The 59,996-nt window shown below is 48.7% G+C and overlaps 2 protein-coding genes across 3 annotated transcripts; both read right to left on the bottom strand.

Annotated features, from left to right (window-relative positions):
• Positions 1–3,898: 3,898 nt before the first annotated feature.
• PRR22 (proline rich 22) lies at positions 3,899–10,920 on the bottom strand. Its single transcript, XM_075903395.2, has 4 exons — positions 10,719–10,920; positions 9,810–9,872; positions 7,457–7,510; positions 3,899–5,067 (listed from the first exon to the last, which is right to left on the bottom strand). Exons 1-4 carry the CDS (start codon positions 10,843–10,845, stop codon positions 3,899–3,901), a joined length of 1,413 nt encoding a protein of 470 aa, XP_075759510.2. The 5' UTR covers positions 10,846–10,920.
• A 21,529-nt stretch (positions 10,921–32,449) lies between these two features.
• On the bottom strand, positions 32,450–49,340 carry DUS3L (dihydrouridine synthase 3 like). Of its 2 annotated transcripts, none has more exons than XM_075902997.2 (13): positions 49,265–49,340; positions 44,981–45,287; positions 43,390–44,001; positions 42,236–42,277; positions 41,963–42,115; positions 41,667–41,783; positions 40,580–40,645; positions 40,380–40,490; positions 39,759–39,855; positions 37,387–37,462; positions 35,369–35,557; positions 35,117–35,245; positions 32,450–32,644 (listed from the first exon to the last, which is right to left on the bottom strand). In XM_075902997.2, exons 2-13 carry the CDS (start codon positions 45,152–45,154, stop codon positions 32,572–32,574), a joined length of 1,839 nt encoding a protein of 612 aa, XP_075759112.2. In that variant the 5' UTR covers positions 45,155–45,287; positions 49,265–49,340; the 3' UTR covers positions 32,450–32,571. The 2 variants fall into 2 exon arrangements, with proteins under 2 accessions (XP_075759112.2, XP_075759111.2); XM_075902996.2 differs by having other exon boundaries at positions 49,164–49,295.
• Positions 49,341–59,996: the final 10,656 nt, after the last annotated feature.

Here is a 59,996-nt window from a genome sequence, read left to right as displayed (position 1 = left end):
ACAGAGGTGTGGAGGGCAGGCGCTTGGGGAAGCAACACCCTGCCCCTAGTTTGCCTACAGTAGGCATTTGGGGGGGGGGGGGGGAGTGTGAGCAGGGCCAGACTGGCGGTTTGGGAAGGCAAAGCCTTCTCCTGCCTATGCTACCTGCTACCCATGCCCCAGCCTACTCCACCCTGGGTCTGGCTGCAGAAGGAATACTGCTGTCAGTCTGACTGCTGCCACGCAGAGGTGGATTACCTGCATCAACAGAGAACCCCCTTCACTGCTTGTGCTACAGAGGCAGACCCTACCTAGCACGTGTTACTGGACAACAACAATGGGGTTTCCCTCTGGAGCCATATTGCTAGTGATTAATGTAATGACAGCTCTGGATGGGGTTGCCTGTGGGGGCTGAACCAGGCCAGCCTAGATGAGTTTCCATTACTTACACTAAGGCTACGTCTACACTGGCATGGTTTTCCGGAAATGCTTTTAAAGGAAAAGTTTTCTGTTAAAAGCATTTTTGGAAGAGAGCATCTAGACTGGCAGGATGCTTTTGCAGAAAAGTGTCCATGCCAATCTAGACACGCTTTTGTGCAAAAAAGCCCTGATTGCCATTTTGGCAATCGGGGCTTTTTTGCGCAAAACAGCACTGTGCTGTCTAAGCTGGCCCTCTTGTGCAAATAATTTGTGCAAGAGGGCTTTTGCCTGAACGGGAGCAGCACAGTATTTCTGCAGGAACACTGATGATCTTACATGAGATAGTCAGTGTTCTTGCGGAAATTCAAGCGGCCAGTGTAGACAGCTGGCAAGCCTTTCCGCAAAAGCAGATGATTTTGCAGAAAAACGTGCCAGTCTAGACACAGCCTAAAAGTACTAATTCAGTAGCTCTCAACCACTTCAGACATTTGGGAGTCTGGTTTGCCTTGTATACCCTTGAGTTTTACCTCATTTAAAAATAGTAGCTGTGAACATTCCCCCTTCCCTTTCCATCAAGGTGTGGAATATTTTTTCCTCTGTGCACTGAGGCATGTGAGACTGTGCACCACCAGTAGAAACAAAGCCCCAGTTAGGGGCACTCTAATTAGCTCCTGGCATTTGAATCCCTCTGGAGCAGCTGCACAAGCACTCCACTTACAGGAAACATTGATGGTGAGTGCTCAAGCAATTTGTCTAGAGGGGGTGCTGAAAGCTGTCAATCCCATATGTGAAGGAAACTACTTCAACACAGGGGTGCTGTTGTATCCCTAGTTCTAGCCACTGTGACTGTCTCCTGCTGACTCCAGTGGTGAGAGTGAGGCTCTGGGCTGCTTAGACAGGGCGCTCCTGGTCTGGAGCGCTAATAGTCCAAACAAGACCAATAAAGGAAGTATTAATAAAAGCCTCTTCTAGAGCACACACAATGCCATTGAATGAAGGCGTTTACATAGCCCCAGCCAGCGTGCATGGCACACGTGTGACTATGGAAACAACTGCTGATTTTTTTTTTATTTTTACCAAAAACCTAATACATTAGAGATGTGTTGGTGGGGGGAAAAATTCCTGCAATTGCAGGTTGCAAGCCCTGCCACTTGGAAATAACTTTCCAATCTCAAAATGCTTTTGCAAACTCTTTTTTGGGAGGAGCTCTATAGCAAAGCAGGCTAGTAATTGGACTTGATGTATTTGATACGCGTCATACAAAGGGACCGATTTAAGGGGCAGCTGGAGCAGAATGGTTAAGAAGCAGAGGCTATCCGAAAGGTAATGTTGGGAACAGGTTTAAAAAAGTGATTTTTATTGCATTACACAGTTTTATTTGGCATTGTTCAGGTGCTTGTAAAGCAAAGCTGGATAACGTACATTGGGCTATATAAATAACCTTTGTATAAATGCTTGCCGACTGATCCCATCTTTCAAAATACAACTCCCCCAGCTTAATTGATTCCTCCATTCAACCAATCTCTCTCTCTTAACTCTTGCCTTGGGGGAAAGCTGGGGCACTCGATGTTATATTTTGGGCTGGGTTGGGGCAAAGGAGTAGCAGTGATGAGTACAGGAATCTAGGCCCCCTGCCACTTAAGTCGGGTGGGGGGGGATGTTGGCTTGTGCAGATTGCAGCTGTGATGGCGTCGCATGGAGACGCCCGGAGGTGCAGGGTCTTAAATTGCTCAGGGTTTTGTGGCTCAAAGCGGATGCCCTCGGTTCCACCGAGATACCACGCGGGAGTCCACGTTGTCTTTTGAGCAGCAACGTAGCCAGGTCTCTGCACGCAGCCGCATTGTAGGAAGGAAGGAACCTCGTCTGCTCTGTGGGCCGGCTTGTCCTCTAGCCTGTCTGCAACCGGGGCTAGAGCCAGATGCTTTGGAGGAAAGTGCAAGCAACGTCCCTGGTTGTGGCCTGGTTCCTTCATGCTGAGGATGGCCCATTGACCCAGGCCCTGACCCCTCCCTTAGGGAAGGAGCAGTTGGCCCAGGGTGAGGCTGTGTCCCCCGCCTGCTCTACCTACAAAGGTGAGGGCCTGGGTGCGGCCTGTCCAAGTGACAGAGCCAGGGAACAGTTGGTTGCTGTGGTCCATGCCCTGGTTGCCATGGCAGCCCCAAGAGCCTGAACTAACCCCATTGTGTGCATGGGCAGCGAAGTCAGGAAGGACACGGAGCCTCGGTCACGCCAACACTGCTGCAGAGAGGCCTTTGTGCTTGTCCTTTGCACCGGGCCATCACCACACGCAGGCCCTCGGTGGACATTCTGTTGCATCCCAGCTAGCAAAGAAACGGGGCAAACTGAGGCAGAGGCACCTGCTGCCCCTTGGAGTCTTTCTGCCAGCTCCTTCCTTTTTCTTCTTTCCCTGGGCCCCCATCTTCTCAGCTAGCCCCGTGCAGGGCCGAGCGGGGAGGGAGGAATGTCCCTTCTCCTCTGCACACACCAGGCACCACTGCCTGGCCCAGCATCAAGGCGCTGGGGCTTGTGGTGTGCCCCGGGCCCATGAGTCACCTCGTTAGACCAGTTGCCTCCTCAATTATGGGGCATGTGGGTGCAAGGGAGCAGACCCTAGGGGTGGGCCCAGAGGAGCTGTTGGGAGCTAATTAACACTCTAAACAGAGAGGGATGTAGGGGTGGGCTATGCCATCTCTGCCTTGCTCCTTGAAACATCACTCAAAGGAAGCCTTATCCTAGTTACAGAGTCCAGTCATCATGCATTCTGGGACCTTGCTGGTACTCCATTCCCGTGGCCCCCCCCCCCCCCCCCCCCCCCCCGATCAGCTTCCTAGATCCACGCTCCCGCGCCTGGCCTACGGCTGGCAGTCTACTGCCATGCACTCCTGGCTGGGCAGGAGCACAGAGTTCTGCTGCTCATGTTCCCCCGGGAGGCCTCGTTTTCCACTGCCCTGCACCTTGGATGGTCAAAGAGGGGGGTGTCTAAAGTGTCTGAGCAGCACTTGACACCCCCACTTTGCAGGCACCCACAGCTGGAAGAGACCGCCCCTTTGTACTGCCAGTGTGTGTTGAAATTGGCTTCCTCTGAAGAAGGAAAAGGAATTAATTTCCCCGGGGGACTTTCTGTCCCTTCCGCCCCAAAAGGCAGTTGTGATAAGAGTCTGGATTAGTCAGGCACACCCACCCCTCTAGATTTGAAGAGACCCGCAACTCATCGCCTAACCGTAGCCTTTCCAAATAGCTGGGAATGAGGAATGACCGAGCCCGCGAGGTTGACTGAGCCCGCGAGGTTGACTGACCCTCCGCGTGCTCTTGCAGACCCATGTCCCTTTCTCCGCTCCTTGCAGGGTGTGGGACACTCTTAGAACCGCCTCTTAAATGCGGGCACAGATTGGCTTTCCGGACAGATCACTTTTAATAGAATAATAGGAGGACGGCCCTTTCTGCTCAGGCAACCACATAGCCCCGTTTTACTTCCCTACAGTCACTCTGAAAGCACCCGTCAGACGTCAGGCACGGGGCGTTCCTGCCTGTCCGAGGCGCTGCTGTCCCGGGTCGAGGCGGGTTTATTTTTGCTGTCTGTCTGCTTTCCTTTCTTCGCTGTGGCGGCGCTGGTCTTCTTTTTGCCGTGGGGCTCTTGCCTGGGGCCCTGGAGTGACACGTCGGTTTGGGGAGGCCCCAGATCCCACTTGGGCTCCTCGCTGAAGGTTTCGAGGTCATAGAAATAATCCAGGCTTGCCACTGTGGTGAGGATCTCTGGCACGCTGTAGTCGAAGGACAGCAGCTCATCGGGCAGATTGAGCGACCGTACGTCGCTGGGGGAGTCTTCGCCCGGGAAGCCGTCATCTTTGCTTTTGCTCTCGCTGGATGTTGGCGGGGTGCCGAGGGCGTCTCTGGCGACCTCTGTATCCGAGTTGGCTGGAGAGCAATCGAAGAGCTTCATTGCATCTTCCAGCAGAACCTTCTCCGGCAGCTCGAAGGGCTCCTCTGTGTCCGGCCCTTTGCTGCCTTCGGCTCGGACGTTGTCTTGCCAAGGGCGTGTCGCTGCCTCCGCCGTCGCCTGTGTGTTTGCAACACGGGGACTGGAGAGAGGGGTTTGGTCTGCAGTGCAAGTGTCTGGGAGCTGGGTATTGACTGGAAGGGGCTGGCTGACATGATTTTCTTTGAGGTCTCCCCCTTCCACCCGGAAGCCATCAAAGCCTTGGAATCCGGGGCCGTGAGGACTTAGCCTGCCCTTAAGATGGCTGTAGTTGCTCATCGGGAGGGCCTGCTCGCTCTGGCAGAGTGCAGGCAGCGTTATAAGGAGCTGGGGCAGTTTGTTGTCATTGTTCTCAACCAGCCTTTCTTCTTGGGGCTGAGGCATCTCAATAAAGGGAGAGTCGTGGAGTGGGTTGGGGACCAAATTCACTTGCTCTGTCCCACTGGCAGGGCTCTCCTGCTTGAAATAAGGCATGATGTATTGGAGGTTGCTGGGGATGTGGGGGTAAGGCGGGTAGGGAACTGTCTGGATAGGACTCTTGAGGTATCTTGGGGGGTCCAGAAGATACGTGTTTGGCGACGTCGATCCACCGGTGAGTTTATAAACCGACGGCTGCACAAAACTGGTGGTTGCCCATTCTATGCGGTAAATCCGGGGATCAAAGAAGCACCCGCAGGGCGCCATCTGGAAACCTGGGCAACAGAGAGGAAAATGGTCGTGAGTGGGGACCCCAGAGCCCACAAGCAAAGACGTCCTCTGGGAGCGTGTGACTCACCCCCAGCCAAGAGCCACTACAGGGCCAGATCCTCAGCGGGTGTAAATCGGTGCGTAGCTCTGATGACTTCGTGTGGGCTGTGTCAGTGTCAGCACTGAGGGTCTGGCACTAAGGAGCTGGTTCTAGGCGGGCGAGTTGCACGTGGAGTACACGTCTGGTCAGGAACTGGTGTATGTGGAAAAACTTGCACTGATCTGGGGCTTGGGGCAAACACAAGTCTGGAGTCCAGGCGCAATTCTCATGGAATCGCTGGGCCAAAGTCAGCAGGGAGCCTACTGTGGTGTAAGTTACATGTTCGCTGTGGGCGGAGCACAGTGCAGACATGGCTGGCCAGCACGGGGTGTGTCTGTGCTAGGAAGATGACATGGGCATAGCTAGATTGTCATATCTGTATCTCTATCTGTGTAGACACAACCTACAGTGGTGGAAGGGGTATTTTCATAGATGAAGGAACACTGCCACCCTGACACACAACCTAACTTACAAGTGTTAACCAATCCACAGTGTAACTTGCAATGATTTACCATTCACATGGTGAGTGTCAGCATGGCTGTGTATGTGTGCATGCATGAGTGTGTGCATAGATGAGTGAGCACTTGTGTGCCTGTGAGTGTATGCATGAGTGTGTGCATGTGCGTGTATGCATGAATGTGTATGTGTAAGCATGTGTGCATGCAAGAGTGCACGTGCATATGTACATGTGTGTGCATTTGTGCATGAGTGTGCGTGTGTGCACATGTGTGTATGCGTGAATAAGTGTGCACGTGTGCATGCATGAGTATGTGCATATGTGTGTGCATGAGTGTATATGTGCATGCAAAATGAGGCCAACAGGAGAGCGTAAGGGAAAGCAGACCTTCTCACAGGATGCTTTGCACCCTTTGTTGTCTGTAACAGATGAGATTTGCAAGGGAGTTAGGTGCCTGCGACAGGCTGCACACCACCAGCCCCTGAAGGGGATGAGGTGGCTAGAGGGGCCAGTTAAGTGCCTAGGCTGCACCTGCGGCAGGAGCCAGGGAGCAATGAGGCTGGGGTGTGTGCACGGCTGAAGGCAGAATGGGGCCGCAGGGAGGAGAGTTGCAGTCATTCTCCCTGAGGCGAGGGAGAGACGGGAGCTAGGCCTGGAGGGAAGGACGAGTCCGGAGGATGGGGGAGACAGAGTCTTATAGAAACACTCTAGGAAGCTGCCCAGGGAAACAGCAGCAAGGTGTGGGGCTGTGCAGCCCTGAGCTGGGGGGGGTACGGTCCCCGGGCTGCAGCCCAGAGAGGAGGGGGCAGGCTGGGGGGGAACGCTGGAGTGAGCATCTGCAGGAAGAGGCATCAGACTGGCAGAGCTCATCCTCGGTGGCCACAAGGAGGCGCCCCGCTGTGAGTAGAGTACCCGGACGGTGCCCAGCTCTTAGGAAAATTCCACCCTTAGGCCACGTCCATACGAGCATGAAGATCAATGCTGCGGCATTCGATTCAGTGGGCCTAGTAAATACCCGCTAAACTGAACGCGGCGGGCGCCCCCGTCAGCCCATGTAAGCCTCGATTGGCAAGGCCCGCTCGTTGCACACGATGGAATTAAGGTCTGTCCACTCCGGCTTCGCCATTAACGTCACTGGAGTGGCGTGTCTTAATTCAAACTTCCCAGTAAGTGCAGACGTGCCCTTAGGGTTCCCAACCTTTTCGAGCATATGGCCCCCTTTTCTGTCTGGTACAATTTTACGAACCCCCCGGCAAGGGGAACGGTGGGAAGCGGGGGCCAGCACGTCCCTTGGCCTGTGCTGCTTCCTCAGCTCCCACCCCCTCCATCCCCTGCCCATCCACGGAGGACACGCCAAGGGGGCTCTCGTGGCCAAAGGTGGCTCCTGACCCAGCACTGCGCTTGGCTGGGCACAGAGCCGTGGGGGAGGGGAAAAGAAAAGAAAAGATGAAGGAGGTAACGTAGTGACAGATGATGTGGGGAAAGCTGAAGTACTCAATGCTTTCTTTGCCTCTGTATTCACGGATAAGGTCGGATCCCGGACTAATGCTCACAGTGACGCAAGATGGGATGAAGATGGACAGCCCGTGGTGGGTACAGAACAGGTTAGGAACTATTTAGAAAAGCTAAACGTACACAAATCCATGGGTCTGGACTTAATGCATCTGAGGGTACTGAGGGATTTGGCAAATGTCATTGAGGAGCCTTTGGCCATTATCTTTGAAAAGTCGTGGAGGTCGGGAGAAATCCCGGATGACTGGAAAAAGGCAAATGTAGTGCCCATCTTCTAAAAAGGGAAGAAGGACAATCCAAGAAACTATAGGCCGGTCAGTCTTACCTCGGTTTCTGGAAAAATCATGGAAGGGATCCTTAAGGCATCCATTTTGAGGCACTTGGAAGAGAGGAAAGTGATTAGGAATAGTCAGCATGGATTCACAAAGGGCAAGTCGTGCCTGACCCATCTGATTAGCTTCTATGATGAGGATGGCTCCGTGGACGTGGGAAAGTCAGTGGATGTGATATACCTTGATTTTAGCAAGGCTTTTGATACGGTCTCCCACAATATTCTTGCCAGCAAGTTAAGGGAATGTGGATTGGATAAATGGACAGTAAGATGGCTAGAAGGCCGGGCCCAGCGGGTAGTGATCATCAGCTCAATGTCAGGATGGCGGTTGGTTTCTAGCGGAGTGCCCCAAGGTTCGGTTCTAGGACCGGTTTTGTTCAATATCTTTATTAATGACCTGGATGAGGGGATGGATTGCACCCCCAGCAAGTTTGCGGATGACACTAAGCTAGGGGAGAGGTAGATATGCTTGAGGGCAGAGGTAGGGTCCAGAGTGACTTAGACAAATTGCAGGATTGGGCCACAAGGAATCTGATGAGGTTCAACAAGGACAAGTACAGAGTCCTGCACTTGGGACGGAAGAATCCCAAGCATTGTTACATGCTGGGGACCAGCCAGCTAAGTAGCAGTTCTGCAGAAAAGGACCTGGGATTTACAGTGGATGAGAAGCTGGATATGAGTCAACAGGATGCCCTTGTAGCCAAGATTGCTAATGGCATACTAGGTTGCATTAAGAGGAGCATTGCCAGCAGATCCAGAGATGTCATTCTTCCCCTTTATTCGGCTCTGGTGAGGCCACATCTGGAGCATTGTGTCCAGTTCTGGGCCCCCCACTACAGAAAGGATGTGGATGCATTGGAGAGGGTCCAGCGGAGGGCAACCAAAATGATTAGGGGGCTGGAGCACATGACTTATGAGGAGAGGCTGAGGGACTTGGGTCTGTTTAGTCTGCAGAAGAGAAGAGTGAGGGGGGATTTGAGAGCAGCCTTCAACTTCCTGAAGGGAGGTTCCAAAGAGGATGGAGAGAGGCTGTTCTCAGTGGTGAGGGATGACAGAACAAGGAGCAATGGTCTCAAGTTGTGGTGGGAGAGGTCCAGGTTGGATATTAGGAAAAACTATTTCCCTAGGAGGGTGGTGAAGCACTGGGATGGGTTCCCTAGGGAAGTAGTGGAGTCTCCATCCCTAGAGGTGTTTAAGTCTCGGCTTGACAAAGCCCTGGCTGGGTTGATTTAGTTGGGATTGGTCCTGCCTAGAGCAGGGGGCTGGACTTGATGGCCTTCTGAGGTCTCTTCCAGCTCTGTTTCTATGAAAAGAGAAAAGCAAGGAGCGAGAGGGCTGGAGCGTAAATTGCGGCATAGCTGGCGGTGGGAGCATAGATGGTGCCTCCTGGGATATCAAGACCCCATCCCAAGGGCGGGAGGCATCGGCGTGCAGCTGGTCACAAACAGTGAGCCCCGGGTGAGAGTCACTTGATAGAAAAAGTCCTAGTCCCATAGTAGGCCTGATCCTTACTTTTCCTTTCCTTTCCTCAACTTTCCGTGGACCCGCTACAGTACCATCTAGGGATGTGAAGGAGTAGCACTATCGACTATTCAGTCATCCTCCCCACTCTTAAAGGGACAGAGAGGAGCTGGCGCGCAGAGACACCGGCTCATTCTCTGGTCCCCCGCTGGCTCTCAGACAACCCTCACGCTGCCACTCTGCATTTTTAAGCGGCAGCCGCTGGTCCTGCTTCTCTGCTTCAGTACAAGAGCCCTCCTACCCCCTCCACTGCTGCCACTCTGCATTGTAAAGGGACAAACTCGTCTTTGCACGACGACTCCTCTCTGTCCCTTTAAGAATGCAGAGCAGCAGCCGGGAGTTGTGCCCTGAGCTGAAAGGGAGTGCTCTAAGCGCCCTTCTTATCGACTAGTCGAATAGTTGATGGAAATTCCATCGACTATTCGACTAGTAAATTAATCGATACATAACATCCCTAGTACCATCACAGACCCCCAGGGGTCCACTGACCCCAGGTTGGGAACCACTGCCTGAGGGCTTATCTTCACTGCTGCAGAGATCTGTGCTGCAGTGGTTGATCTTCTGGCATTTGATTTAGCGGGTCTAGTAAAGACAGGGCACCCCTGCTGATCGCGATCCTCCTTGCAGTCATGAGGAATAAAGGAAGTCAACGGGAGGGAGCATTTCTCCTGTTGACCTCCTGCTGTGGGGACGGCGCCGAAACTCGGCTTAAGGATTCTGGTGGTATTTGCGTGGCTGGAATTGTGTCTTTTAAGCCAACGTTCATCTGTTGTGTAGACCTGCCCTTAATTCTTATTGGTCTCTACATCTTGTGTCCTAAGCATACCTGCAGGGGGTACTGTGAAAACATCTTTCTCTTGACTTGGGGGATGGTACAGGTTGGACGGTCCTGAAATACGAACACAGAAAAGTCTCAGCGTCTCCAGTATGAAATGATGCTTAATTTGATGGACATTTTGAAAGGGTCTGAATTATTAACTTCAGAGGATGAAGGAAACCTGGGAGAAAATGGAAAGGAGTAGGAGAGAACCCAGCGGTATATTTCCTGAAGAAAATACATAAGAACAGCAGTACTGGGTCAGACCAAAGGTCCATCTAGCCCAGTAGCCTGTCTGACAGTGGCCAGCACAGGTGCCCCGGAGGGGTGGACCGACAACAATGATCAAGCAATTTGTCTCGTGCCTTCTATCTCCAGCCTCTGACTAACAGAGGCCAGGGACACCATTCCTACCCCCTGGCTAATAGCCTTTTATGGACCTAACCTCCATGAATTTATCTAGCTTCTCTTTAGACTCTGTTATAGTTCTAACCTTCACAGCCTCCTCTGGCAAGGAGTTCCACAGGTTGACTATGCGCTGTGTGAAGAAGAACTTTCTCTTGTTAGTTTTAAACCTGCTACCCATTCATTTCATTTGGTGTCCTCTAGTCCTTATATTATGGGAACTAATGTATAACTTTTCTTTATTCACCCTCTCCACACCACTCACGATTTTATATACTCTATCCTATCCCCCCTAAGTATCCTTTTTTCTAAACTGAAAAGTCCAAGTCGCTTTAGCCTCTTTTCATATGGGACCCGTTCCAAACCCCTCATCATTTTAGTTGCCTTTTTCTGAACCCTTTCCAAGGCCAAAATATCTTTTTTGAGGTGAATACCCAGAACTGATAAATCAGGGGATGGGAGGGAGAGTTTAAAAGAGGAATAGACAGCAGAACAGAGAACTATTTATCTTACCGACTGATGCAGGGTTATCTGGAAGGACAAATGTTTGAAGTGGCCTGGCTGGCTGGCTCTCGGCTTGATCTAAGGGTCTGGGCCCATAGGCATCATGTTGCTGGTAGAACAGTTTTGGTTGCTGCATAGTTGCTGTGTCAGTTTAAAGGACAGTCAGGTACGGGACTGCTCGTGACATGTATCTAGGAGAATTAGCTCCAGTGTTGCCAAGGCTGAGAAGTTCTGTTTTGATGGTTACTCAGCAAAGAATTCCAGGTAACAAATGAGGTTCTAAGTCCCCTAAAAGTGCTGGGATAGGTGACGCCAAAGGTAAGGGCTGTCTGAGTTTTAGGGCAGGACGTTTAAAAAACAAAACAGACCGTAAAAGTTTGATCCTGGGGTGGCCTTGTCTGGGGAGAGGGGTGTTGTAGGGGAGTTGAGTGGTGTTGCAATGCGATGGTGCCTTATCTTTAATGGGGTGGGTGCAAAGCGCTCTCCGTTGCAGCTCAGCGTACAATAAACAACAATTGCTTCTTCATTGAATCGTTTAGCTAGTTTGTCAGGCACGGATCTGCTCCAGGTCCTCTTGCAGGCTCAGCGAATGGCACGTGCGACTCCCACACGCCTTCTCTCTAGCTCTCGCTCAGCTGGCTCCGGCACAAGCTCCGGTACAAGCCTGCATTTCCCCATGGAACGTTCCCGGGGGTGGGGGGATGCAGGGCACCAAAGAGGCTGATGGGTACTAATGATCCCTCAGGTGCTCCGAGAGTTCATCTCTAGGGGTGGGAGAGTAACCCTTGTAGATCTGTTTCTGCCCCACCACACATTGGGGGTGCAATTGTGGGGGCACAGGACTTCAAGGGGGAACATTTTTAAACACTTAGCAAAATTGATTTTTTTACTCCTAAAATAGGCACTTAACCCCCCTAAGCCTAAATGAACCATAAGACTGAACCATGCCAGGAACTCCCAAAAGGCTGTAAGAAGGAAGCCCCTGGGGTACAGTTTTTAAGGGTTTTTTTGTGTGTGTTCACATCCATAGGAGCCTGTTGCGGTGGGCGAGGTCCAGGTTGGATGTTAGGAAAAACTATTTCCCTAGGAGGGCGGTGAAGCACGGGCTGGGTTCCCTAGGGAAGTAGTGGAGTCTCCATCCCTAGAGGTGTTTAAGTCTCGGCTTGACAAAGCCCTGGCCGGGTTGATTTAGTTGGGATTGGTCCTGCCTAGAGCAGGGGGCTGGACTTGACAACCTTCTGAGGTCTCTTCCAGTCTCTTCCAGTTCTAGGGTTCTATGGTCAGATCAAGAGGGCTGACTTACGCTGTTAACGTGATCCCGTCTTTACTTCTGGCATTAGTCAGGATCTGAATTTGGTTCTGTTATCAGATCCTAAGAGGTGGAAATCTGCTGCTGCTGGCCCCACTCCCTGGGGGCCATGCTGAAAGATTTGGGGCTCAGGGAAGGAGCAGAGCCCAAAAGGGGCTTCCCAGGCCGCTTCTGAACAGATGCTCCGTAGCTGCCATCTCAGCTCCTTTGCGTTGCCCCAGGCATCAGGCAGGAACGTCCTTCCTGGTGGAGGCCCCTCTGCGAAGTGGGCAGTGGGAGCAAAACTGTCCCGGCTCTTCCCTCAGAGCATCAGCCGAGGGAAGAGGGCAGGGCGGGGACACCAAACTTCTGGGCTCTGCTACTGCCTGGTTCTCCGTTCGCTGACTCCAGTGCCCTCGCTGGGGTCTATGGAGTTGCACTGGTGCGAGTGGCCAGATAATCAGACCCCTCAAGTGCTGACTGGTTGCTCTGCTGTGTAGGGCTAGGAGCTTCCCCGCCTCCCAGGCCCTCCAGGAGACCCAGCTCACGCCAGCATCTTCTAGGCCATCACAAGGGCTCTGCTCATGCTGTGGACAGAACTGAACAGCCACTGATGGGAAGGGTCCTTGCTAGGGTTGCCAGGTGTCCGGTACCGGACAGTTCGGTATTTGCACTCTCTGTCCGGTAAAAAAAATCAGAAAATACTGGACACATTTGCTCAACAAATATTTAGCCTGCGTGTTCGGTATTTTTTGGGAGACCATCTGGCAACCCTAGTCCTTGCAAGGCTGGGAGATAGGGGCCTGCATGGCCAGGTAAGAGGAGACTTCAGCATAGAAGGAGAATTTGAAATTGTAGGTTGAACCTCTCTAGTCCGGCACTCTCTGGTCCGGCAACATCCGTGGTCCGGCGTAATTTTAGATGTCCACTTATTATGGGTGTGGCTAAGTTTTCCGTGGTCCCATAAAGTTTGTTTATAGCCACCAGCCCTAGCTCTTAGTGTTCTGTGCTGTGATTTAGTGCTCATTTACCCCTTGTGACGACGCCTTGGGGTTTTCCCGTCTCCTGCACCCCCAAAATGGCACGAACAGACTCCACCAGCCAGTAGAATAGAGGGAGTTTATTGCTTCTCCAGGATACAGCACAGATGTCATCTGGTTACAGGAACTGGGGCTAAGAGGCCTCAGTGCCCCCCCTTGAGATGGGGGGTGGCTGGGCCCTACAATCCCAGCCCCCCTCCCCAGCTCCTTCTCCCCTGCTCCCCAGACAGAAACTAACTAACTCTCTTCCAGCCCTGTCCCCCAGCCAGAGCGGCATTCCACCTTCCTTTGTTTCTCTCCCTGGGGGGGAGCTGGTCAGACAGGTTTGGAGCCCCCTTTGCATAATGACTCACCCCCTGCCCTGCTGGGTCGTGCTACAGACAGCAGAGGTTGCTCACAGCCCCAGCAAGGTACCCCCACTACGTCACACCCCTCAATGTGTTCTAAGAGAGCAGCAAGCAGTGGAAGTGTTTGTCATGCTGCTAGACAATACTGACGTCCCGAGGTTCGGAAAATTCTCTGGTCCAGCACCTGTTAGGTCCTGAGAGTGCCGGACCAGAGAGGTTCAACCTGTATATTCAGAGAATAATGGTTGCTCCAATGTGGGCAAATCCCAATCGGAAATTTCTTTGGAGAAGAGGTTTGGAAAATCAAAGTCTTTATCTGGAAAGTGACATTAGCTAAAAAATAAGACATGAAGTGGGGGAATAAAATCTGCCCATCGCTCCCGAGCAAGAAGCATGGTCGCTAGCAAATTCAGGGATTCAAAGCTTGAAGGGATGGAAATTAAAAAAAAAATTCTCACAAGTAAAAGTATCCAACATTTACATCTGGTCACAAATGGACCCCAGACTAGGAGTTTAGCCACTTAAACTCCGTCATACCAATGGGATGATTCAGTATTGTCAGCCAAAGCGCAGATGGTTTCCTACTCTTGAATTGAGCAGCAGAGTTTAACACACAACTGGCGCCAGGGGGTGGCACTGTGTCCTCACACAAATTCGTCTTGCTAACCGACTTAAACACTGCACAAGGTTTTTGCACATTTCCATGTTAAGGATAGATCTATAGCTTCTATTTGCCACCTTTATGGATGTTTTCAAAAACATAAGAGACATTTAAAATAATTCCTTAAATACACATTGGGAATGTAGGTTTTATAGTTCAGGCAGTTGGTATTAATTGTTATTATATATGTCTTTTCTTGTACTTCTTTTTGTCAAGATCTCAAAGTCTTTTATAAAGGAGTTTAAAGTCTTCACCCCATTTTACAGATGGAGAAATTGAGGCCCAGAGATAGGGAAGTGCGGAAATTGATTTTTTTTTGCATGTCATGATGAATTTTAAATTTGTGGGTTTTATTCATTTTATGTGAAATTTCCAAAGTAAAATGAAATCTTTGAGTGATATCAATTGCCCTGCAAAAAAAAAAAAAAAAGAAAAAAAAAGAAAGGAACATAAAATTTGCGATTTCATCTGTTTGTTTCCAAATCGACTATTTCTGCAAATGTCCTCCTGCGAAAATGAAACATTGGGTATGTAGAGTTAGGTGAAATAAGAGCAGGCAATTTTGCAAAATAATTTCTTAAAATCATATCTGCAGCTTCACCCCACTTTGCGAATAACACCAAATTTACAATACGTTGGACTATTAAGATGATCCTCTTGCATGTGATTATTTGGGACATGGCCAGTCATGATGCTATGGTTACAGCTGTGTTGAATTTTGCATTTAAAGCCAAGCTTCATCTGCTTTGTATGAAAAGCACCCGATATCCTCAAGGAGGGTGCAGAACTTACTCTGAGTACCAAACACATTTACAAATAAACCACTTCATTAGTGTGAGTTTAAAATAACTTTTAAATGGGCCCTTTTAGGGAATTTAATAGCTTCCTTTGTCCCACATGACCTCAGCTCTGTTATTGTCTATTCGCTCAAAAATTGGCAGATAAGTGAATCTAGTGCAGCGAGTAGATTTTGGAAGTAACGTTTAGCATTAGCGGTGATGTGTTACTGTTCTTCATGATGAAAGCTTCTCCTCCAGCAGATACTGAATAAAAAGGGCCGTTGTGGAGAACGCCACAAAAAAAGTCCTGTTTCAAAATGGCCAACACCCCGCTGTTGTCAAGAGTTAAATTTGACCACACGGTGGATGAGTTTGGACCTCTGTAAATGGGGGAATTCTGTTTACCTTCCTCGTAAGTGTGGTGGGGAGGTTTCATTAATTGCCCGCCATGTGCTCGGATGGCCTTGAATAGCTCTGCTTTCGATTGGATGGGATGGGAACTGCTTGGCTGTGTGTCATAAGCCCCGTACTGCTAACCGTGATTCTCCTTTGGCTGTTGTGGAGCAGGAAGGCCTGAGTTCTGTCCCACTGCAGCAGTGCAGAGGGACCCACAGAGAGCTGCGAAGTGGCTCACATCCCGCCTGGCACTCACACGTTTGGCAGTCCTTCCTGCTGCCTAGGAGGGGGAGAGACTCCCCTCTAGACCTCTCAGGGAAGGTGCCCTCAGTGTCCCGCAGTCTCTGCCACAGATTTCCCACACGGGATGGGCTCTGCTCAGCATCTGCCGTGCCTCCTGCTGAGATAGTGGCTGCTTCTCCTTCCCCCGCGAGTGACTGCCGTGGGCTCTTCCCCAGCCCCCTTTGGGTCTCTCGCTGGAGGAGACCCTGACAGGCCTGGCACCCAGGCCCGGCTCCCGTTTGTAGTTCGGCTCGCTCGGGTTAAGAGCCTGGGCTTGGAGGGCCCAGGCCATTGCTGCAGGCGGTGGGGGATGGTTCCCGGCTGCTGGAGCCCCAAGACTCTGGTTCCATAGACAGAGTGGGCCAGCAGGCCCCTAGGGCCTCCCCAGCTGCTCCTCCTCCCCGGCCTGCTGCTCCTTCTCTGAAGGCCAGACAGGCTGGAGAGGAAGGGCGCCCATTGCTGGGCCGGGGCTCCTTCCTCCGTGCCTTGCTGAGGTTCCTCTTCCTCCTCCCCAGCCCTCCACCGCCCGCCCGGGGGAAGGAAGGGGCTGCTGGGTCTTCGCTGATGCCACCCCTGCCCCCCTGAGGTGGGAAGAGAGGCGGCACAGCCAGGCCCTCCTGGAGCAGAGAGTTGCTTGGATGTGGGGAGAGGCCCCCAGAGCCTGACTACTCTGTTGGGAGCCACATACCCCCCCCCCCTTTTCTTTCTTCACACAGTCTGACTCGTTCACAGGCCTCCCGCTTCCTCACTCGGCTCCGAAGCCTCCCCAGGCTTATAAGGACCCATACAGGCGTGTGGGGCGCTGAGACCACCACTGCCCCTGTGACGCCAGAGGGGTGAGGATGGGCAGGAGGAAGGTCCCCAGCCCACCTGAAGGAGAGCGTCAGAGGCGAGGTGGGGCATCAGAGGAGGGAGCACCCCCGACTGGCGGGAGGCAGGTGGTGGGGCCCACCAGTGGACTCTTGTGTGGGCAACGCTCGCAATCAACATCCCAAGCAGGGGGTTGGTGTGAGGCGAATACGGCCCTACAAGGCCACCTCTTACTCACATGTTTCCCAAAGGGTGAGGGGCGGCCCCTTCAGGACCATCACGGACTTGCCGGAGGTGGATCTCTCAGTCGTTCTTCCGAGTGTCAGCTTTCATTTTCTCCTTTGTGAAAAGGGAGCGTCGCGCTGTTGTGGCTGCAAAGGAGAACCCTTTACAACCTGACCTGAGTCTCACCGCGGGCGTGACATCTGCCTGACCTCGCGGAGTCTCCCTGGGTGACTTGCCCCCTTCATTTCAGTAGATGCTAACTTAGATGCCAATCATAATACAGGTGGCGTGGCTATAACCCAGACCTCCCTTGTCCGGCAACATCTGCAGCCTGGCATTCATGAAAAGCCTCCCAGGGCTTCCAGAGAGCTGCAAATGGCTGATTTGCGGCGTTCAACCTCAGGGACAGTGGAGGTTGGAGGACTGGGCTTTTCTCCTGGCCCCTAGTCATGGGGCTCCACAGGTGCCTGGTCCCTTTCCTCGGGTCCTTGATCTATCAATGCCAGCCCCTCTGCAGCTGCTGGAGCAGGGCTCCACAGCCATCAGCATCAGGGGAGTTGGCCTTTGCATCCTCTGGTCTGGCCAATTCTCTGGTTTGGGACCCGTCTGCTCCCGGGGGTGTTGGACGGGAGAGGTTCGACCTGGACTTGAAGTGACAATTCTGTGTCATTACTCACCAAAGCCTTGTCGAACCCATAGAAAGGATCAAGTTATGAGGAGCTAAGCCATGGGTTGGCCTTTGATGCTGCAGTGTGGCGGTAGAATTGGTTTGGCTTTCCTGCAAGAGTAGCTCATCTTTTTGGGAACCATAGTATTACATTAGACGAGGTTACTCAACTTTGGAAGCCCCGGGGTCCACAATGATACTCATAGCACATGCCGAGGGCCGCATCTTAAGTGTGGTTGCATATATATGCAAATAATATGCAAATAGCTTCTTTCACACTGACGGGCATGAATACAAAGATTAAGGCAAGACGACACAGCACACAGGCCCCATTTAAGTCAGTTCTGCTGATATTAATAAAATGCAACATCAACCTGATTTCCACCCATATGACAGCACTTTTAATGAGCAATGACAGTCCAGGAATTTAACTACTAAAATGCATATCACCAGAAGACCATTGTATTGACTATGTTTTGGTTTTGGCTCCCACCCGTGGGATGTGTGTTGAGCACCGCAGGCCAATTGTAAACCCAAATTGCACCGCAGGCTACAAACCCAAATTGCACCGCAGGCTACAAACCCAAATTGCACCGCAGGCTACAAACCCAAATTGCACCGCAGGCCGCAAACAAAAGGGCCGTGGGCAGCATGCATTACAGTAAAGACATAAGCAGCTGCTGGGGCAAAGCACCACTGTTCATCTCCTCCCCACCCCATCCAGGAGGGACAGGTCGTGCCCAGGTATTCTGTGCGGCTCCTGCAGACGTGGCAGGGTCTTCTGAGCAGTTTCCTCTCTTCCTGCTGACATGAAAGCTCTGAGCTCCCCCGAAAGAGAGGATTCACTCCCTGCATCTGGAGGTCTGGGTAGACATGTTCCGATGGGGGATCAGCCCATTGTGCCAAGAAGCATCCCAAGGCATATGGGTGGTTTGGAAGGAAGCTCTGAAAAGGGAGACTCGTGGCCAATTTGGGGAGGAGGGAGGGTGGGCTTGGCCACAGGGATTACAGTTAGAATTGGAAAAGGTACAGAGATGGGCAACAGAAATGACGAGAGAGTTGGAACAGGCCCATATGGCGAGAGATTAAAAAGACTTGAAGGGAGGGGCTATGAGGAGGGATATGATAGAGGTCTATAAAATTACAACTGGTGTGGAGATACTGAACAGTGATATTTCAGAGGGTAGCCGTGTTAGTCCGGTTCAGTAAAAACAACAGGAGTCGTGTGTCACCTGGAAAACTAACACATTTATTTGGGCATAAGCTTTCGTGGGCCAGAGCCCGCTTTGCCAGATGACTATTCCTCGAGTAATTGAGTGTTGTTTACGCCTCTTAACATAAGAACCGGTGTCACCAAATGGAATGAATAGACGGCAGGTTTAAAACAAACAAAAGGAAGTGTTTCTTCACACAACCCACAATCAGCCTGTGGAACTCCTCGCCAGAGGATGTTGTGAAAGTCAAGACCATAACAGGGTTCAAAAAGGAATTAGCCCAGTTCCCGAAGGACAGGTCCAGCAATGGTGATTAGCCAAGACGGTCAGGGGTGCAAACCTTTGCCGTAAGTGTTCCTAACTCTATGCTTGCCAGAAGCTGGGATTGGCTGACAGAGGATGGATCACTTGATAAATTGCCCTGTTCTGCTCATTTCCTCTGGGGCATCTGGCACTGGCCACTGTCGGCAGACAGGACACCGGACAAGATGGCCCTTTGGTCTGACCCAGTGTGGCTGTTCTTCTGTATCTCCCTGTCCCCCTGGACGTATTTCATCCTTGGTTCTTTTTAGGGTAAGGACATGACTAAGGGTATGTCTACACTTGCAGCCTAATTCGAACTAGGGCTGCAAATGTAGGCATCCGGAATTGCAAATCAAGCCTGGGATTTAAATATCCCGCCCCTGATTTGCATCTTCCTAGCTGGGCGCCATTTTTTGAAATTTACAAGCCCGAAGTAACTGACTCATATCCAGCTTCTCATCCACTGTAACCCCCTGGTCCTTTTCTTAGCCTGTTGGCCCCCAGCCCATAGCAATGCTTGGAATTCGCCTGTCCCCAGCAATGCCATATCTGACCTGGCTGAGTGCAAGGCATTCAGACATATGCTCTTAGCACTGGCTTTCTAAAGCAGTCCCATGTTGGGAGTCCAGCAAACAGCGGTTCCTTAGTGCTGCTTGGCATTACATTCAGCTGGGTTGGCTCCCTTCTTCACGTGACAAGATCAGGGTTTTACCGCTCCGGTGCCTCTGGGGAGCTAATTTGGTGCAATCAGCTGGCAGGGACTGCGGTTCGGTTGATGACTTTGCTGCAGGTGGCACAGATGCCTTGTAGCTCAAGGTCCCAACTTTCTGGTGTGTGGGAGGAATTGATTTTTTTCAGCATTAGCGTAGGACAGGGGTGGGCAAAAGGGCATCCGTGGGCTGGATCTGGCCCAACCAGCCCACGGAGGTCCTGCCACTCCCCTGCCCCCAGGCCAATCAGGAACTAGGGACAGGGGAGCACGCGGTGCTTAGAGTCAACCCTGGCAGTTGACGGTAAGCATGTGCTGGAGGGACTTCGCGTTTCCTCCGCCTCCGGTCAATCAGGGCCTGGGGGCGGGGGGATGCGCGAAGTCTCCTCCCGCTCTGGAAGGGGCTCGGCACTTAGAGTCAATTGCCAGCTGCTGCTCTAAGCGCGGTGCTCCCTTGCAGGGCGGGGTAGACTTCGCATGCTCCCCCCACCCCCAGGCTCTGCTTGACCTGGGGGCGGAGCGGGAGGGGGGGGGGGCGGAGGGAGCGTGCAAAGTCTCCTTCCCCTGCCAGGGGCACTGGTGCCTAGAGGGAACTGCCAGCTCTTCAGAACAGCTGGTGGTTCTCTGGGCGGGGAGGGGGAGCAAAGACTTCACGTGCTCCCCCACCCACAGACCAATCAGGATCTATGGGTGGGGAAGCACGGAATGTCCTGGCCCCGCCCCTTCCGCCTGAGACCCCGCCTCTTCTGGGGTGGCTCAGGGCCACTTCAAACATTTCTGAAGTGGCCCCTGGTCAAAAATGATTGTCCCCCGCTGCCCCCGGGTGTCGGAGGAGGGGAAAAAGAGGTTGAAAGGGTTAAAATCCTGCAGGAAGGCGACACTAAGGAGAAGTCGCATTGTTTGCACGAGAGCAGTGTAAGGGCTGGGGGGGAGGGCATGTGAAGGAGTCTCCTTCATGTCAGCTGGTAGAGGCCTGTGTTTCCTGGGAGTGGGAGGATACGTGCAGTAGCCACAGGATATGGCAGCGATGGGCAACCGAGTGCAGTGAGTGGTCCTCCGTCTCAGTGGGCCGCAGCTGCCCACGGCCATTGGTCAGCCCCACAGACCCCCCCTTGTCTGCCCCCTTCCTCCATGTGCCTCTCACGCCCTGGGGCCCCGCACTTCCTACTGCTCCCCCTTCCTCCCAGCACTTTGAGCGCCATGACCCCTCTGGTTCACGCTCCGTTCCCGCGCCTCCCCCTCCCTCCCAGGGCTGGAAAAGCGGCCAACAGCTGATTCTCAGCATTCAGTCTCTGGGTGCTCGGGAGGGGAGGAGTAGGAAGTGTGGGGCAGTGGGCGAGAGGCAGGTGGGAGAGGGGGATTGGGGGGGCAGAAGGCTGCAAGTGGAGTCATGGCTTCCAAGACCAACCTCCTCTGGTGCAAGGGGTTTCCAAATATCACTGCACCGTGACCCTCTTCTGACCACAAATTACTGCACGTTCCCAGATAGGGGGGAAGGTCTAAAGCCTGAGCCCCACTGCCCCCAGTGTGTGGGGGGACAAGCCCAAGGGCTTCAGCCCCAGCCAGGGGGTCTGTAACCTGAGCCCTGCCACCCAGGGCTGAAACCCTAGGGTTTCAGTGACAGCCCCAAGCGATGGGGCTAGTAAGTTGAAGCCAGTCTTGGCGCCCCCTCCCATTAAAACAGGGTCACAACCCACAGCTTGAGAACCCCTGCTACAGTGCTGCCTCCTGGACAATGTTCCCTCTAACCTGTGGCACCCACGTGTGGATTTTTGCCATCCATGTGCAGAATAAATTTTGTTATGTGCACCGAGGCATGTGTGAATGTGCACCACTGGGAGAAACACAAACCTGGCAGTGTGCTCTCTGCTAATCAGCTGGGTGGCCCTGGCCTCTCTCTCGAGTGGCCGCACAAGTGCCCCGCTTGCAGGGAACACTGCTCCTGGAATATAATCTGGATGATTTTCTTTTGAAAAGGAGGCTTGTCACACAATAGTGTTGCTCATCAAGCCCAGCGCCCCTCCTTTGCTGCCCCGCACCTTATGCCAAGTGGCAGTGAAAGGCTGCCATTCTGATGTGGCAGCATCTCCTGCCCTACCCCATTGGACCTGGATTTTGACACTTGGTGTTCGCTGCATGCAGCTGCCCCCCGACACCTGGATGCAGTGTCTATCCCAGGACCCCTAACCTGGTCTCAGCCGTGACAGTATTTTTAATGCACACCAATCACCACATCTCGAAGAGGATCCTTTCTGCCCTGGATCGTTTCTCCGTCCCTCTGGACCCTTGTGATTGTATTGTTAACTTGAACATGTGCAAACCATTCTTCAAGCAGGTCACGCAGGGCCTCCTTCCGTCGGGCTCCCCGCGTCGGCCTCTAATTGCAGCTCACGTTGCTGGCCTGCTTCGGGAAGATGAATTCTCACGGCGTAACTTCCCCAGACTGGCTCCGCTTTTCGCGGCTCGGCAGCAAGCACATCTACAGGGAGTTTTCCGGGACCTCGTTGCAGGGTGACATGAAGACATTGCGCGGAGAGGAATCCGCTAGACTCTCCGTGGCAGCCGTGTTGGAGAATTAGCCTGATGCGATCCACAATGCTACAACAGCTTTGCCATGCCAGGGGAGGACGCAAAACTTCCTCCCCATCGAAGGCTGCTTTGGTGGCTTGCCAAGAACCAGTGGGGCTGCTCCGAACATCAGCTCTCCTCCAGTACAAAGATCTTTCATCCTTGATCCCCATTGCATGCTGGGATCGACAGATGGCCTGGTACTGGGCCTGTTTACAGTAGGGTAAAGGGGGAATAACTCTGGAGAAGTCCATGGCGTTCAGACCAGTGCGGGATCGGACCCAGGCCAGTCAGGCGGTGGGCCCACATTCCCCACAAGTGGCAGCACAGCCTTACGGGCAAGGGTGCCTGTAAGCTGCATTGTGGTACTTTATGGATTACATAAAGCCACGATGGGCTTTGCATGTGTAGAGCTATTTTCCACCCGAGAGCTCAAGGCAGGGAAATGTGATGCCTATTGTGTACTGAGACGTCAAAGCAGCTAGTGTAGGGGTGGCCAGCCAGACTAAGAGCTAAAATAGCCGAGGATAGTAATGCAAAGAGCCACGTATTGTATATTTATTTGTATATATCTATAACCAGGGCTTGCCAAGCGGTTTCGCGCCGTTCTGTGTTCTGCGCACGCGCAGATCGTTCTGCGCCGGCTCTTCCGGGTCATAATCTACTCGCCTGTGGTGAGTAGATTACATTATTTGTTGAGCCCTGTCTGTAACCCTAAGTCCCCCCCCAGGCCTTCCTGCTCTAACGCAATGCCCCACCCCCTCCCTTAGAGCCAGTCACCCTCAGCCTCCCCTAGAGCCAGGCACCCACAATCCCCCCCCCACTCCAGCCCAATGCCCCTTCCCTCTCCAAGAGCCCAGCAGCCCCGGATTCTTTTATTAACACCATGGGTCTCACCGGAGCTGCTGCCACACACTTTTCCCTTCAGGAGCTGGGGCGTGTGCACAGAGTAGCCGTCCCTGTGAACTGTCCAGGCGCGCGGCTCCGAAAGACAGTCGAATGTTCCCTTGACAGCTGCTCCCACCACCCCCTCCCCGAATTCTGGACATTTTTTGTGTTTTAAAAAAGCCGTCCGGCAATTTAACATGGGAAAACAAGGATATTTCTGGGAAAAAAACGGACTTATGGTAACCCTAATAAGAGCTGCATGTCTATGAGCAAAGAGCCACATGTGGCTTGAGAGCTGCAAGTTGACCACCCCTGAGCTAGTGGTTCGGGTCTAGTAATGAATTAGTGAGACTTGGGTACAGAATCACAAACCCTCGTGTTTACTTCCCTGAGCTAACCACTAGACCATGCTGCTTGCCTGAGTGCAGATGCTCTTAGGGCAGGTCTGCCCTACTGCTCAAGTCAATCTGACTTACGTTCCCTTCCCCTCCCTGAGCGATACAAGTTTTGTGCTCTCCGTAACGGCGCTGTCGGTGAGAAATACTCTCCAGCCGACATAGCTTCTGCTTCTTGCCAACTTGGACTAATTACACCCATGGTAGAGCACTCTCCTGTCTGCATAAAAAATATAGGACTATGTAGCACTTTAAAGACTAAAGTCACAACCATATACACCAAAGGATACAATTTAAAAACAAATTATTGGTGTATATGGTTGTGACTATTTTCTTCCACTATTTGATCTGAGGAAGTGGGTCTGGCCCACGAAAGCTCATCATCTAATAAACCATCTTGTTAGTCTTTAAAGTGCTACATAGTCGTGTTTTTTGTTTCAGCTACACCAGACTAACACGGCTACATTTCTATCACTGTCTGCATAGGACATCTTCACCAGATGTGTTACAGATGCAGCTGTGCCCATGTAGTGTTGTATTGTACATGCCCTCCCTTACTGATCAAACCCACTTGCAGTGCCTTCACCTGATTCTGAATTGGAAAATTACAGTCTAAAAAACTATAACTGGGTCACTGATTGTTTTTTAAGTCACCTGGTTAGATATTCTCCCACGGCAGGCAATGCTGCAGCACTAAAAGAAAGAATTCTTTTTGCCGTCTTTCATGTTAGAAATAACACCCCACGCATCTCCTAGCAGTCCAATCAGGACCCAACAAAAATGATGAGGGGTTTGGAACAGGTGCCATATGAAGAGAGATTAAAAAGATGGGGACTTTTCAGCATAGAAAAGAGGAGACTAAGGGGGGGATATGATAGAGGTCTATAAAATCATGACCGGTGTGGAGAAAGTGAATAAGGAAAAATTATTTACTTGTTCCCATAACACAGTGTTTCTCAAACCGTGCTCCGCAGAATCCCAGGGCTTCGCGAGACATCTCCAGGGGCTCTGCGACATTGACAAGCTGGAAACATCAACAGGTACAACACATACAATCAGTGGACCGCTGGGGCTCCGCATACATTTTTACGCATGTAAAGGGCTCCGGAGCCCAAAAAGTTTGAGAACCGCTGCCATAACATAAGAACTAGGGGTCACCAAATGAAATGAATAGGTAGCAGGTTTAAAACAAACAAAGGGAAATTTTTCCTTACACAGCGCACAGTCAACCTGTGGAACTCCTTGCCAGAGGAACTTGTATAGCCCAGGACTTTAACAAGGTTAAAAAAAGCGCTAAATACATTCATGGAGATTAGGTCCATCCACATGCATTAGCCAGGATGGGTAGGAATGGTGTCCCATGACTCTATTTGTCAGAGGCTGGAAATGGATGATGAGAGAGGGATCGCTTGATGATTCCCTGTTCTGTTCACTCCTTCTGGGGCATCTGGCATTGGCCACTGTCGGCAGACAGGATACTGGGCTAGATGGACCTTTGGTCTGACCCAGTGTGGCTGTTCTTATGTTACTAATCTGGTACTACTCTCTCCCACACATCTTTCCTGGTTCGCGTGCACCTGGGTTGCTTTCTAGCTTCTGGCTCTGTTCAAGCGTCTATGCTGGGAGCTTCCAATGCTGCTTTCTTGCTGGCAAGGAAGCCAATTAACACCACTAGTGACAGGAACACCAACCCAATGGGAGCCAGACTGGGATCCAGCAACGCCTTTTATGTCGACCTGCGAGTGGTAACAACTTTTGCTCATCACTCTTCTGCTCCTTGTTGAGTCAGACAAAAGACCTGTTTAGCTATTCAGTCCCTTGCTAGCATGTGGGAGTTCAACTGCCAGCAAATATCAGTGGCACAGAAGCTACTAACAAAGATATTCAAGCCATTTCTTTCTTTCTGAGTTGCATTAACCTCTTCGATGCTTCAGCATGCCCAGTGAAGGGGTGGGACAAAGGGAAACTCTCAGAAGGCTCTTTGGACAAACCTTCTGCTCGTATAACTTTGTACTGCCATCCACACCGTCTTGATGTATCCGTGGACTCCATGGTCAGAGAAACCGAGGCAGCTCCTAGTATTGGCTCATGAAGGGGCAACATGCAGCGGTTGAACATGAAGGAGCTCTCCTGATTTCCCTCTGAGGGTACATCTAGACTACAGGCTTTAGTCGACAGAGGCTTTGTCGACAGATACTGTCGGCAAAGCTTCTGTTGACAAAGAGCGTCTAGACTACATCCAGTTCTGTCGACAAAGCAAGCTGGCTTGTCAACGCAAAGGACAGTGTAGATCAGGCATGTCCAAAGTCCGGCCCGCGGGCCAATTGCGGCCCGTGTTCCGGTTTAATACGGCCCCACAGGTAATTTGGCAATATCTATCTTTTATGGCCCCCAACGAATCCATATGTATTGAGATGAATACATTGTAAAATCTCAGTTAATGTCAGTTGGTCTAAATCAGTTATAAATATATTTGGACACAACATGTATACTTGGTGTTATGTTCCTGTTCACAGTTTTTGAACTTAAAAGTTGACAGACAACCTTTATTACCAATAATATGTAATGTACTTTACAATGTTCCTGACATATATTTCAGCTTCTTGGATTTTTTTTTCATCTGGCCTTCAGATATGAAAGGGTGCTTATCAGTTATAGGGTTTAACAGAGTGGTTTAACACCTGTTTAGATTTGTCATCCATGTGACAAAATGAAAAGTATGATGTTTGCAATAAACTTTGCATAAAATAGTTAATTTGCATTTAATTTTAATGGTTCAAAGAATGTCAGGAAAAATGGTCGGCCCTCACGCATATTCACTTCATCAAATCTTTAGTTTGGAAAAAAGAAGATTAAGGGGGGACATGATAGCGGTTTTCAAATATCTAAAAGGGTGTCACAAGGAGGAAGGAGAAAATTTGTTCCTCTTGGTTTCTGAGGACAGGACAAGGAGTAATGGGCTTAAAGTGCAGCAGGGGAGGTTTAGATTGGACATTAGGAAAAAATTCCTAACTGTCAGGGTGGTCAAATATTGGAATAAATTGCCAAGGGAGGTGGTGGAATCTCCCTCTCTGAAGATATTTAAGAACAGGTTAGATAGACATCTGTCAGGGATGGTGTAGACGGAGCTTGATCCTGCCTTGAGGGCGGGGGGCTGGACTCGATGACCTCTCGAGGTCCCTTCCAGTCCTATTATTCTATGATTCTATGATTCTATGAAATCTGGCCCTCTTTGAAAAAAGTTTGGACACCCCTGGTGTAGATGCAATAATGCCTTCTGTCGACAGAACTCTGTCAACAAAAGGCGTTATTCCTCGTAGGATGAGGTTTACAGCCATCGACAAAACTGCTGAGTTCTGTCGATGTTATGTTGACAGAACTCAGCAGCAGTGTAGATGCAGGTATAGTTTTGTCGACAAAAGTCCAATTTTGTCGACAAAACCCTGTAGTCTAGTCTAGACACACCCTGGCTGTGTCTAGACTGGCCAGTTTTTCTGGAAAATCAGCTGCTTTTCCGGAAAAACTTGCCAGCTGTCTACGCTGGCCGCTTGAATTTGTGCAAGAACACTGACGATCTAATGTAATATTGTCAGTGTTCTTGCGCAAATACTATTGATGCTCCCACTCAGGAAAAAGCCCTCTTGCGCAAATGCTTTTGCGCAAGAGTGCCAGTGTAGACAGGTAAAAACTGTTTGGTGCAAAAAAGCCCCGATGGCGAAAATGGCGATCGGGGCTTTCTTGTGCAAAACTGCGTCTAGACTGGCATGGATGCTTTTCCGCAAAAAGTGCTTTTGCGCAAAAGCATCCGTGCCAATCTAGACGCTCTTTTCCACAAATGCTTTTAACGGAAAAACTTTTCTGTTAAAAGCATTTGCGGAAAATCACGCCAGTCTAGACACAGCCCTTGCGTGGCTGGAAAGCTGATTTGCAGCATAATCCATTTCAAATGCAGGTAGCGCTGAAATGTCTTACCGGGTCCTATCCACCCCAGGGATTCGCAGGGAAGTGCCCAATAGATGCACATGCAATGTGACGCGCAAATTACTCCCAGCTGGCGTGTGCTCCTAAGCGAGGAGACAGGCAAAGTTAAAGGATGCCCAGCTAGAAGAGGAACAATTTCTCCTGTACTTTGAGCAGGGAGGGTAGCGGATGTAACAATGCCTGGAAAGAAGCAAACAAAAGGATGTTTTTCTTCACTCAGTGCACAGTCAACCTGTGGAACTCCTTGCCAGAGGATGTTGTGAAGACCAGAACTTTAACAGGGTTCAAAAAAGAGCTAGATAGATTCATGGAGGTTAGGTCCATCAATGGTTATTAGTCAGGATGGGTAGGAATGGTGTCCCTCACCTCTGTTTCTCTGGGAGTGGGTGACAGGGGAGGGATCATGTGAGGATCACTGTTGTGATCCCTCTCTCTGGGGGATCTGGTATTGGCCACTGTCGACAGACAGGACCCTGGGGTAGATGGACCTTTGGTCTGACCGTTCTTATGTTGTAAGGGGAGCAAAAGGTTGTGTGGTTGGAGGCAGAGCGCAGCTTGCATGAGTTGTGGTTTGTAAAAAAGGAAGGCGTGGGGTTGAGTATTCCTCCAGAATTTCCGTGTGAATGTCACAGACTTTCAGGAGCTGTGAAGCTCTTGAGCCCATAGCGGGTTTCCAAATGCCCCTCAGCTGTGTAACAGGGGTGGAAAAGACCTCCAGCCTGAGTTAGTTTAGCACACGTGGCTGCCCCTGTATACACTAGAGCAGGGGCGGGGAACCTTTTTTGGGTCGAGGGCCACTGACCCACAGAAAAATCAGTCAGGAGCTAGGGGTTGCAGGGAGAGGCCCTAAGCCTTGGGGGCCAGACCCAGGCTATCCAGGGGCCGCATCTGGTCCCCAGGCCTTAGGTTCCCCATCCAATTCCCCATTGTCCCGTACCTTGTGCAGTCATTTACACCAGTGCAAAGTTGGCACGAAAGTCGGCCCTGCTGATTTGTTAGTGTTTCACGCAATGTGCAGGGCAATGGACCATCAAGCCGTGGGCGTCTGTATTTTCATTCTGATTCTTGTCTGCCCCCTTCCTCACAGCCTCTGGATGAAATGCGAACCGGAGGCCGTGTGACGCTAAGTTCAAGTTTGGGACCCACACTGCTTAGTAGGTTTTCCTAGCCTCTACATTCCCCCCGCTAAAGCATGTGGGAGGGGGTTGCATTCCACTTCCCACCCTAGGGGCCCTCTGACGATGGAGACTCCAGTCTTCCAGGGATGCCCTGGAGGTTTCTATTAATGGGGCAGACTCAGAAGGTGGTTACTGTAGGAAAACGCTCTTGCAGGCCTACAACTAGCAGTGAGTCAGAAAGAATGTTCTCTTCTGGACAGACCCAGAGACTCAGGAGACGCTGGAATAAATGGGATCTTCTCAGTCTATTTCCTGAAGGGCTGATCTGGCAAACTCCTACTCCTTCACGGAATCCTTTGAACTCACACAATGGGGCTGCACCCAGGCTTTTATAGTGCTGGGCGTGAGATGGTTCAGATGGGTTCGGGTCGGTGACTCACAATTGGGACTGACGCGTCAGGGGGCAGAAAAACTTGCCAGTCTAGACGTAGCCTTAGTGTGTAGGTGCTGGGTGCAGAGGTGGCCCTGGATATACCCCCTTGTTGCCTTAGATGCCCGAGAGAGGAGCGAACTTGAGTTGAACTGCAGTTAGCGGCTCCATGTCATGTCAGGATGGAGGACTGGGTTAGTTCTGTGGACAGAAATCTTTGGCTTCTGCTTTTTCTTGTCATGGCCGTCAGCACATTTTTACAACTCTTTATTCTACTTATTGGCTTCCGTGGACTAGACGGGCATAAACAGCTCAACCAGAGGTCATGTGCTTTGGGGAGCAAACAAAGGCCATTGAGAGAACACAGTCCTTGTGCATGGCCACTTGCTGGTAGAGTTATATTTTAACAGGCCTGAGGGGCAGATTCACAAAGATATTCAGGCACCTAATTGTGCAGAAAGCTACACACTGGCCAGGCTACGTCTACACTGGCAGCATCTTGCGCAAGAACTCTTTTGTGGAAGAGTTCTTGTGCATAAACTCTTCCACAAGAGAGCGTCTACACTGGCATGTGCTTTTGTGCAAGAGCATCCATGCCAGTGTAGAGACTCTCTTGCACAAGAAAGCTCTGATGGCCATTTTAACCATAGGGCTTTCTTGAGCAAGAAATTCATGTTGCCTGTCTACACTGGCCTCTTCTGGAAGAGCTCTTGCGCAAGAGGGCTTATTCCTGAGTGGAAGCGTCAGAGTTCTGGCACAAGAAGCCCTGATTTTATACATTAGAACATCAGTTTACTTGTGCAAGAACACACGGCCAGTGTAGACAGGCAGCAAGTTTTTGTGAAAGAGTGGCCGCTTTTGCGCGAGATCGCGCCAGTGTAGACACAGCCTGGGATTTTAAAAAGCACTCAACACTGTTAGGCAGCTTCCTCCTCTTGATTTCAATGGAAGTTAAGCCCTTAACTTGCATACGTGTCTAGGCAGACTCACAAAAGCAGCTTTTAGATGCAGAAATACCCATGCAAATGAGAGCTTTCACCACTGCGCTCTGGTGCTTTTGATTTGTAAAAGACAAAAAGCTCCACTCCATATCTGCAGGGAAAAGCTCAAGGGCCCAGCCCGCAGAAAATACCTACAGGAGGCTCAGAAGTTTAACCTACCTCTCAAAAAGCATTTGCAGAAGCATCCCTGAAGATCCCTTAATGGGGCTGTAACCTATCCAAACTGCTGCCCCAGTTCTCCTCTGCCATACCAACACCAACGTTGCAGAGTTTTGCTGTATTGTGTGACAACTGCACACTTGCAGTTTCAGCAGCGTTTTTATGAACTCATTGCCTTCAAGGTACGTGAGAAATTGTCTTTAATATTACACACATGGAAATTATTTAAAAAAAAAGGAAAGGGAAATCCCCCCCATTAAATCTCACACCTTTGACTGATGTCATTAGCTTTTCATGGCGCATCATCGCCTTTTCTTGCCTGAGTTGCTTTTATGTAAGATTTATGGTGTGACTGTGAAACGTTCGAAGTGTATTGTTTTTCTCCTCCCATGAACAACTACAATCAAGTCGCTGTGGATAACAGTTTATATTTAATTTCCTTTGCTGAAAAAATATGGAAATATGCCAGCTCATGGGCAGCTGGAAGACCAGAAAGAACAAGGGAACCATTTATTTAGACAACTCTACAGGTGAACAACAGGCCATAAATTGAGAAGTGCTAAGTACCCCCAATTCCAGTTTATGTCACTGGGAGCTGCAAGTGCAATCTCCCTGAAAAACAGTCACCCCTGTTTAATATGTGCACGGTTCTCCACTTGCTTGCATCGCTTGCCATTTATATCTGTTCAAAGTGAGTAAAACTCTTTGGAGTTTGGACCATTTTTATGCTAGTTTTGAATAGGTGCAGCCCACACATTCAAACTAATGGAAAAAAGCAGGTCCACTACTGAATGCATAGACTTACCCATTGGTCACTTCATAGCGTGGGTGTGGAGCTAACCAAGGCATTGTGCACTTGTTTGATGGTGTGAGGAGCCTTGGGGTGGGATTTTTCAAAAGCATTTAGGAGCCCAGGTCTTGAAAGCTAATAGAACTTCAAGTGAGGTAGTAGCCTAAATGCTTTTGAAATCCAATCTTTTGAGTTAACAAGGCACAGAAACGTCATTAAAGCTCAAAGCTTGTTGTTCAGACAGTAGCTGTAACCGATTCATAGAAGGTATTCCCATCTCTGCAGTGCAAAGACTGACATTCTTAAATGTAAATTAAGTGGTCCAAATGAGTCTGTTCTGTACACAGTGCTCACACGATACGGACTAAGAGATATTTGACCTTGCTGGAGCTCTACTTGGAAAGGGAGCATGTGATCACCCTTCTAGAAGTAACTCTGGAAAGGCAGAGGAAACCCAGGAGGGTCAATAATACTCGCTAGGAAAAGTAACACCATGGCTGCATCATCCTCTTTGTGGCAATTTCCACCTCAGTCTGGCATGTGGCTTATATAGAACTGTACCCACCATTCCCACTCTAATCCAATCATTATGCAAGTGCCAACATCACATTGCTTTTATAGTGTTTGCCAGCTCCCTGCATGTAGACGTCAATGTGAGATTCAATGAGGATGTAGGTAAAATGGCACCTTCTGAATCAACAGATCTGCTCTACAGAGGTATTTAGGGTTATATATGGCAAACAGCCTCGACTCAGTTTCTGTGACTTTCCCTCACATTCGCCCTGCAGGTCCAATGACACAGGTGTGGAAGAAGGAGTTTGATTTTGTTCAAATGCTAAGTGCAGAATACCACATGCATTTGGGAGCGTTATTGGCGGGGAGTCTGCGCAACATCTCTATTGGATGTGTCAAAATAATATAAATTGGAACAAAACCAGGAGAGTGATTAAGGGGAAAGGCTGTCCTGAGAGACCCTGTGGATTCTGTAATGGTTTGTGTTAATCCAGTTGCTCCTCATACAAAAAACAAACTCGTCAGCCACTGCAATGACTAAGCAGCTGAGGGAATGTACGTTCTTGCTGAAAAAAGCAAGAAATTGTGCAGCGGTTGCAGAGATATATATATATATATGGGTGTGCACAAATGGTAGCTGGACCAACCAAGGCTGCATTGGTGCTACTGACCACACCCTCAAGGTCTTTATCAGCCCATGCTCCAGAAGAATCTACCTCAGAGCTTTCTTATACATGTCTACATCTCAAGTGGTGAGCTGAGGCAAGCCCCTGACCTACAAACTCTTCATTTTTTCAGCCAAGGCTGCGAGGAGACTTTGGAAAAAAAGGTAAAAAAGAAACACCGATGATGGTCCACTGGCGGGGCAACAGCTTAAGGCCTGAGGGATCCAGGTTCAAGTTCTTGCTCTCCTTTGGACTTCCTCTGACCACCCGGGCAAGTCTCTGTCTCAGTTCTGCACTTATAAAATGGGGATGATAAAAGTACCCACCCTCCTGGGTGCTGAGAACAAGGATACATACTTAAGGGTTGTGAGGTTCTCAGAAATAAGGACCACAGAAGTAATACATAGTGAGAGCCTTAGATGGAAGATGGGCAGTTCTCTCAGCCAGAAGAGGTTGTGTTGAGACATTTGTCCAGTTATCAGACTGTGTAAAGACAAATATTAACTAAACATTTAAAAAAACATAAAATTTTATTTACTCCCCAGCAGCCAAAAGCAGCTAATCAACTTCTCACCAAATACAGCTTTATTGCCTTCTCTCGCAGTGCCTGTTGGAGGACTTTTCCAGTTAGTCCTATCTGTAAGAATTTGCCTTATGTTTAGGCAGGAAGGTAAAGTTTGTAGGTACCGGCCCCAAAAGCATCTCACTGCAACAGAACAGAGATTGGTATTCAAATACACTCAGTTTGACAATATTGCAAAGTGACACCATGCAACACACACGCTGGGCTCTCTGAAGTAGGGGCCATGGGAGAGATTTTTCAGTAATGTGCCCAACACCCACTGATTTTATGTCTTTGAATCTCCCCGTCTGCTTACTCAGAGCTAGACAAACTGTTGGTGCTCATCTATTAAAGATCAAATCCTTCTATTGGAGACCGTGTAATAATGATACAGCTGGTGTAAATCCATGTAACCTCATTGACTTTCCTGAGTCAAAGCCCATCAAGAGGGAGACCAACAGACTTGCCAGTCCCTGGGCAAGGTGGGGGAGAGGAGACACGCCGTCTCAGTTCTCCTGGAAGCTGGCACTCTGCACCACGCAGAGTGCACTGTGCTGTCCCATCCCACCTACTCACGGCATGGTGCTTCAGCAGCGATTTAAAGGGCATGGGGCTCCCGGCCGCCCCCACTCCTACAGCAGTGGCTAAGAGCCCCGGCCCTTTTGAATCACTGGACCATGGGGAAACCGCCCCCACTCTCTATTGGCAGGCCTGACTATCAGTACTAATGTCTCCAATATTTCATATTTCAGAACTCACATGACATTTTTAAGTACTGAAAGTTCACATTAAGGAATATTATAGTTTGTTGTTTTGTATATAAAAGATTTACAACCAAAATTCCTAAGGCACCAATGTTTTATTATTAACACAGTATTATAATTTTCCATAAGACAATCCATGTAGGCAGTGAACCCCAGCAGGGTGAGACACTGTGTACCAACAGACTATGAAAAATATTTTATTAACTTGAAGAGGGACTTAAAATATAAAGTTTTCAAAGTCCCAGTGAACATAGAACTAAGGAGCTAAGTGGTACTGAAGTGGCAGGTTCCACTTGGAAAATGGCATTTTACCAAGCCTGGCTGAATGTACAACGCATGGTTGTTAAGCAGCTGTTTCCACTACTAACAAATAGACGATTACTAAGAGAGAGACAAGGCTGCAGCCATGCCCCATGTTTTGCTAATCGTTTCTGTTTCCTGGGGATGGGAAGTAGCAGCTGGCTACACTCTCAGAATGCCAGTTTGGCTGGGCCGAAAGTCTGCAGAGTCATTTTCCAAGCAGTGCATGTAGATTTTTGGATGCTCCCCCCCACAGAAAAATCTCCTGCAGTTTGTCACCTTAATTCTGAAAATCTGTAGTGGATTGGAGAGGGTAGAGTCCAGCAACTTCCCAAGACTGGAAGCATTCTGGGGAAGAGGCAGTGTCTTTGTTATGTTTGTACCTAGCACAATCAAGTACAAGCCCATGTCTGGGGTTCCTAGGCGCTACTGTAAGCCAGATAAATAATATACAGACTGTTGTACAATCTGGAGCCTTGAAGCTTCATATTACTTTTCCCCCTTGGTAACAGCCTGCAAATCACGGTTTGGGGGAGATATCATGTGTCACTGAAAAAGTCAGTTCCTCTAGGTTAATATTAGGGTCCTGGATAAGACTTGTCACAAAATAGGCACTTGTGGGCATTTACTCGATCCCTTTTTGGAATATCAACATAAGGCTGAACTGAAAACCAGTAAAGTGAGGGCACTACATCACCCTAGTCAGTTTCTTAGGGTATGTTTAGACTGCATCCCTCTGTCAGCAGAGGGATGCAGAGTAGGCAGGTCGACATTGTCACTGACTGTGTTGGGAAGGCAGACCGTGATCCTAACCAACCCGACAGAATTATCACATTGAGAAGAGGCGAGAACACAGCACAAATCATAAAATACAAAGTAGGGATGTTAAATATTAGTTAAGCGAATAGTCGATTCATCTCCTGAATTCTTATCAGTTACTCGACTTTTCTATAGTCCCAGGGGTGAGGCCGGCAGCCATTGCACTCTGGACCCACTGCTAAGGAGCCCCCTGCCACTCCGCGCTGCTGCCTCTGTAGCAGATGTAGCAGCAGGTGGGAATGCCAGGTGGGAGCTAGTCTGTGAGGGGAGCTAGTTTAAAAATCAATTCCTCATGTGGACTGTCTGCCTGTCACCCTGTGCTGCTGCCTCTCATAAGAGGCAGCAGCGCGTGCAGCAGCAGCTCTGTCTGTGGGAGGGCTGAGCTCCCAGACTGGGCATGTGCGAAAACAGAGCCGGGCTGCCTGCCCGCTTGGCTCCAAATACACTTTAAATGCAGAGCCACAATGGGGATAGGTCCTGGACCCAGCACGAGCCAGGATTGAGCTGTCCAGCCTGCTAAAAAATTTACTGGCAGGGAGAAACATGTGTAGTCTATAGCGGTTACCTATAAGTTTTTGCTTAATTGACTACATGGTTACATCCCTAATACAAAGTTCCCATTACCCTTCCAGGCCAGTATGACTGTGCATTGTCTGGTATTTGACTATTAGGTTGCAGGATGAAATCACTAAAACCATGCGCCTGTTTCATGATTACTGTGTTAGCCATTTACCTTATTTTAATCCAGTCGTCCACATTTTGGCTTGCCATTAAGGTCTCCAGATAGTCTCTCCCCATGTAGTAAGGAGGCCGCTCATTGATTTTCTGAGGCAGGTGCTCCAGTAAGCCAGTTGGAATATACCTCACAATGCAAATACATATATTAAATGTCACCGAATTTTATTTAAAAAAATACCACAGTAGAGGCAGAGACCCAACAAGAAAAAGCTTTTTACTAACAAAGAGGTTTGAGAAAGCAAGTTACCTGCACAAAAATGACAGCCATTCCAGCATGAACTTCCTGGTTTTCTCCACCCCCTGGGTATCTGAGCCCCAGTGTTCAAGCCCATAATTGGTGAAGTCTTTGAGAATATCGAATCTTTCACTGGAAGAAATGTCCCAGTGTCGCTGTTCTTTAACTTCAGTGAAAATCCAAGGTTTGATCAATGCTCCTCTGTGGTCAGATAAGATCCAATCAGAAAGGAAAATAGTTGTAACCAGAGAGAGTTTAATCAGGTATGAAACTGACATTTAGCTACAGACTTGTACATGTGAGACATGGGACTCTAGCCACAACGCATTTGGGTTACTGGGATACCTGCCAGTGGGCACAGGAAAACAGCTTTTCATTTTCTAGTTAAAAGCACCTACAAATACAGCTCCGGCGGGAGGGTCTGCCTATAAACAAGGCAATCCAACCTTTTCAGGGAATCTGCTGGTTTTCACTTGGGCCTACTTTTAGGGCTCAATTCTGTACTCAAGCGGGAGCAACTCCTATTGATTTCCCTGGGAACTGCATCCCTGAAAGTGAGGGAATAACTGAGTCCCAGCTAGGGATGTTAATAGGTGAATCGTTACCCATGAAACAGCCACCTGTCCTTGGGCTGGGAGCCAACAGCAGGGGGCTGCACCAGCCCTGCCAGCCTGAAACTGCACCCCTGCCTGCCATCGTTTAATCCGTTGACTGGTTAAACGTTTAACCAGTTATCTAATTAAATGGGATTTTACCCTTTGCCCCATTTATTTACACTCCAGGGCTGTGTCTAGACTACATGGCTCCATCAATGGAGCCATGTAGATTAGACAGATAGGCAAAGGCAAATGAAGCCGCGATTTAAATGATCGCGGCTTCATTTAAATTTACATGGCTGCTGCGCTGAGCCGACAAACAGCTGATCAGCTGTTTGTCAGCTCAGTGCACTAGTCTGGACGCTCCCCTGCCGACATCAAAGCCCTTTGTCAGCAGCCCCGTTATTCCTAGTGGGATGAGGTTTACCGGGGCTGCCGACAAAGGGCTTTGATGTCGGCAGGGGAGCGTCCAGACTAGCGTGCTGAGCGGACAAACAGATGATCAGCTGTTTGTCGGCTCAGTGCGGCAGCCATGTAAATTTAAATGAAGCTGCGATCATTTAAATTGCGGCTTCATTTGCCTTTGCCAAAAAAACAAATCTACATGGCTCCGTCGACGGAGCCATGTAGTTTAGACGTACCCCAGGAGCCTGTCTACAGTGAAGACAGAACATAAAGCAGCCAGGAACCAGATGAAAGGCACTGGGAAGTCTGCCCCTAAATCACTTACCCTGTATGGGTAGAATTTTCTAAGGCATATAAGTGATTGGGCGAATGTCACACAGGAAGCAGATGTCAGAGAACCAGGAGAGCTAGGTTTTATTCCCTACTCAGTTCTGTTCTTTAATCATAACAGCCCATACAAGCGAGAGCAAGAGCAGAGCAAACATTAGGTTAATCATGATTTCTCTAAGGCTGGGTTTTGAGACGTGAAATTGGAAGTAACTCCTGAAGAGGGGCAGGCTCCATTCTCAAACAGATGACAGGCCAGTGGGCCAAACTGATCAGGAACTAGACAGAAAAGTTCCCAAGCCCCAAATTACTTGTGCTGTCCAAAATCAGATATAATTTAATCTGTATTGCTACAGCTTCCATTTCAAAGACCAAACAGGAGCATGTCACCCAAATCATGTGCTCAAGAATCAGGTTGGCTATGAATCATCACTTACAATACGATGTGTTTTTGCTCACACCTCCATCCAGTTTCAGGAGATTTCCCAGGACTCTGTAACCTGATGAGACCTCCTTTAAAGGCTACATCAGAAGCAGCAAATAGTGCTGTCGCTTTCAACTCCCGTGGGAGTCCAGACTCACTGAAACAAGTGTCTAAGAGCAGCCTTACCAAGAGGAAAACCTTGTGGCCACAGGCTTGTTTTTGGTTTTGGCTTTACTACTGCTCACAAACAAAACTAAGTTGGAAAGGTAGCCACTTACCTCGCAATCATAACTCCTGAAACTCCAGTCTGCATGGCTCGATTAGCATCTTCATAAGACAAAATATCTCCATTTCCTGTGTTGGAGAAGAGCGCCCAGAGGTCACAGTGGCACACAAGATCAGTTCCAAATGAACCGGCAGAGTATGAAACTGAAGTACCCTTATATGTTGAAAAGTGAACCGGTAAAAATGGCCTGAAGGGCTCCGTGTTCATACTCTCACTAGGACTACGCACTGCATTTATTCCCTTTATGAGTAAAGGAATTTTTTTTTCTAATTGCTGGTCTTGAAAATTCAACCTGGGATTTGAGGGTCACGATGGGTTCTTTTTGCTTGTGTGTCACTGCCCAGCATCAGAGATACAGAGCTTGCTTTGAGACATTTAGAGTGCTTATGGAAAAAACTATGTTGTTCGGAACTGTCCTTGCTTTGCCTTCCCCACAGAAACCAGGATATCTCTCCCCACTGCCTCCTGAGAAACTAAGACCTCTTCCCGCTGTCTTTGGCTGAGGAAGAGGGACACCACTGACCCCACTCCCAAACAGGGAGAAGGGGAGGATCAGCCCTATGAAAGCTGCCCTCCTCTGCCTCTTTGAGCCCATAATTACCTTAGCCAGTGCCAGGCTTGGACCTCCTTCCCAGGTGATCCTCCTCTTTTTTTCCTTCCTCTGCTATATTCCCTCAATGCTGCCACTGCTGTCTCCTGCCCTTCTAGCTTCTCTTCCTTCACAGGCTGAGCAGTGAGGTCTGATAGGAGGGAAGCTGCGGCAATTGTCAGTGAGGTTTGGGGTGCTGTGTTCATTTCTCTAGTCCCAGGCTACATGTTGTACTCTTACTGCCCCATGTGAATCCTGCTGGCAAGCTCTAGATACCTAGAGCGCATTAACTAGTCCAGCAAGGTCTGCACGGGTCAGTTAGGGTGCGTCTACACTGCACCATGATTTTGAGATAACTAGCATTATTTTGAAACAACAATGCGAGTGTCTACATAGCCATTCCATTATTTTAAAATCATTTTGAAATAACAGGTGGCCTATTCTGAAATCTGCAAACCTCATTCTACAAGGAATAATGCCTATTCCGAAATTGCTATTTTGAAAATAAGGCGTGGGCAGATGCTCCATGGCTGCTATTTTGAAATAGCCCCACCCCAGTACCTCCTGGGGCTCTAAATCGAGATAGCACGTCTATGTTACGGAAGCCTGCCTCGGACTAAATTTGAGGCTTCCCTACAGTGTAGATGTGCTATTTCAAAATAAGCTTTTCGGAATAACTATTCTGGAATAAGCATGTAGTGTAGACGTACCCTTAAAGTGCAATACAGAGCCTGTGACTTAGCAGTGAATCCAGCCATGTCCCAAGCCATGCAAAATCACTGTGGCTCATCTCCTATCAAAGCCTCACTGCATGGTTTGTCATGTGTCACTGAGATGGTGGAGAATATGCCTCACGACTGGAAAACTATTTACTGTGTTTCTCAGACCTGAGTGGTGGGAAGTAAGTGTGTGTGTGTGTGTGTGTGTGTGTGTGTGTGTGTGTGTGTGTGTGTGTGTGTGTGTGTGTGTGTGTGTGTGTGTGTGTGTGTGTGTGTGTGTGTGTGTGTGTGTGTGTGTGTGTGTGCGCGCGCACGCGCGCTGTTGCAAAATTAGTAGATTTAAGCCTGAATTAGTAGCTTTATGTAAAAATCAGGATGATCACAGAGAACTAGGGAATATTTTACAGGCCAAGTTCTACCGCCAATAACTTTCAAATTCTGCTCTGTTATGCCTGTGCAACCGTATTATCTTATCCTGGAGTTTCAGCAACATGAGGACAGAACTGTGTTAGACAATAATTCAACAGACGATTCATGAAGAAGAATGAACTGCAGCTCACTCTGCCCAAGCCCTTGTGGCTCCATAAAGCTAACAGGAATTTAAAAGTAGCTAAGAATTGGAATACACAAGGAGACCGTGGAAGAGATTAATCTGTCAGACCATTGAGCTGAATGGAGTTATAGCACAGAAGATCCGTTGGATAAGGTGGTATAATTTTTCAGATCAGAACACCACTTTAAGCTAAGTGACCAACCACTATTGGTAACAGCTAATCTAGCACCTCTCTGATACCACTTTAAGGATTTGTCATCCGTTCTGTCTCTCTACTTCCATCTTTCCCCTACACTGAATGTGCTAGGTCTCTTAACTTTCCCTCAAAAAAATAAGGAAGACAGGATTCTCTTTGAAGGAGATGCAAGTTTTGGAGGGTGGATCTTATATTAATTGGATCAATAACATTTTAACCATAACACAGATCATGTTTCCAAGAAAAACTGATTTAAAATAACCTAATCGTTAAAAAGTTTTAAAAAAATCAGCAGAAAGAAACGTACCAAACAGAGGCATAGGGCTGGCTAATTTAGCACACTCTGCTATGTACTCCCAGTCTGCAACCTTTGTGTAACGCTGTTCTCTAGATCGGCCATGAAGCTAATAGAAAGAAGAGTTACAATTAGTCCCTCACCGTGCAAGGGTGAGGCTCTATAAGAAAGGCAACAAGCTCTAAACGGATTAAAGTGAAACGCTTTGAGAACAGAGCCTGAGCAATCTGCAGAGGTCAGGGATGCAGTGAACTGTAGGGGAACTGGTTAGCAGAAGCCAAAAAAAATTATGAACATAACATTCTCAGTGCTTGCAAGCTAGAGCAAGCAGCCATAGGGATTATCTATGTGCAATACATAGCCATTCCGCTATTTGGAAATAATTTTCGGGCAGAGAGCAGGGTGGCGTTAATGATAACATGTCCCTCTCTGTGGTATCTGGGCATAGCCATCCTCCTTCCCTCACAATACAGTTTTGAGTAGACAGCTGGACTCATGCCTCCATCCTAAAGCCTCAGGCACAGGCTGCCACCAAAAGGCTTTTGGGACCAGATGCACCTAAACGATGACAGACAAGCAACGCGTGATGGACCCTGGCCAAATTCCTTACATGAAACACAAAGAGGCCCATACCGTGACCATGGAAGCTCCCCACTTCCGGATGTTGGGGATTACTTTGTGAGCCAAATTGACTTTTTCTTGCACACCAGTTCTTATCTTCACTGTCAGAGGAACGTCGAGTACCTGAAGAGAGGGCGGAGTAAAGCTAAAGCAGACAAAAGAGCATTCTTTGGAAGGTTTTCCCTCTCAGCGAGGGGATGCTCGGTACTCACCGAATTCATTCCTCTGACTATCTGTTCAAACTTGTTGGAACGGTTCATTAAGGCACATCCACCTCCCTGTGGGATAAAACAGGCAGAGTCAGATATCCTGGTATTTTCACCTACCCCAAGACCCTTATATGGTAGGAAGTATAGGAATGGTTTATGTATTACAGTATTGTGGGCCAGGGATCATATGCAACTCCAGTGGGAGCATTACCATAGTTCTTCCAGGATCTAAAAACAGTGGGTGATTAAGGTGAATCACCAGAACTGTAAACAGCCCCAGAGAGGTTGGACCACCTCTACAAGCGGCTCTCAGGGTACGTCTACACTTGCACCCTAGGAGTAACGTTAGTTCGAACTAAGGGGTTTGGTTCAAACTAACGCATCCCGGCCCACACTTTCACTTTCGGAACAGCTGTTGATCGGGTTGTCCCATAGATGTTGTGTCAGTTTAAATTCGGAGTAACGCGCTGGCGAGATCATGCTAATGAAGTGCGGGATGTTTAAATCCCCACTTCCTTAGCCATTTCGGTCACCTGCATTTGCATCCCTAGTTTGAACTAGGGTGCAAATGTAGATGTACTCTCACATACCAGTTCAAACTGTGTTTTCCAGAGACTAAGAAAGGGCTTTTGGTATAAAAAAGATGAATTTAAACTGACACAAGGCTTTCCTTCTGATTCAGCAAATGGACAGGATTTTGATATAAATCATTGATACAAGCCCTGGAATACAGAAGGTTAGTTTAGGTGGGGGGAGGGATAGCTTAGTGGTTTGAGCATTGTCCTGCTAAACCCAGGGTTGTGAGTTCAATCCTTGTGGAGGCCATTTAGGGATTTGGGGCAAAAATTTGTCAGGGGTGGTACTTGGTCCTGCTGTGAAGGCAGGGGACTAGAGTCAATGATCTTTCAAGGTCCCTTCCAGTTCTAGGAGCTAGGCAATCTCCATTAATTAGGTATAGAAATGATGGTCCTTAGACTGAGCAGGCAGTGGCAACATTTAAATTGGGTCATGAATAGACTAGCAATTGGGAGGTAATCCAAAGGAGAGAAATCTTCTCAGGGAAAGGATGGAGGATATTGCTAAATGTTACCTTTTTATACACCAGATCTATGGGACACCCAACATTGATGTCTACAAAATCCATTTCAATGGTCTGGTTCAGAAGCTCTGCACATCTAGTCATCGTGTCTGGAAATGCTCCCTCTAGCTGAAAGCGAACACAGGACAAACAAGGAGCTGACCTCTCCAAAGGAAATGCCAGAGTCTCAGTTTAAAAACACAAGGGCAGTTCACCGACAGGGAAAATTACACCCTCCAGATGCCCATTGGGTGATGTTCCCTTCTACATGAGTTCTTGCCCTTACTGCTGAAGAAAGGATACTGGACCTGCACTCCAAAGATGTCTTCCGTGTAGTGCCGCTTCAAGAGAGCCCATTCAGATGACTGGCCTTGGAGCAAGTTTGTGCACACGGCCATTTCTCCACAGGTGACATCCGCTCCAAAACGCTTGCATATCCTCCGGAAAGGGAGGTTACCACACTGAAACCCAGGGCAACAGGACAGAGTTAGGATCAATGTTAGCAAAGTTTCTGACCTGTATTACACAGGCAAGGAAACTGTCCCATCAAAGTGGCACACTGTTGGAATTATTCTGCGTACCGTTGTTAAGGGAGCCAGATAGAGTTTGCCTTGGATATCCAACTGGAAAACAAAGATCAGAGAGGCCTGTTAGAAGAGCTAAAATAGTGAAAGACAAGTGGACAATTTTAGGTACACACAGTTTAGATTTTACATCATTTGTCACATTTCCTTTTAGTTTCCATGAAAACAGTCTTTTTTTAAAATTTAAGCATTCCTCTGCAGCATTTGAAACCTCATACTGCAGCGCTGTGCTAGAGCCTGAGAATGAGAAAATCTGACTATAATCTATTTGCCTTACCCAAGCTGAGGAAAGTGAAAAATAGCTATAGAAATGGGGGGAAAACAACATTTTCATAATGGAAGGGAGTATGACAAGTCAGAAGGGAGCTAGGTTTTTTGAAAAGCAATGATTTTTTTCTTAGTCTGACAGCCTTTCTGGATCTATTTCCTCATAATGAGACATTCGCCAGGTGAGCTTAGATCAGAAAGTGTTAATACCATCTAGAGTTAAGTGATTTCCACACAAAGCAAGACAATGTTTTTCTGGGCAACAGACCTGAAAAGCATTTATTACAAAATAACAATTAACATCACAATCATCAAAGATTGAAATCATTAACTGTCTAGCCATGTGTGAGAACAAAGCTTAGGGGGAGCAGGAAAAGGGGTTTTGATTAAGCAGAAGAACAACACATAATGCACACTGCTACACATGGGAGGGCGCAGCCCTTTTTTGACACTCAGGCTGGATAACTAGGGTTACATTGTGTATTAAGAGAGAATCACGGTCATACATTTTAAACCAAAGTCCTGGGAGTTCTCTGATCACAGTAGACAACTGTGTGCTGAGGCCTCCAATCTCCACTACAGGTTGACTTTGCAAGTAAACCTTTATTGTAGTTGGTTTTGTTGTTTTTGTTTTGTTTAAATGCAGAGCCAGAAAGACTTGTCCTTCACCCCAGGACTAAGGGCATGCTCATGCGGTATGTTTCACCAGCATGTGTGGCACCTCAGCCCCAACTCAACTCAGCCAAGACTGCCCGTTATCCTGGCTGAGGCTTTTCAAGCGAAGCTTTAAAACCACCTGATTGCTGCCTGACCAAAGTCCCAGTCCCAGTCCTAATACCGCATACCCCACAGGCTAGGGCCCCATCCCCAGCTTTCTTACTTACTCTTTTTTTCTCACATGTCCGCAATTTTATAACATCTTCGTCTGTCACTGGGCCTGTTGTTCTGAGGATGGAATCCTTTGATGCATCTTCTAGGCAGGGACTCTGCACGGCTGCTGAGCCAGCAGCTTCTCTCTTCTCTGACCCTGAGACATCTTCTGGTTCCTCTTCTCCAAGAGGTTTGACATCCACGTCCTCTGCATCCTCTTTGGACGCTGTACAGTTTGTCACCAATTTCTCTCCCGTTGAGTTGCCTGCTGCCTTGTTTCTCATATTGCCTGCACCGCTGGTCTTGCCCAAGTGACTAAGATACTCATTAGATTTGTCAAAGCAAACTTTTTTCTTGCGCAGCTGCTGCTGTAGCTCTTTGCTGAGGCTGTTTTTCACCAATGGCTTCCCTTCCCACTGCTTTACAAGGTCCTCATTAATGACGTTCCGATAGTCCTCTCCCAAGTGAGAGCTAGCAAAGCGGCATGTCACTCCATAGATGCACTTTCCGAAGGTCTTGAAGAGCACGCAGCTATCCCCTAGGTCTGAGGGCTTCACCGCCATGTACTCTCCAACATCATGCAGGAAGCGGCACCGTGAGCCAAAGAAGCACTTCTCCGCACATTCCTTAAACAGCACAACACACTTTCAATGTAAACCCATCAATAACTGTCCTCAAAAATGGGCTCATTTTTTACTGTACGTCAGCTTTGTTTCCAGGAGTTCCATAGAATTCAGTTACACTCTGACCTTTCCTGATCGTTTGTGTGGTTTAGACAAACTAGCATCAGGGTAAAACAACATCAGTGCAACTACATCAATGCAAGCTCCTAATATAGACACACTGATTCAGTGCAAAACGGGACTTGCACAGATACAAATGGCCCCAGTGACTTATGGGAATAATTTGCACTACTGCAAATTCCCTATTACCCTCTTGCAGTACATCTATAGTGGCGGACACAGGGGTTGTGCGAGCACAAAAGTCCGGAGACTAGATGGGGCCTAAATTAAGTGCAAGCTCCTTAAGGCTTTATAGCTCAATTATTCCCTCGAGAATAAGTAACACCCATTTCATAGGTAAATACATGGCTTATTCAGGAAGTATTGATGGGAATCCAAATGCATGCTGGGTGCTTTATAGCTAAAGATATTCTCATCTAAAGAACCTGAGGTTGCCCACTAGGGATGCGAAAGGTTACAGGTAACGCTTACCGGTTCCGGTTACCTGGTAACTGGTGGGGGCTACAGCAGATCACTGTCTGGCATGGGCAGAGGGTTGCTCCAGCCATGCAGGGAGCCCACCTGTAGGCAGGAGCTATTCCGGCGTCTGGAGCAGTCTCTGTCCATGGGGAGCCTGCCAACAGAGCTGCTGAGGCTCTGTCCACAGGGAGACGCTGTGGACAGGGGCTATTCTGGCAAGGCCTGTGAGCCAACAGCACCATCCCAGTGAGGTAGCTGGGAGCTGGCAGAGGTCCCCAGCCCGGATCCCCCTGTAGTCAGTTAACCATTTAAATGTTAAGACAACTTAATGTTTAACCGGCTAACTGATTATTAATTGGGATTTTACATCCCTATTACTAACCATAGCAGACTAGCTACTTACCTGGATTACTGATGGGCATAGCCTGTCCTTTTCATAGTGATTTGGCTTCATACATGGCCGACTTTTATTCTGTCCTCTGGCTCTCTTCCGTCCCTGGGGTTTCTCCCCCTCCTCTTTTACAACTTCCTCTTGGCTTCCTGGCTCCCTAACTTGATCATCACCATCTAGCTTCATCTGTTTGGCTGGAGGCTCTGTCTGCTCGTTGCTGGCAGACGCTTGCTCACCTTCATCTTGACTATTTTCCTGATTCCTGGATTCCCTTTCTGCTTTGAGATATGCATGGAACTGTTCTTTCGAGGTAAGATACCTACAGAGCAAGAGAGAACTTTCATTAAAGTCCTGACTGATCATTTGACATGCACTACATTAGACAGCAAAGTTTACTGACGAGGGAATGGGGAGACTGAATGAAGCATATTCTACGCCAAGGACATTAAAACCAACACTAACTTTTCTGACGACTGGTGGGCCACAAAGCAACACATTAAATAAGCTCATCCTTGAGCTAGTATTTTCATCTGCTTCATAGACACTAGGTCAGTGGTCCCCAACACGGTGCCTGCGGGTGCCATGGCACCCGCAAGGGCATTTGTGTGCGCCCGCCAAGTGCTCGGGGCTGGCCTGGCCCTGGGCACGTAGCACATGCATGGTGCTGGAGCCGGAGCCGGCCCCGGGTGCATGGCGCATGGTGAGCGCCGGCCCCGGGAGCACCATGGATTGGGCGCGCGGCACTTGGAGGGGGCGCCAGCCCCGGGTGCGCGGCGCTTGGAGGGGGTGCCAGCCCCAGGCACATGGCACTTGGGGGGGGGGGGGGTGACAGCCCTGGACACGCAAGTGTCCCACCCTCTGGCGCCCGGTGGGCGAACGGCCACGCCCCCTGGCGCCCGGCAACCTCCAATGGTTGGGGACCACTGCACTAGGTTCACAGGGTTATTGAAAACCAAGTTAAGGCCCCACTTCTTCACTCCAATGAGACTGTGCATAGACATGAGTGGAAAGTAGGACCCCTCACTTGAACTACTAATGCCACATGATTGAGCAGAAAGCCAGGCACAACAGAGCTCAGGTCTCCCTTCCAGTGTATCCTCCCCGTATATCAGAATAAGGGGATAACTGGCAAAGGAAGTAGCTCCACTGGGAATTAGGGATGTAAAATCCCATGTAATTAGTTAACTGGTTAAACATTAAGTTTAACTGGTTAACTGATTAAATGAGGGGAGGAGATGGTTGTTGTGGAGAAAGGCTCCTCCGGCTGGGCAAGAGCACCTCTGCCCATGGTACACCCTGGGGTTAGCCCTCTGTGGACGAGGGCTGCTCCAGCTGGGCTGGAGCCCCCCTGCCCATGGCGTGCCCACTGTGGATGGGGGCGGCTTTGTCCGGGCTCAGCTATTAAGGGTGATGTTTACTAGTTAACCATTAACATCCCTACTGGGTATCGTCAGCTGTTCCCCCCCCCTGCAGTTCACAAGCCAATTGGATCAAACTAGAACAAGGGAGGCTGTAGCATCTGTGAACTGCCTCTCTGTACTAAAGATGAGGTCTGATGTACGGTGTATTCCTCATCTCCATGGCTAGATCTTTGGAGTTGGAAAGGTCTTTACCATTGAAAAACTGAGGAAGCACCTCTTGCCACCTCAGTAAGTAGAGCAGCCAGCCTTTACTAGCATCTTCTTCTACAGAGAGCAGCAACAAACAGTTAAACTCGTCTTAAGTGATCACTTATACAAGATGTGCCAAGTTTATTGATACCGCTTCCCACTCTGACCATTTTTTCCACCTGCTATGTTTTGTTATAATCCTAGTGTGTGACCTACCTGGGACAGAGACTGTCTGTACAGTTCATGCATATTGGGTCCCAATTTTTGACTGTTAGGATATACCAGGGTAGAGAACCTCAGGCCTTGTTGCTGGATGTTGCCTGGATCTGGCTCAGGACCCCCTCCAGTATTGGGAAGCCCATGCTGGCATTCCAGCCCTGCTACGGGGCTGGAGCACACAAAATCTATTAGGCTAGGCCCCTCTCAGCTCAGGAGAGAGAGGAATGGGAAGTGTCTTTCTCCTTCTCAATCAGGGGCAACGTCAGTGAGGGTTTTTTTTCTTCTTCTCACTTATGTGTGGCTCTCGACTGACTTTTTTGTGGGCCAGCAGCTCCTGACCTACTAAAGGTTCCCCACCTTGGGCTATACTGTTAATACAAAAAATTAAGGGACTGACAAAAGTTGGCTGCTTAATGGAGGTGGAGCAGAACCGCAAAAACTGCACATTAGAGACTACATTGGATTGGTCTCCTAAAACAGAAGGGTGCCCCCCAAAGCTATATTTAGCCACCTAAAAAAAAAGTGGCTCTTGCTGAGTTCGATGTAATTGTGTGCGCCCACATGGCCTCTGAAAATGTAGTCACTTTTATTTAAGATGCTGACCTTTAAATGTGTAACCTCACAAAGCTTGCCATGGTCTCTCACACAGGTTTCCCTAATGCATTGGTAAGCTGAAGACAGTAACACTTAACTCATCCTGGGCTATGGTCATAAGGCTGCCCAAGCCCTGTTTTCCAGTTGTTCTTCCTCATTTACTCTCATTCCATAGTTTAAGGCCTCGGATGAGCCTTCATGCAAACTATGAAACACATTTTTAGAGCCCTGCATGGATACAAAATTTGTACCTGCAAAAATGAGCATGGATATCTGCACACACATCCGCAGATGCGGATACTTGCGGATATCAGTGAATTTGCTGGACTCCAAACATTTTTTATAAAAGGCATTTGCTGATATTTGCTGGGTGTTGAATGACCAACTGCTTTTTAACTACCTCAAACTCACAACACTACAACAATGGGAATTTTATGGGGCTAGCGGGGGAAAGGCACTGCAGGATTTCTATAGGATCATAGAATTAGAAGGGACCTCAAGAGGTAATCGGGTCCTGTTCCCTGCACTCACAGCAGGACCAATCCCCATCTAAATCATTCCTGATAGATGTCAGTCTAACCTGCTCTTAAATCTCCAATGATGGAGACTCAATAAACTCCCTAGGCAATTTATTCCAGTGTTTAACCACCCTAGCAGGAAGTTTTTCCTAATGTCCAACCTAAACCTCCCTTGCTGCAATATAAGTGCATTGTTTCTTGTCTTATCATCAGAGACCAAGAAGAGTAAGTTTTCTTCCTCCTCCTTGTAACAACCTTTTAGACACTTGAAAGCTTCTCTCATGTCCCCTCTCAGTCTTCTCTTTTCCAACCTAAACAAGCCCAATTATTTTAGTCTTCCCTCACAGGCTGTTTTCTAGACCGTTAGTCATTTTTATTGCTCTATTCTAGACCTTTGCCAATTTGCACATCTTTCCAGAAATGTGGCGCCCAGAACTCGACACAATGCTCCAGGAATCACTTCTGTCTTGCTTACAACAATCCTGTTAATTTTAACCACACAGCAGGTCCTATGTTGCTGATTCTTCTTTTCAGTACCAACTTGGCAGGCACCCAGAGGCCAGAACCTTTTTGCAGGAAGGGAGCAGAGAGCTCCTGGCGTAGCAAGGGAAGGAGGGTGATGATGGGGGGAAAGGGGGAGGAGTCTCTGGAGATGGGAACTCCTGAAGGGCAGAAGAAATGGGGACTAGGAAGGAGGGGGGCTTCTGCGGAAGCCAAGGGGGATATTTGGAAAGGGGGGGGCCTCCTACAGAAGAAGGGAGAAGGCAGATTTGGAAAGGAGGGGGGCTCCTGTGGAAGTGTGGGGGGAATTTGGAAACAGGGGGCTCCTGTGGGAGTGGGGGAGGGGAATTTGGAAAGGGGAGGCTCTTGTGGAAGCGGGGGGGGGGGAGATTTGGAAAGGGGGGCTCCTGTGGGAGCAGGGGGTGGAATTTGGAAAGGGGGCTCCTGTGGGAGTGGGGGAGGGGAATTTGGAATGGGGGGGCTCCTGTGGGAGTGGGGGAGGGGAATTTGGAATGGGGGGGCTCCTGTGGGAGTGGGGGAGGGGAATTTGGAAAGGGGGGGCTCCTGTGGGAGTGGGGGAGGGGAATTTGGAAAGGGGGCTCCTGGGGGAGTGGGGGAGGGGAATTTGGAATGGGGGGGCTCCTGTGGGAGTGGGGGAGGGGAATTTGGAAAGGGGGGGGCTGGCGGGGGTCCCTAAGCAGGGGCTGGGCCCAGCCGGGTGAAGGGGGAGGGGCGGGGGCGGCCCGTACTCACAGGGCTCTGATGGGCGCCACGCCGGCTCCCGCCGCCTCCATGCCGCGCGCCGCAGAGGGGGAGGGGGAAGGCGCAGGCCGCGCTCGCACGCGCTCACTCACCCCGGGCGCGGCCCCGGCCCGGAACTCACTCAGTGCGTGCGCGCGCCCGCCCGCCTGGGGGGCGGGGCTGGCTTGGGAGGAAGGGACCAGGAGAGGGGGCGGGAAAAGGACCGTACCATGTAGCCGAGGATGGCGATAGGCCCCAGGTCATACCATGTGGTCTGGACCGTAGGGGGTGATAGAGTAGGTGGTGGGCCATAGCTCAGCAGAGCTCCAGGTGCAGGCCTGGGTCAGAGGGGGCAGTAGCCCCAGGGCTGGGAGCAAAGGGGCTGCCCAGCAGCCAGTGGGAGGGTGGCCCTGGGCCATGGCTCCACCCATTGGCAGCGCAGCCAGTACCCGGGTACTGGCCAAGTTCCCTGCTGGCGTTTGCCTGAAAAGGCCAAGACGGGCTGCCCCCCGGCCACGCCAGCTCCGTAATGGGGCTGGTTCTCTGGGCTCTCTGCTGTAGGGAAGGGCTGTCGGTTGGCGTATATCCAACATGAGTCTGGTAATATTTGGGGTTTCTCTTAAGGCCCCAGCTCATGGAGTCCTGTGACCCTGGGAGACTCTCAGCTTTCATTCCATTAAAACAAAATCACCTAGTCCTTGTGGTTCTGGGAGAACAGCTTGAAAACACGTTCTGAAAAACCAGACAAGGAGGAAAAAAATCTCATGATTTTAAAGGTCATCTCTTGATTTTGTGCAGTCGGACTCATGATTTTGGATGCCTGGGCTGAGCAAACTGAACAAGAGAACTCTGTATCTCTGGGCAGTGTCCTAATACCTGCTGACATCTTGTTACAGGAGGGTAGAGGTGTGTTGGGCAATTTACACAGCCAGGAATGACTGCTGCCTTTGAGTGCTGAGAATAAATTAGTTGAGTCTTTAACTCTGGAGCTCACCTTCATCCCTGACATTCATTGTATTCTAACTAAAGGTTGGTGTGGCTGGAAAGTTGGACTTTCACCAGCAGAAGCTGGTCCAGTTAGAGAGATTATCTCACCAACTTTGTCTCTCTAATATCTTGGGCCCACATGGCTACAACACCACTACAAAGTATATTTGATTGTTCATTAAAATCAGCAGGTCCCCACACTTGGCCCAAATAGGAGATGGATGATGGGTTGCTGTGTGGATAGCTGGCCAGGAGCTAAATAGTTGTCGGTTTCCCAAAAAGCAGAATAGAATGCAGTCAGCCTCATGTTTAATTTAGAAGGGATGCTCTAGGTTGGTGGTAAGTCCCTGGATCGAATGTTATATTCATAGACTGCTCCTCCTCATTAAATAATAATGATATTTCCCTCTTCTTTAGAACTCACCATCTAAGAAACTCAAGGCACTTGATACTTCCTACACTCTTGTGGAGTAAAAAGAAAGTGTTGTTATTCCCATTTAAGAAAAGGAGAAGTGGAATAACTTGCCTCGGTTCACACGGTCAGTAAGTGGCAGAGTTGGGAACAGAACACAGATCCTCTGACAATATTGTGCTTAAGCTGCAAGACTCTTTCTTCTCTATCATTAGAGACAATTGCAGCTTCAGATTGGATTATAAAGCTCCACTGGCTGCATTTGATGTGTAGGCTGCACTCTAGCTAACCCTGTTCTTTTTAAGGTCATTTCCCAAATTTCTATGCCTCTAAATTTGTTTATGGTTCATAGATCATTCTCTTTAAGGTGGCAAATGCAAGACATATTCCAGTTGCTAATCATTTATCTAAACTGAGGGTATGAACTATCCCACGTTGAGCAGAAATGTAAATCCAACTCTCGAGAGTTCCCATGGGCAGGTTTTCACTGCCCGTTGATCTGTTAATGGAATTTTCCATATTACCATTTAGAAACATTTTCCATTTCAGCCCAAGTAACAAGTGGGATGGTTTCATATTTCTGTCCCTGATGGCCAATGGGAAGCAGTCATCTGCGCTCTGTACGCTCCTTTCAATGACCTGTCTGGCGTTAGAGGTGGCTCCCAAACTGCTTAGGTAATAGGATACATTGAGAGATCACAAAATAATACCCCAGGCCCTGGGAATCCGGATCATCTTCTCATGACGGTTTGAGCCATCACATAAATTGGTTGCAGTTCTCTGGTGCTGCGAGTAACCCTGAGGATTAGGGTTCATGCCCTCAAATATATTTAGGTACTGAAATCAATGGAGTTATCTAAATACCTTTCAGAATCAGGGTCTAATACATTATACAGCTGCCCAGTTAATAGGGACAGGAGGACACTGAGACTTTTCTGCAAAGAAGTCATTTCTGACATCATTTTCAGCCTTCTGGGGTGTCACTTGAGGATGCAAAATACAAATGAATAATGCTTTCACTTCTTTCCTGTTCTTCAGTTAGCAGAGTCCCAAAGAAAAGGGCTGGAACAGCTATCGAACTAATAAAACTATATGCTGCCCAGTGAGTTTGGTGAGGCTGGAAATCAAGCCCAAAAGTAAAAATTCTTCCATGTGCCAGTGCAGGCCAGTACATGGATAGAGAGGAGGCATAAGAACTGCTGTACTGTGTCAGACCAGAGGTCGACCTAACCCAAAATCCTTGTCTTTGGTAGTGATTAGTACCAGAGTTTCAGGGAGCGTTTGGTCTTCACATTGTCCGAGTCCCACAGGTTACTTATATGTTGTATGAAATAGTTGTTTCTCTTGTTTCTATTAAACCTGCTGCCTCTTAATTTCATTCGGTGACCTCTGGTTTTTGTATAAAAGGGTTAAATAAACCTTCTCTGTTTTACAGACCTCTGCCATATCCCCCTTAGTCATCTCTTTTCTAAGCTGTGCAGCATTAATAATTAAAATCTCATCTATATGCAGAATATAAGACCCTATAGGAATGGGCGACTTTAACGACATAGACATCTGTTGGAAAAGTAATATAGAAAACACACCATTTCCAGTAAGTACTTTAAATTTATTGGGGACAATGTTTTGTTTAAAAAAGTGAATGACGTAACCAGGGGAAAGTAATTTTAGACTTGATTTTGACCAGTAGGGAGAAATGGCTAATGACATTAAAGGTAAAAGGCACTTTGGGTGAAAGTGATGATAAAATAGTAGATTTCATGATTCTAAGGAAAGAATGAAGGGTGAGCAACAAAAAAAGGAAAGTGAAGACTTTAACAAACTCTGAGAACTGGTAGGTGAAGTTCCAGGGGAAGAAAAACTAAAGGAAAATGGGAGTTCAGGAGAGCTGTCAGTTTCTCAGGGAGATAATATTAAAGGAACCCCTGCAAACTATCCCAATGCAAAGAAAAGAATGGAAGAAAGGGTAGAGGTCAATATGATTTCATCAGGAACTCTATAATGACCTGAAAATTAAAAAAAAAAAAAAAAAGAATCCTACAAAAAGTGGTAACATGGACACATCGCTAAGAAGGAATATAAAAGAACAGCAGAGAACGCAAGGATGGTGTCAGGAAGGTAAGAGCACAAATTGAGTTGCACTTAATAAGGTACGCAAAAGGAAATAAAAAGAGTTTTTTAAAAAAACATTAGGAGCAAGAGAAAGTTAAAGGATAGCATAGCTCTTCTACTAAGTGGGGGGAGGAGAGCTAATAATGGATGACATCAAGACAGCTGAAGTGTTTAATGCCTATTTACATTCTTCACTAAAAAGGTTAATGGTGACCAGATACTCAGCACAATTAATATTAACAACACGGGAAGAAATGCAAGCCAAAACAGGGAAATAACAGATTAAAGAATATTTAGGTAAATTAAATGTATTCAAGTTGGCAGGACCCGATGAAATTTGTGCTAGGGTACTTAAGGAAACTAGCTGATGCAATCTTGGGACTGTTTGCAATTATCTTTATGAACTGCTGGAGGATGGGTGAGGCCCCAGAGGACTGGCGAAGGCCAAATATAGCACCTATTGTTTAAAAAAAAGGGACTAAACAGGAGTCTGGAACAGTGATGTAAAATCCTGTTTAACTGGTTAACCGGTTAAAAGTTAAGCTTAACCAGTTAACTGATTAAACGAGAGGTTTGGTGGAGGGGGGGAGAGCACTCCAGCCCAGCTGAAGTGGCCTCCCCATGGTGACCAGAGGCTGCTCTAGCCAGGATGGAGTGCCCCTATCTGAGCTGTGCTCTGGGCTGGGCCAGCTGCAGATGGGGGCTGCTCTGGCCAGGTTTGGAGTGCCCCCTGCCCATGGTAGACACAGTGGGGCTGGAGCAGCCCCCTGCCTCTAGTGGGTGTGGGACTGCTCCTCATAGACTTTAAGGTCAGAAGGGACCATTATGATCATCTAGTCTGACCCCCTGCACAGTGCAGGCCACAAAATCTCACCCATATCTCCGATTTTGAAGCCTTCAAATACTTTGAAGGCCCCAAGATGCAGAGAATCCTCCAGCTGTGATCTGTGCCCCATGCTACAGAGGAAGGTGAAAAACCTCCAGGGCCTCTGCCAATCTACCCTGGAGGAAAATTCCTTCCCGACCCCGAATATGGCGATCAGCTAAACCCTGAGCATGTGGGCAAGACTCACCTGCCAGACACCCAGAAAGTTCTCTATAGTAACTCCTATCATCCCTCATTGACCTATTTCCCACTGATAATGAATGGTCAATTAGTTACCAAGATCATGTTATCTCATCAAACCATCCGCTTATCATAGAATCATAGAACTGGAAGAGACCCCAGAAGGTCGTCAAGTCCAGCCCCCCGCTCTAGGCAGGACCAATCCCATCTAAATCAACCCGGCCAGGGCTTTGTCAAGCCAAGACTTAAACACCTCTAGGGATGGAGACTCCACTACTTCCCTAGGTAACCCATTCCAGTGCTTCACCGCCCTCCTAGTGAAATAGTTTTTCCTAATATCCAACCTGGACCTCTCCCACCACAACTTGAGACCATTGCTCCTTGTTCTGCCATCTGTCACTACTGAGAACAGCCTCTCTCCATCCTCTTTGGAACCTCCCTTCAGGAAGTTGAAGGCTGCTCTCAAATCCCCCTCACTCTTCGCTTCTGCAGACTAAACAGACCCAAGTCCCTCAGCTTCTCCTCAGAAGTCATATGCTCCAGCCCCCTAATCATTTTGGTTGCCCTCCGCTGGACCCTCGCCAATGCGTCCGCATCCTTTTTGTAGTGGAGGGCCCAGAACTCCTGCCCCTACCAGGTAAGGCTTACCAGTTAACAGGTTAACTATTAACATCCCTACACTGGAAATTATAGACCAATCAATCTAACTTCAATATCTGGAAAGAGAATGGAACAAATTATTAAAACAATCACTTTGTAAGCACCTGGAAGATAATATGGTGATGAGAAATTGCTAGCAATGGTTTGTCAAGAACAAATCATGGTAAACCAACCTAATTTCCTTTTTTGATGGGATTATTGGCCTACGGGATGGTGGGGTGCAGTAGGTGCAATATAGTAAGGCTTCCCGGGTGACGTTCTTTTTACTTTTCCTATGTCACTCTCTCATAAGCCAACTAGGGAAATGCAGTCCAGATGAAATTACTATGATGTGGGATGATGGGGTGTGTAAATGTGTCCTTGGACAGGTGGGGGTTAAGGAGCTGCTTTGGGTTCAGGAGGCCTTTTTGAGCATGCTCGGGTTGGAGGTGGTGTTTAAAAGGCCAACAGATAGCTCAGCTGGGGGTTGTCGAGCCAGAAGGAAGAGTGTGCTCCAAATCTGAGGCCACAATGCGATATGGCCGCGAAAAAGAAAAGGCTTAACATCATTCTGGGATCTATTCACAGGAGAGTTGTGTGTAAAACACAAGCAATAGTTGTCCTGCTCTGCTTGGCACTGGTATGGACTCAGCGAGAGCTTGGTGTTTAGTTGTAAAAGTCTTCAGATATGTTAAGGGCTGTTATAAAGAGGACTTTGATTGGTTGGTCTCCGTGTCCACTGACGTCAGGACAAGAAGCAATGGGCTTAATCTGCAGTAAGAGGAGAGATTTAGGTTAGACATTAGAAAAGGTCTGGTAGCGCTTAATAGACTAACAAAACATGTAGATGGTATCATGAGTTTTCATGGGTTAGACTATAAAGTGCTACCAGACCATTTGTTTTTTTTCTGTACAGACTAACTTGGCTACCCCTTGAAGCTTCTAATATATGTAGAGTTGGGATTATTTTTTCCAATTTGCCTACTTTCCACTTGTCAGTGTTGAATTTCATCTGCCATTTTGTGGCCCAGTCATCCAATTTTGCAAAATCCTCTTGAAAGTCTTTGGAGCCAACTTTAGACTTATCTATTTTGAATAATTTTGTATCATCTGCAGACTTTGTCACTTTACTGTTCGTCTCCTGTTCCAAATCATGGAGTACGTTGAACAGCACAAGTCCAGTGCAGTTCGATAGGGACCTATTGTCTAACTCTCCCCACTGTGAAAAATGATCATTTGTTCCTGCGTTTGCTTCATCTCTTTTAACCAGTTACTGACCCATGGGAGGACCATGACTACTTCCTTACTAGGGATGTGACTAGTCGACTGTCTGATAAGCAAATGCTTGTTGGGTAGTCGACTAGTGTCTTGGGTAGTCGACTAGTGTCTTAACTAGTCGCTTTCCCCCCTGCCCTTGCCGCTTCTATCAGCGAGAGGCAGCAAGGTGGGGAAGGGGGAGACGAGCAGGATCCATTGCTTAAAAGTCAGCTTAAAAGCTGGTTCCCTCCAGCACCGTCTCCGGAACTGAGACTCAAACAGGCCCCCACTGGCCCCATGTGGGGCTTTGCTTTTGAAATGTAGAAAGGCGCTCTCGGGACTCTTGTACATTTCAAAAGCAGGGAGCATGGAGCCCGCGGGGGACTGCTCGTGTCCCCCGCTGGCTGTTCTCCCCCGCAGCACTTCCGCCTTTGAAATGTAGCAAGAACTAGCAGGGCTCTTGAAACATGTCAGAGGCAAAGGCGCCCTTATCGACTAATTGAATAGTTGATGCAAATTGCATCGACAATTCGATTAGTTGAATAATCTGAATTTAACATCCTTATTCCTTACCTTAAGAACAGGGGTCTCAAACTCTGAGCCCGTGGGCCGTCCCCAGCTGGAGCAATTGTATAATCCGGCCTGGGAGTCGTGGTGGGCCAAGGGAGGGATGCTGTCTGTTATCATTACCCAAGCCTCACCCTTTCCCGCCATCACCCTGCTCTTTCCCCCAGTGGCTTCAGGAGTCACTGGGGGAGGGGAAGCTACTCTGGTGTGGTAGCAGCAGTCTGACCCTCCCCCTCTCCCCCCACACTCCGAGCCATTCCAGTGTCCCGGGCAGACAATTTAATTCTGCCCCGGGTTGGGGAAGGGCGCATGTGAGGCCCCGCCCCCACCCAGCGCGTAGGGAAGGACATGCGGAGCTGGCAGCGGCAGGGCGCATGTGCCTGGCCCAGCCCAGCCCAGCTACCGCCGCTGGCATGCAGCCCAGGGTGGGTCGAGCATGGCCGTGCAGGGCCCCGCGGCCATGGGGGGAAGGGTGCTGCTGGCCGGCGCTGCGGGGTTAAAGTGGCCCCCATCCCAGGCAGCTGCTGCAGGGTGGCTGCTGGGAGCTGCTGAAGCCTGCAATCTGAGAGCCGGGCGCGTGGCGCCTGATGGCAGTTATAAGTGGCGCTGTGCGCCCCTTACAGCTTCCATCAGGCGCCCCCCATAGGTTGGCATCCTGGGCAGCTGCCTTCATCCGGTGCTGCCCACAGTGGCAGGAGCCACCTTCTACAGCTGTAGCTAGTAGTTTTGCAATTTCTTATTTGACTTCCTTCAGACTCTTGGGTGCAGACCATCTGATCCTGATTACTCACTGCTCTTTCATTTATCAGTTAGTTGTAAAACCTTTTCTATTGACACTTCAGTGTGGGGACAGTATTTCAGATTTGCCTTGCCCCATCCCTTGCAATGAGCAGAATTCAAAGAATTCATTTAATTTCTCTACAGGGCCTTTGTCTTCCTTGAATGTTTCTTTAATACCCGAATCATCTAATGGCCTCGTTACCTCATTATTCATCTGAAGAAGTGGGTTGTACCCCTGAAAGCTCATGATAACCCTCTAGTCCCCAACGTGCTGCCTGCGGGCGCCATGGTGCCCGGTGGGACATTTATGTGTGCCCGCCTAGTGACCAAGGCCGGCCTGAGCCATTCTTGCGCACTTGGCCCCAGGCACCCGGTGCATGCGTGGCCCCCACTCCAGGCGCCTGGCAGCCCCAAAAGGTTGGGGACCACTGCTTTCCATGTTTGTAACAGAGGTAGTTGTGTTAGTCTGATCTTGGTAAAACAAAAAAAGCAGTCATGTAGCACTTTAAAGACTAACATGGTTTATTAGGCGATGAGCTTTCGTGGGGCAGACCCACTTCTTCAGATCATATTCTGAAAGTGAAATGGCATGACTATCGGATAACAGAGGGATACAATGAAGAAGTAAACAAATCAGCTACATAGAATAGAAGGTAGGAGCGAGGGGACGAGGAAGAGACAAGGAAGGAGGAAATTGCTTATTGTAAGAGTCAATTAAGTGGCTAATCTGGAGTTACTATGAATATCAAAAGATGGGGAAAAAAACAACAAATGGTCTGGTAGCACTTTATAGACTAACGAAACATGTAGATGGTATCATGAGCTTTCATGGGCACAGCCCACTTCTTCAGATGACCGGAGTTATGAGTTGGGGATATGAAAATTCGAAATAAATAGTGATAGAAATGTCTGGTGTAGCTGAAACAAAATACAGGACTATGTAGCACTTTAAAGGCTAACAAGATGGTTTATTAGGTGATGAGCCCATGAAAGCTCATCACCTAATAAACCATCTTGTTAGTCTTTAAAGTGCTACATAGTCCTGTATTTTGTTTCGAAATAAATAGGAGAGGGGAAGGGGAGGGGAGAGAGAAAAAAAAGAGAGGAGGGTGGGAGACAGAGCATCATTAAGTATCTGTAGAATGGGTACTTAAACCTAAGCAGATAAAAATCAAAGTCAATAGATAGATTCCTAAAACAGGAAGGTGGGGAGGCTGTCTTTGTAATGTGTAAGGTAATTATCATCAAAAGTTCTGAAGTCTCCCTCTGTAATATGGTGTTAAAGTCTCTTTGAAGAAAGACACATTTTGTCAGGCCTTTAAGGGAATGGACAGTTTGGTTATTTTTCAAGGTGCAACTAGAACTAGACTATTCATTGGTTTTCAAGTTTTTCCAGTTGCAGACTAACTTGGCTACTCCTTTGAGACCTCATTACCTGTTCGTCAGCCATCCTGCTTAAAAAATTATTTTTAGTTTTTGCATCTTTAGCAAGTTCCTTCTCAGAGTCTCTCTTGGCCTGCTGTATTATACTTTTTATGCATAACCTGCCAGAGCCTTCTTCTTATCCTCATTCGGATTTGACTTCAAAATGTTAAAGGATGCCTGTTTGACTCACAGCTTCCAGCTTTGAATCTAACAGCTTTGACTCTGCTGTTTAGCCATGGCAATGCTCTTGGTGTCTCTTCTGATTTGGGGAAGTCTGAGCGTCACTGATGGTGTTTTTTAAATAGTCCCCTTGCTGCTGGCAGATGTGGAACAGTTCCTATAGGTTATTTTAATTTCCATCTAATAAGCATTGTTATTTTTGTGTACAGCCTGTCTCCGACTTACGAACCGGTTACGGACCAAGCGATTGGTTGTAACTCGGTTTGTTCGTAAGTCGGACCCCATTGAGTTACACGTGATCGTGCTGTTCGGAAGCGCAGATCGCATTCGCAACTCGGGGTCCGCCATTTATGACATTTTTGGTTGTAACTGCGAATGGTCGTAAGTCGACCGTTCGCAACTCGGGGACCGGCTGTAGTTTCCCTTTTTAAAATTAAATGTAATCCTGGTGGTTTTCTTTGGAATTATCCCCTCTGCAAGGATGTTCAATTTAATTACATTATGGTCAATATAACAAAGTGTTTCAGCTACGGGTACGTCTCGGACCCGATCCTGTGTTCCAGTGAGGACAAAATCACCTCTCCCCTGGGGTTTACAGAACTAGCTGCTCCAAGAAATAACTTGTGCATCTCCTGTGCATAGGTGTTGGTGAGGGGGTTGGTCTCTCCTTGTTGTATCGGAGAATTAGCATCTGATCGTGTATTTAAAGACCATTGCATGTGCACACAGGGGCAGAGTTGTGTTTGCCCCTGTAGCTTTTTCCCTTTTATTTCCAGATTGCTGAGGACTTAATGGTACTTCTTTAATGCTCCATCAGAATTGTATTTTTGATGGAATTTCTGATGGAGCAGAAAAATTCTTTCCTTCTCTGAGAGCGGGTAGGTCACATGCTCCGAACTGACTGCCAGAAGAAGAGGTTTGGGCTGATTAGATCTTAATTAGTATTGAAGAGAAATATGAGAAATGCAAACCACTATTTTAAGCTTCACTTTGACCGAGGAAAGAAAGGAAGGAAGGAAATGGGGCCCGGGGGACTAAAGAAGTAATTTCACTGGTCTTATTATGGAGCAATAAACCCAAAGTCAGAGCAATCCACTTTCGACTCTTATCTGTGCTTGGCCGAGGTCACGGACCTCCATATCTAATCCTCTCCAGTGCAGCATCGGAAAGTGAACCTGAAGTGACTTTTGTGAGGGATTCTGGCTTGCTTAGGGTATTTGAGAATGGAATAAGGAGCCCCACATGTCCAATTCAACTCAAGCTGGTAGTGCTCAAAATTAATCCATGGTTGCTTAGTGGAATACGTGAAATGAGCTTCTCTTGCTCAGCAGGGATGTGCACTCACCCCCTAATGCTGCACAAATCACACTTGGCTTGTGGGGCTAATGCATGAAGCATCGAGTATGAAACTTCCAGTACT

This window comes from Pelodiscus sinensis, chromosome 32 (assembly GCF_052426305.1).
Source record: "Pelodiscus sinensis isolate ZL-2025 chromosome 32, ASM5242630v1, whole genome shotgun sequence".
NCBI classification, from domain to species: domain Eukaryota; kingdom Metazoa; phylum Chordata; order Testudines; family Trionychidae; genus Pelodiscus; species Pelodiscus sinensis.
Note: the sequence above shows the minus strand (reverse complement) of the source record. Positions and strands in the feature narration are given on the sequence as shown.

What these genes read in the sequence shown, in the direction of transcription:
- DUS3L (XM_075902996.2), bottom strand. Translation starts at nt 49,204, where the DNA reads ATGGAGGCGGCGGGAGCCGGCGTGGCGCCCATCAGAGCCCT. An exon ending in GTGGCGCCCATCAGAGCCCT is followed by an intron (nt 45,288 to 49,163) that starts GTGAGTACGGGC and finishes CTTGCTCTGTAG; the next exon opens with GTATCTTACCTCGAAAGAAC. An exon ending in GACGACTGGATTAAAATAAG is followed by an intron (nt 32,645 to 35,116) that starts GTAAATGGCTAA and finishes GTTCTGTTGCAG; the next exon opens with TGAGATGCTTTTGGGGCCGG.
- PRR22 (XM_075903395.2), bottom strand. Translation starts at nt 10,845, where the DNA reads ATGCAGCAACCAAAACTGTTCTACCAGCAACATGATGCCTATGGGCCC. An exon ending in TTTCACAGTACCCCCTGCAG is followed by an intron (nt 7,511 to 9,809) that starts GTATGCTTAGGA and finishes CTCTCTTCCAAG; the next exon opens with TGCCTCAAAATGGATGCCTT. An exon ending in TGATTTTTCCAGAAACCGAG is followed by an intron (nt 5,068 to 7,456) that starts GTAAGACTGACC and finishes TCTGTTGCCCAG; the next exon opens with GTTTCCAGATGGCGCCCTGC.